The sequence below is a fragment of the Macrotis lagotis genome, chromosome X (genome assembly GCF_037893015.1).
Source record: "Macrotis lagotis isolate mMagLag1 chromosome X, bilby.v1.9.chrom.fasta, whole genome shotgun sequence".
Taxonomy (NCBI): Eukaryota; Metazoa; Chordata; class Mammalia; order Peramelemorphia; family Peramelidae; genus Macrotis; species Macrotis lagotis.
The window spans coordinates 633,069,356-633,141,270 of record NC_133666.1 but is presented as its reverse complement, the minus strand read 5'-3'; the positions used below and the strand labels follow the sequence as shown (position 1 = coordinate 633,141,270).

General features: G+C 40.3%; 2 protein-coding genes across 8 annotated transcripts; both read right to left on the bottom strand.

Annotated features, from left to right (window-relative positions):
- Positions 1-25,457: 25,457 nt before the first annotated feature.
- TICAM1 (TIR domain containing adaptor molecule 1) lies at positions 25,458-45,983 on the bottom strand. Of its 5 annotated transcripts, XM_074203953.1 has the most exons (4): positions 45,914-45,983; positions 44,754-44,880; positions 30,338-30,388; positions 25,458-29,981 (listed from the first exon to the last, which is right to left on the bottom strand). In XM_074203953.1, exon 4 carries the CDS (start codon positions 29,849-29,851, stop codon positions 27,812-27,814), a length of 2,040 nt encoding a protein of 679 aa, XP_074060054.1. In that variant the 5' UTR covers positions 29,852-29,981; positions 30,338-30,388; positions 44,754-44,880; positions 45,914-45,983; the 3' UTR covers positions 25,458-27,811. The 5 variants fall into 5 exon arrangements, with proteins under 5 accessions (XP_074060054.1, XP_074060052.1, XP_074060053.1 ...); XM_074203951.1 differs by lacking the exon at positions 30,338-30,388; XM_074203952.1 differs by lacking the exons at positions 30,338-30,388; positions 45,914-45,983 and having other exon boundaries at positions 44,754-45,015.
- Positions 45,984-49,236: 3,253 nt separating this feature from the next.
- PLIN3 (perilipin 3) lies at positions 49,237-66,121 on the bottom strand. Of its 3 annotated transcripts, none has more exons than XM_074203949.1 (8): positions 65,974-66,121; positions 62,395-62,597; positions 60,054-60,249; positions 59,501-59,583; positions 57,207-57,537; positions 53,665-53,864; positions 53,062-53,196; positions 49,237-51,805 (listed from the first exon to the last, which is right to left on the bottom strand). In XM_074203949.1, exons 2-8 carry the CDS (start codon positions 62,455-62,457, stop codon positions 51,443-51,445), a joined length of 1,371 nt encoding a protein of 456 aa, XP_074060050.1. In that variant the 5' UTR covers positions 62,458-62,597; positions 65,974-66,121; the 3' UTR covers positions 49,237-51,442. The 3 variants fall into 3 exon arrangements, with proteins under 3 accessions (XP_074060050.1, XP_074060049.1, XP_074060048.1); XM_074203948.1 differs by having other exon boundaries at positions 49,239-51,808; positions 62,395-62,473; XM_074203947.1 differs by having other exon boundaries at positions 49,239-51,808; positions 65,974-66,120.
- Positions 66,122-71,915: the final 5,794 nt, after the last annotated feature.

Here is a 71,915-nt window from a genome sequence, read left to right as displayed (position 1 = left end):
GATTGATTAAAATAAAGGGATGAAATGATAATATCCCATGTGAGCCCAGTGGCTTGACATAGTAAGATCAGGATGGTTGGAGATCGATGGGAAATGTTGACATTTTAGAGGCAAGTCTTTCTTTTTAAAAAATTTTTTAAAGATTTTATTTTTCCACCAATCTTACTTCCCTCCCCCACCCCCTACAGAAGGTAATTTGTCGGTCTTTACATTGTTTCCATGGTATACATTGATCCAAATTGAGTGTGATGAGAGAGAAATCATATCCCCAAGGAAGAAACATAAAGTAAAGTACAAGAGATAGCAAGATCAGACAACAAGATATCAGATTTTTTTTTCTAAATTAAAGGTAATAGGGGCGGCTAGGTGGCATAGTGGATAAAGCACTGGCCTTGGAGTCAGAAGTACCTGGGTTCAAATCCGGTCTCAGACACTTAATAATTACCCAGCTGTGTGGCCTTGGGCAAGCCACTAAACCCTATTTGCCTTGCAAAAAAACAAATAAATTAAAGGTAATAGTCCTTTATCTTTGTTCAAACTCCACAATTCTTTCTCTGGATACAGATGGTATTCTCCATTGCAGACAGCCCCAAATTGTCCCTGATTGGTGCACTGATGGAATGAGCAAGTCCATCAAGGTTGATCATCGCCTCCATGTTGCTGTTAGGGTGTACAGTCAAACTTCTTTTTTCATTTTAATTGCTATTTTATTTTTCCAATTACATGTTATGAGAGTTTTTTTTATAAACATTTATAAGTTTCACATTTTTCTACCACCCTCTTCCCCTTAGCAGTGAACAGTTGTGCATGTTCATTTGTATTTAACATGCTTACATATTGGTCATTTTGTATATGAGGAATTAGGACTAAGTGAAAAAAAAAGAAAACTATGGGATAAGAAGGAAAAATATAAGAGAAGTTTTTTTAAAAATGAATATAATATCCATTCAGATTCTATGGGTTGTTTTTTTGTTTTGTTTTGTATTCCTCTGGATGTTGGTGGTATTGTCCATAACAGGTCTCTCAAGGGTGTCCTAGATCTCTGAACTACTGAGTGGAGATTCATCTATCATAGTTGGTTATCTCACAATGTTGTTACTAATGTGTACAATGTTCTCTGGTTCCACTCCCTTCACTCAGCATCAGTTCATATAATTCTTTCCATACTTTTAAAAAATTTTATTTATTTAAGGCAATGGAATGAAGTGACTTGCCCAAGGTCACACAGCTGGGTAATTATTAAATGTCTGAGTTTGGATTTGAACTTAGGTCCTCCTGACTCTAGGATAAAGCTGTTTCTTGATGATCTAGTTTTATGGTAACAAACTTTCAATTGTTGAATCAAGTTAAACTGTCTCTCATTGATCTAGTTTCATGGCAACAGTAGGGTAAAGCTAACCTGTCGGCCAATGTTTGCTTGTGCTTCATGGTGAAAATGATTTGGGGAACCCAAGTGTAAAACTCATTATTTATTCCTGCTAGAGTTCATCTTAAATTCACTGCAATATTCTAAACTGTTGAAAGTTTTTGGATCCTGTCATTGTTATTGTGTCTTAGCTCTTCCTCTCTGCAGCTTTGAGAAACGCATAATCCATGCCTTTTTCAACAACATTGATAAAAACATTCAACAATACATGGTCAAAATCTAGGGTACCTGGGTACACCACCGATTGGAGACCTTCTGCCAAGTTGATGTTGAAAATATTAGGGGTGGCTAGGTGGCACAGTGGATAAAGCACCGGCCCTGGAGTCAGGAGTCCCTGGGTTCAAATCCAGTCTCAGACACTTAATAATTACCTAGCTGTGTGGCCTTGGGCAAGCTACTTAACCCCATTGCCTTGCAAAAACCTAAAAAAATATATTAATGACTACTTCCTGGATCAGACCATCCAGTAATTTCTGAATCCATCTAAATAAACTATGGAATAGTTCACATCTCTCTCATCTTGTCCACAGGAGACTGTTAAAAGTTTTCCTGAAAGACAGAGAAATTGTTCAATATGTTTTTCCCTCATCCTACTAGACTAATAACACTGTCAAGAAAGGAATTAAGACATGACTTGTTCTTGAAGAGACTATGTTATTTCTTAATGATCACCACTAAGCAGCTATTTTACTCTAAAATTTTATAGATTGTAATTTCTTCCTCTTTTCCTTTTACTTTTTTTAAATGGTTGAGACATTGACTCTGTCAAAATTTAGCAATACTCCTTCTACTGACCCTCAGCAAGGCACTCAACTTCTATTTGCTGTGATGTCTTTAAATATAAAATGGAGATAATAATAGCTTCTCAGGATTGTTATGATATAAAAGTACTTGGCAGAGTAGCCTATATAAGCACATAATAGGGACTTAATAAATCCTTCCTTCCTCCTTTCTTCTTTCCCTCCTTCCTCCTGCTTCCCTCTTCCCCTTTTCCTCCTTCCTCTTCCATTCTTCTTTCCTTTCTTCCCTCATTCTATCCTTTTCTTCCTTCTTTCCTTTCCTTCATATCTTCCTCCCTCCCTTCTTCCTTTTTTCCGCTCCTGCCTTCCTCCCCCAGCCCTCCTTTCTTTCCTTCCTTCTCTTTTTCTTTCCTTCCTGATTCTCCAAAGATCAACCATCACAGTAGCTCAATCATTACTCAATCCCAGATTTTTTAGTATGCTAATACATTATGCATATGAGCCAGGAGAATTTATCAAGGACACTCTCCCAGCTTATTTTGGATTAATTCCCTATTAGTATTTTTGATCTGTTTTTAATAATATAAAGATCATTTTCCTGAGCAGAAGAAAAAGAATCAAAACAAGAGTAGAATAGCCCTCCATCACTGAGCTGTCAGATATCATCTCCTGACCCATTCCACACAGTTGTCCTTTCTCTTTTTTGAACTTCCTTCTTAATCCAATATACTTTGAATCCCCCTTTATGTTGTCCTTAGCTTTTCTTACCAGCTACAATTCTTAAACTTCCGTGCCATAATTTGTGGCCATCATCCATTACCTACCTCTCCTAAAGGCAGCTAGATAGCATCATAGGGCACTTAATGGTAGCTCTGGAATCAGGAAGACTTGAATTCAAATCCAGCTTCACTCACTTACTAGCTGGGGGACCCTGGGTTAATCAGTTAATCTCTCTCTGCTTTGGTTTCCTCATCTGTAAAATGATGATAATAACAGCACCTAAGTCACAAAATTGTTGTGAGGATCACATAAGATATTATTTGTAAAACACATAGTATAGGGGCGGCTAGGTGGCACAGTAGATAGAGCACCAGCCCTGGAGTCAGGAGTACCTGAGTTCAAATCTAACCTCAGACACTTAATAATTACCTAGCTGTGTGGCCTTGGGCAAGCCATTTAACCCTATTGCCTTGCACAAAACAAACAAACAAACAAACAAAACCACATAGTACAGACCCTGGAACACAAATGCTCAATAAATGCTTTTTCACACACACACACACACACACACACACACACACACACACACACACACACACAAACACACACTTCAAACCCAAAATAGTTGCTGCATCCATATCATTCTTTTCACCTTCCCTTTCTCTTCCTTATCAGAATGATCTCTTTTATTTCATTCTTGAAAGCCCTGCTTCCTACCAAGACTGATTTTCTTTAGATAATTTCAATTCACACTATCTTACCTCTTTCTCTAAACCTTTTGCAATCTACTCTCCAGAAATTTAATGTTCATATCTTCCTCCCACCATGTCTTCTCTTCTAACACACATTCTGAAATAAAGTCATTATTTCCTCCAATATTTTTATAATTCTACCCCAGCAACCAGTTCTTTTATATTGGTGGGAGTCAGATTCAGAAGAAATCCCTTTGTTTTGTCTTCTACCTTTGGAAGAATGAAATTATTGTTCAGGCAAATCAACTCATTTTTCAATTCTTTGCTTTTTGTAAGAGAGATATCCAACAGTAGACTGGATTATTGAAGTACCTCATCACCACAATATTATGCAGACATGCCAAGCTTGTGATCCAATTCCCAAATGTATCATCTATTTCCTCTTTCTGCCCAGTTGGTCTATAGTAAATTAACAGTAACAATATGATTTTTATTTCTGCCTCTTTTGGTCCTCATCCAAATGCTCTCCTAGCAAGCATACTTCTTTCTGGTGATTGGATTTCCTAATAAGAATATTTTTATTAATATGCAATGCCACTTCACTCTTGTTTTCCCCTGTACTCATCCTTTTTTTGTTTTATTTTTAAAAAAGAGATAGTTTTCTCGAGACTTTTTCCAATCATAAATGTCATCCCATTATGTCTCAGCAAATGCCTAAAAGAACGAATTTGTTTCCTTGCATTAATAACTCGAGTTGAGCCTCTGGATTCCCATATTCTGTGACTTTGTATATTTACCCCTGAGGCTACATAGTCTACTGTTGGCTCCTTTCTTAGAGTTTTATATCCCATGAATTTCTGAATATTTTCTGCTTTTCTTCTTTTTACATCGAAGCTATTCTCTATGATAGATAACTTGGTAGCTAAAAATATCCAGTTTCTCCCTCTTGTTTCCTTTTCAGGTTAAAGCCCCTCAAGACTCCAGGCAAATATATTCTTGACCATTCCTGTCAAGTCCTCTTCAATGTTGGATAGGAGCCCATGGTTGCTTTATTTAAATCACGCTCCAGAAATCCTAATCCCATTCCCAGAAACCATCTTCTTGACCAGCTGTTCACTTCCCAAATGTGCCTTTCTCTTCTGAAGCCCTTACCCTTCACTCAGCAGGAGAGATAAAAGCCCAACCTGTGCCTCTAAGTTTCTCACACCTCTAATTTCTCGACCTTTATAAGCTTCAGTGATCCTCTCAATATTCCTTTTGGCAATATTATTTTTGTTCCTATGAATCACCAGAAGAGGGTAGTGAGCATCTAATTTGACATGTCTTTGAGATGTTCTCTGTCACAACCTGAATACTTGCCTATTCTAAGAAAACAGCAAGGCAGCAGACATCTCTGTTGTTTTGAGGTTGATAACTGTCTCAGTGACCTTCACCAGAGAATCACTAATACTGCTACTTGATTCTTCTTTGTTTGACTTTTCCTGGATGATTATGACATGACAACCCCTAGGAAGGCATATGGAGACCAGACAATTACTTTTTTGTTGGATAGTCATGCTCCCTCCTCTGAGGGAAGAGTTCATATATACTTCTTAGATTCAAGTGCCTTGTGGTCCTTTTTTTCTTTTTCTCTGTGTCACATACTTCTCCCCTCCTAATGGAATTCCACTCTGCCTCTCCAGAGCTTCTTTCTTCTGAATTTTCCTATTTAAGCTTGTCTACTTTTCTTTCTTTTTTCTTTTCTTTTCTTTTCTTTTCTTTTCTTTTCTTTTCTTTTCTTTTCTTTTCTTTTCTTTTCTTTTCATTTCTTTTCTTTTCATTTCCTTTCCTTTTTTTTAGACAATCAATGTTAAGTGACTTGCTCAGGAGTACACTAAGTGACTGAGGTTGAATTTGAACTCCTGATTCTACGGCTAGTGCTCTAACCACTGTGCAACTTCATTGCCCTCAATTTCATTTTAAAGAATTCTTTATTTTCTTTTATAATTGGGGAAGTGGAGAGATGCTTCTTAAATTCCTTTACTTCCCTTCCAGGAGAGAAAAAGAGAAATCAGCCTTCATTTTAAACTTAGCTGTCACTGAATCCTTTCAAAGAGAAAAGCATTCCACATTCTATATAGGTATGTACAAAACTCTTTTTGGCTCTCCATGTGTCCTTTTTTAAAATTTTTTTTAAAAATTCATTTATTTTTGAATTTTACAATTTTCCCCAACTCACTTCCCTCCCCCCACCTCCTACAGAAGGCAGTCCTATAGTCTTAACATTGTTTCCATGGTATATATTTAAGGAAAAAGTAAAGTATAAGAAATAACAAAATTACATAATAAGATAATGTTGGATTTTTTTTTTAAATTAGAGGTAATAGTCTTTGATCTCTGTTCAAACTCCACAATTCTTTCTCTGGATACAGCTGGTATTCTCCATCACAGATACCCCAAAATTGTCCCTGATTGTTGCACTGATGAAATGAGCAAGTCCATTAATCATCAACCTCCATGTTGCTGTTATCTCCATGTGGTCTTGAAGGAGTTCTTCAGTCCTTTATCATTCTTGTTGGTGGCTCTCTTGAAGAACTAATATGGCTAAATGCTTAGGACACATAAAAGTTCTTTAATTCCAGAGTACTTTTTTCCTTTCCTTAATAATATCTTGTCAAGCACACTAAAATTTCTTACCTTTCATTAACATTAAGGGTTTTTCAATCTTTACAACTAATGATTCTGATAAAGGACTCATTTCTAAAATATACAGAGAACTGAATCATATTTTTAAAACAAAAAGCCATTCCCCAATTGGCAAATGGTCAAAGGATATGCAAAGGCAATTTACAGATGAGGAGATCAAAGCAATCCACAGCCATATGAAAAATTGCTCTAAATCATTAATTATTAGAGAAATGCAAATTAAAGCTTCTCTGAGGTACCACCTCACACCTCTCAGACTGGCCAATATGACCAGAAAGGATAATGATCATTGTTGGAAGGGTTGTGGGAAATCTGGGACGCTATTACACTGTTGGTGGAGCTGTGAACTCATCCAACCCTTCTGGAGAGCTATTTGGAACTACACCCAAAGGGCAACAAAAATGTGCATACCCTTTGACCCAGCAATACCACTACTGGGTTTATATCCTGAAGAGATGATGAAAAAGGGTAAAAACATTACTTGTACAAAAAATATAGCAGCCCTGTTTGTGGTGGCAAAGAATTGGAAATCAAGTACATGTCCTTCATTTGGGGAATGGCTTAGCAAACTGTGGTATATGTATGTCATGGAACACTGTTGTTCTATTAGAAATCAGGAGGGACAGGAATTCAGGGAAGCCTGGAGGGATTTGCATGAACTGATGCTGAGTGAGATGAACAGAACCAGAAAAACACTGTACACCCTAACAGCAACATGGGAGTGATGTTCAACCTTGAAGGACTCACTCATTCCATCAGTGCAACAATCGGGAGCAATTTTGGGCTGTCTGCAAAGGAGAATGCCATCTGTATCCAGATAAGGAGCTGTGGAGTTTGAACAAAGTTCAAAGACTGCTACCTTCAATTTAGAAAAACACAGATATCTTATTGTCTCATCTTGTTACCTCTTAGACTTCTTGTCTCTTCTCTAAGGATATGATTTCTCCCTCATCACACCCAATTTGGATCAAGGTACAACATGGAAGCAAAGTAAAGACTGACAGAGTGCTTTCTGTGGGGGGGGGGAAGATTGGGGGGAAAATTGTAAAACTCAAATAATATCTTTAATAAAAATTAAATATTAAATTAAAAATTAAAATAAAAAATAAAAATTAATTTAAAAAATTAAGGGTTTTTTTCAGTTACCTGCAAAGATAGTTTTAAACATTCATCTATTTGCAAATTTATGAGTTCCATATTTTTCTCCCTTCCCCTCTTAGCAAAAAAATCTGGTATAAATTGTAACGTACAGTTGTGTTTAACATATTTCCATATTAATCATGTGGTAAAAGAGGAATTAGAACTAAAGGGGGGACAATCCATGAGAAAGAAAGGAAAAACTTAAAAGAAATTTTACAGAAGAACATAGCATGCTTTACTCTACATTCAGACTTCACAGTTTTGTTTTGTTGTTGGTTTTTTCCTGGATGCTGATATCATTCTCATAACAAGTATCTCAGCATTTTTTTTGATCACTGAACTGCTGAGGGGAACTGCTGCCATCATAGTTGATCCATCTCACAATGTTGCCATTAAGGTATACAATGTTCTCCTGGTTCTGCTACTCATCAGTTCAGACAAGCATTCCATGCTTTTCTAAAGTCTATCTGCTCATGATTTAAGATTACTAATTCTGTATTTCCTTTCGTCCTATCCTCCCCATCTTTGTACTTTTCTATGTCCTTTCCCTTTTCCCTTCTCACCATTGTTTTGCTAACTGCTGCCTCTCTCAATCTATCCTATCAGTCCTCTTCCTTTTCTTCTTTTTCCCCTTTACTTTTTTAAAACTCTAACTTTAGTTTTACCTTTATTTTTACCTTTTAAATTTTTTAAAAACAAAAAAAGTGATATTATTAATTGTTATATATAAATGTAATGGAATATTGTTGTTTGGTTGTTTTGATCATGTCCAATTCTTCCTGATCCCATTTGGGATTTTCTTGGCAAAGATACTCAAGTCACTTACCATTTCCTTCTCCAATTCATTTTACAGATGAGTAACTGAGGCAAACAGGATTAAGTCATTTGTCCAAGATAACACAACAAAGTGTCTTAAGTTAGATTTGATCATAGTAAGTTGAATTTTTCTGACTCCAGATCTGACATTTTATCCACTGTGCCACCTACTACTCAATAGAATATTGATTCATTATAAATGATGAAATGGAAGTTTAAGAATGAAAAGCAAAGTGAGCAAAATTAGAAGAACAAATTTCTACACTATCAATAACATTATGGATAAAATTACTTTGAGATTTTAGAACTTTAGTAAGATCTCTTACTAATGCAATAATAAACCACAAGATCAGAGGCCTGAAGAGGAAACACTCTACTTACCCCCTGCCAGGGAAGGGATGAACTTAAAATGCAGAGAATGATAATACATATATGTTCATATGAGTTCAATATGAGTGTTTGTTATTCTAGACTAAGAATGCTTATGAAGAAAGTTTATTGTTGTATTGAGAAAAAGCAATGGAAAGATCAGATTCTAAATGCACATAAACATAAATAAATAAACTTATTGGTCTATGTCATTAATCAGAGTTTTTAAGTCTTTCAAAGTCTACAATGTTGTTACTATAAATTCTCCACCTGGCTCTGTTCATTTCAAGGCTTCCCATATTTCTTTGAGACCAACCCTTTCATCATTTCTTATGATATCATAGTATTCCATTACAGTCACAATCTGCTCAAGAATTCTCCAATTGGTGGACAGATCCTCCAACTCTTCTTTTTCAGTTCACTTTCAGGTCCTTCTAATCTTGTCTTCTCCTTCTTCAGCTTCTCAAGTCCTCTCAAATTTCCCCTCCCCAAATTTAGCTTCTACCCTTGATCACAATGCCAAAGTCGTCTAAGTCACCTTCACGATTCCTTCTTAAATCCTTCTTCTATTTCTGCTATGCAATCTGCTACTTCTGAAAAGTAGAGGGGCCGCTAGGTGGTGCAGTGGATAGAGCACCGGCCCTAGAGTCAGGAGAGCCTGAATTCAATTACCTAGCTGTGTGGCCTTGGACAAGCTACTTAAACCCATTACCTTGCAAAAACCTAAAAAAAGAAACTATGTCCTGGTGGGGCTTCTCAAGGTTTTCATGTTTTCTGTATCACCCTACCCCCTGCCTCCAAGGTCCTCTGACTTAAACTCTGTTGCCCCAGGATCATCTCTGACATCAAAGAGGACAGACAATATGAAATAGGAATTAAATACCCGTAGGCCCATTTCTTGAAGTTGAAGTAGGAAAGAGGGAGCAGAGGACCAGTCCCACCTCCTTCACTAATTCAGTTCATGGCAGCTAGGCAGTACCAGAGAGGAATACCCAAAAATTATGTCTTGTCAATTCTAAAAATGTAGATACTCAATCAAAGGAGACTACTCCCACTCCACATGATAGGGGACACAGAGGCCTTTATTCTAGGCAACCAGGGCAGATGAAAAAAAAAAGCAGGTAACATGTATAGTGTTAAAAAATTAACAGGGAGCTTCCATCACAAAGTGACAGAGACACAAGGGCCCTGAGAGAATACCTAGCCTAATTCCACTTTTTCCATACTTTGAACCAAAGCCCAGGGAAAGCTGCTTGTCCAGTGTCACAAAGCAAATTGAGGATACAGATTGGAATAAGACCCAGATTTCCTGATTCCCTGTGGGATTTTTTTTTCTATTTAGAAGGATAAATATAAGTGTAAGAAAAAAACAAACCACCTTTCTGAGAGCCTAGTCTCAATTAACAAGGACCTGTGGTCTCACTTTGTGAAAGATTCCCCTCTCCAACTCCTACCCTGCAGAATGAAGATAAATCAGTCACCAGGTCTCATAGTTTTCTTGTGTAGCTGGGTGGGGCAAAGGATAAAAGGCTAAACTTGACCTGAGTTTAAATCCTGACCTAGACATTAACTTAGATGTATAACCCTTGCAAGTCACTTGGTCTCTTTCAACCTCAGTTTCCTTGTCTATAAAATGGTAATAATAATAGCACCTACCTCACAACATACTTATATTGTAGTGGATAGACCACCGGCCTGGAGTCAGGAGGACCTGAGTTCAAATTCAACCTCAGACAATTAATAATTACTTAGCTGTGTGGTCTTTGGCAAGTCACTTAACTTCATTACCTTGGAAAAAACCCAAATAAAACAAATAAAATACTGTGAGGAAATGTTAGTTATTATTATTAGAGAAAGAAATCTCCCACATGAGGAACAGATATTAAAAAAAATGTGGTCTAGTTTTGGATCATATAAAGGGCAGATTTGAAGAGTTGTTAGGAGAACAATATAGGGAATGGTCACTGGAAATTAACTGATATAGTCAGGAAAAGTCATTTGGAGGAGAAAAAGTTTAAGCTGGTCATTGAAGGACAACCAAGATGGACTTTATTCATTTTTTTCATTAATGTCTGATTCTTCATATCCCCATTTGGTGGGGTTTTTTTTGGGGGGGAAGGTTTTTTGAAGAAGTTTGCTTTTTCCTTTTCCAGGTCATTTGACAAAGGAGGAAATTGAGGCAAACGGTGTTAAGAGACTTGCCCCGGGCCACACAGCTGATAAGTGTTTGAGGTCAAATTTGATGTCAAGTTTTCCTGGCTCCGGTCCAACACACTATCCATTGTGCCATTTAACTGCCCCTAGCTAAGTGGCCAGAGATAAGCATTTCAGAACAACATGAGAGAACATGATAGAAAGAGCATTGACTCTGAAGTCAAGGGACCTGGATTCAGATTCTATCTGTGATATTACCTATGTGATCTTGTAAAATTCATTTAATCTCACTTTCTCTGTTTCCCTCCCCAACTCAAACACCTTGCTTTCTTTATCTGGAAAATAAAATTTGAATCCTATGAGCCCTGAGGTCCCTGCAGCTCTAAATAGGTGAGCTCAGAGACCAGAATGAATAATCTATGTGCAAGGGAAAGAGAGGAAGCCTGGTTAGCTGGAAAGGAGTGGGTCCATAGGAGAGCTGGGAACTGATAAGGCTGGGGTGGGGGGAGGAAGTAAATGGGACCAGTGCCCAAATCTCTCAGGGAAGTCTCAGCTGTCCTTTCTTAATGAGGAAAGAGGCAAAAAAATTCCCCCTGGAAACAAGAAACCAGGGACAGCCTCTTCTGAGATCAGAAGGCTATAAAAAACCCATCATGGTGTTTGTAGCCATTCATCAGGTTAAAAATAAAAGGACACTGGCAGAGGTTTGGGATTGGCAGGGTCAGCAACACCTGCCACTTTCTCAGGAAGCCTTGCGTAACTGTTGAAGATTTAGGGAATTTGGGTTCAAGTCTTGATGGCTTTGACATTTAATTGTTGTGTGATCTCAGAAAAATACCTACCCTTTTCTGAACCTCTTCTGATCCATAAAATGAAGCCAGGAGGTGATGTTTAAGGTCATTCTATGATTCTTTTCCCAGATCTTGCTGAAGTCAGATTGGTGACCACATATATTCCTTTTCCTATGCATTAAGAAGATGGATAACCAGGATTTTAATAGTAGTAGTAAAGTCCAAGAAAGGAAAGTCCATTAGGAAGGCCACTATGTCTATTTAAGATTTTCCCTCTCCCCTCAGAGTCAGTCAAAGTACTTTGCACATCGACACTGAGACAAGGGCATATATGAATAGTTGTTAGGAAGGCTGGATAAGACTTGATGCAAGATTGTGATATGATAGCTAATGGGATCTGACCAGGGTATCAACACAGGAAAATTTTTCTAGAATAAGGAAGGGATTGTTCCCATGTAGAGTGCCCTGGTCAAATCACATTTGGAGTACTGTGTTCAGTTTTGGGTGAAACATTTTAGGAAGAAGTTGGAGAGCAACTACCAGTGTGAAGGGCCTCTCTTGACTGTCTGCTTGTCTGTCTATCCTTCTCTCTCTGTCTCTTTGTGTGACTCTGCCTCTGTCTCTCTTTCTGCATGTGTTTCTCTCTCTCTCTCTCTCTCTCTCTCATTCTCTCTCTCTCTCTCTCCTCTGTCTCTCTGTCTCTCTCTCTCTGATTCTCTGTCTCTCTCTCCTGTGCAAGTTGACCCCCTTGTGGTTGGTGGTCCACCATACTAAACTTAATGCAAACACTACAGCCATCTATTTCTTGATTGCAGAGTATTCTCCACCATGTGTATCAGCCATTTTGTCTTCTTTATTCTGAATTCTTTTCTCTGCAAAACTCAGAGTTGAACAAGCTGATGCTAATGGTCCTTTCCAGCAGTAAATCATATGACCACAGACATTTGAAGGAGGACTGATATGTGGAGTAAGGACTAAATTCACTTTGCTTTGTTTCTGGGGCAGAATTTAGAGCAAATAGGGGTTGGGAGAAGGCATAGGAGTAATTGCAAAGAAGTAGGACTTTGTATTTCAGAGGGGGAAAAATCTCTAACAATGAAAGATATTCAAAAAAATAGAAGGGTCAATACAAGACAATACAAATCCTCCTTCTAACATTTTATCTCAAAGCAGCCTTGTGAGGTAAGTAGTATAAAGGTTATTTTCACTTTAGATGAGGAAGAGGTTCCTCATGCATCCACTAAGAAGGGGAGCCTGATACAGGTCTCTTGGGTCAAATTCCATTTCATGACAATGCAGGACCTTTCTACCATCGGAGGATTCCCGCTCAGGTACAGGTTTGCTTTGCCAATGTCAAGAGCCTTGAATCTGGAATTCAGAGACTGTTTCTGACTTTCTAATTGGATGATCTTTGACCTGCCACTGTCACTATGTTGATCTCACACAATTTATATACCCCTCCATAGGCAGTTAAATGGCCCAAGGAGTAGGACACCAGACCTTGAATTCAAATCTGATCTCAGATACTTACCAGCTGTGTTACCCTGGATAACATCTTTGCCTCAGTTTCCTCATCTATCAAATGAGTTGGAGAAGGAAATGACAAACCCCTTCAAGTATCTTTGCCAAGAAAATCCCAAATGGAGTCAGGAAGACTCAGATAGGACTTAAATGACTGAAAATGAAAGAAAGAAAGAAAGAAAGAAAGGAAGAAAGAAGGAAAGAAAGAAAGAAAGAAAGAAAGAGAAAGAAAGAAGAGAGAGAGAGAAAATTGTTTAAAGACTTAAAAACTCTGATCAGTTTAATGATTAAGAATGATCCCAAAGGATGGATGATGAAGCATGTTCCCCATCTCCTAAAAGAGAAATGATGCATTCAGTATAGAGACTGAGACAGACTTTTTGGATATAACCAATATGGGAATTTGTTTTGCTTGACTATGCTATTGTTTTCAAGAATTTTGTTTTTTTCCCCCTGGGGGAGACAGATAGGTGGGGTGGAGATAAAATAAATTTTATTAACTGAAGAACAGAAAATTAAATTTTTGAAAAAGGGAAAGGGGGACAGCAAGCTGGTTTGCTCTTTATTTCCCAAAGAAAGTGGCTCCCTCCTCACCATCCCACCATTACCACCAAGGTAGAGGAACTGGAATTTGCTGGGTTTGCAACTCTTGGTTGGATGGTTGGAAAAGAACCAGCCAAAGAACATGAGATTTAATGGGCTGGTACTGGACAGCAGGAAAGTACTGGCCAATAGTGACCTCTGCTGCTGGCCTTGCCTCATAGCTGCTGCTCCTTTCCCATTAAGTAAAGGGAGCTTAGTTCTGGATTACACATCCAATACTAGATGATTTTCCTCTCCAGATAGAGACATAGGGAGGCACTCAGCAGCTTCCATTTTTCTGTGTCCTCTCCATTGTGAAATCATCATTAATAGAGGTCAGTGAGTGAGAGCTGACCCTGGGTTCTGAGGGAATGGGATTGTGGAAAGAGTACAGCACATCTGAGGACCTGGGTTGGAATCCATTGTTACCAATTATCATTGGATAAGGCACTTCTCTCCGAATCTTAGTTCCCTCTTCTCTATAATGAGGTGCTTGGATCAGATTATCTCCATAGCTCCTTCCAACTCAAAATCCTCTGATCTGGTAAATTAGTGCTGTGTAACCTCAGACAGTTTACCTAATCTCTCTCAGATTTTTGCTTTTATGTTTAGGTTGGAGGAGGGAATTCTCTAAAGTCAACTGGGAGACTGGAGAGAAAGGAAATTTGACTTCAGCCCTTGAAGTGTTTCTGAGAGCAAAAGCATTTTTTGAGGAAATGAACCCAACAGTGGGTTGCTATTTTTTTCTCCAGCTGGCATGTGAATTCTATTACTGGCACCCAAGTGAAACTCCAGGACTGCAAATGAGGTGGCTCCCTTGGGGAGCTTTGAAGGTTGAACCTAATAAACATGAGATGAGAGCAAAGCAAAGGTCTGGGCTCTTTTGTTTCAAGGTCCAAGAGACTAGACTTACTTGTTGTATGAAATTTCCTACCTCTACTTCTTCAGCCAATAACAAGAAAAAGAGCAGAGCCCGGCAGGCCCCTCTAGAAGAAAGAGGTGTCCCTAGTGTCTTAATTTTCTCTGGCCCCTCCCCTTACCTCCAGACGACTCACAGTCTTCACCATCCTACTCCTGCTGAGGGCTTCTGGGGCTCCATTCAATAAGGAAAGTTCTCATCAACTTCCTTTCAATGCTCCTTAACTTAGGAGACATTGTCTACTTGTCAGAGTGCCCAGCCTTGAATTCTCATCATGATGTCTCTAATTTAATATCTTTTTATGATTATTTTTATTATCTAATTTATTATTGGCTTTGGGGATTTTAGAAATATAAATTTGATAGAGTCCTCCCCTCCCCCACTGGGGGGACAAGTAGCAAGGGAAGTGACAACCAGTGGAAGAACAACAGTTTAATCCTCATGCTGAACTTTATCCTCTAGGGCCTAGGTCATACTGTTTGTCTTTCAGGATCCCACAGAAAACACTAAGAAAAGGTCCTTGTACAATGATCAATGTAGGGAGGGATGCTGGAAATCTGAGACACTAATACATTGTTGGTGGAGCTGTGAACTCATCCAACCTTTCTAGAGAGCAATTTGGGATTATGCCCAAAGGGCAACAAAAATGTGCACACCCTTTGATCCAGCAATACCACTACTGATTCTATACCCTGAAGAGATTATGAAAAAAGGGTAAAAACATCACTTGTACAAAAATATTCAAAGAAGCCCTGTTTGTGGTGGCAAAAAATTGGAAATCAAGTGAATGTCCTTCAATTGGGGAATGGCTTAACAAACTGTGGTATATGTATGTCATGGAACACTATTGCTCTATTAGAAACCAGGAGAGATGGGAATTCAGGGGAGCCTAGAAGGATTTGCATGAACTGATGCTGAGTGAGATGAGCAGAACCAGAAAAACACTGTACACTCTAACAGCAACATGGGGGTGATGATCAACCTTGATGGACCTGCTCATCCCTACAGGGTAACAACAGGGACAATTCTGAGCTATCTGAAATGGAGAATACCATCTGTATCCAGTGAAGGAATTATGGACTTTGAACAAAGACCAAAGACTATCACCATCAAATTAGAAAAAAAAAAACACATTTATATTATTAAGTAATTTTACTATCTCATACTTTATTTTTATTCCCTAAGGATATGATTTCCCTGTTATCACATTCAACTGAGATCAATGTATAACATGGAACCAATGTAAAGACTAACAGAATGTCTTCTGTGGGGGTGGGGGGAGGGAAGCAAGAATTGGGGAAAAATTGTAAAACTCAAAATAAATAAAATCTTTCTGTCGGGGGTCGGCCCTGACCGCCTGGGTGGATAGGACCTCCCCGGGAGTGAGGTCAGACCAACCCAGAGAAGACACGGCTCCTTAAGGGGAGCAGTGGCTTCGCCTGGTTGGCCTGTGTCCATTGCTCCAATCGGGTGGTAGGTTCTGCCCTCGGGGCGGATTGGGGTGGCAGCCCGGAAATAACTCCCTATATTATCCAGCGCCCTGAGCTATTCGGGGGATCCCTCTGCACCTAATAAAACATATGCCTCCTGAAGACGTGTCTGCCTGAGTCCCTCCTCGCTGATCCCCGGGGGAGGGAAAAACCAGGGACGCCTGAAGCAGTGCCCACTGAGGAGCTCACTCGGGAGTCCGGGGAAGAAGACCCCGGACATCTTTCTTTAAAAAAAAAGGTCCTGGTAAGTCTTGATTTCACAGTAGGGAAACCCCTGGATACATAAAATGTCAGAATTGGAAGGGATCTTGGAACTCAAGTAGTTCAACCTTTTTATATGCAGTTGGGGAAATGGAGGCCCAAAAACATTATATGACTTGTGGTCACATAGGTAGTGTCAGAGGTGGGATCTGAGCCAGATCCTCTGACCTTGTAGCTGATTTTCCTTCCATTTTTCCAGCTAAAATTAACGGGATCAAACTTCTGTGAAATGCATCAGTTCTGCTACTTACCTATTCCTCAGTCACCAGAGAAGTTTAAGGACCTTATCCAAGGTACACCAAGAAATCAGGGCAGATTAGAGACATTTTGTAAAGAACTGACACACATAACTATGGGAATGATGTAAAGGCTAGCAAACTGCCTTCTGTTGGGGTGGGGGGAGGGAAGAGAGATGGGGGGGAATTGTAAAACTCAAAATAAATTTAAAAAAAAATATATGCTTGACTTTGGGAAATGTCCTCTAATTTAAAAATAATTTCAGGAAACACAATATAGTCTTGTGATACTGGTATACAAGAAAGATTTCCACTCAATAAAGATCTGAGACCAAAAGGATGCATATGATAAAGATTTCTTAGTGTCAAATATGAATGCATATGTGTGTATGTATGTCTAGCTACATAGACACACACACACACACACACACACACACACACACACATATATATATATATATATATATACACACACACACACATATTATAGAGAGATATTTGAATTTAAAAGGCACTTGGGTGGCACAATGGATAGGGTGCCAGGTCTAGAGTTGAGAAGACTCATTGCTCTGAATTCAAATCTAACTTACCTGGGGAAGTCACTCAGCCTTGTTTGTCTCAGTTCCTTCATCTGAACAATGACTTGGAGGAGGAAATGGCAAAACCACTCTAATATCTTTGCCAAGAAAAATCACAAATGGAGTCACAAAGAGTTGGACATAACTGATCAACAAATTCAAATTTATGTTTCTTCACAACCTTCAAGACAAGCAAGTTTTATCATCCCTAAATAGTGCAGATGAGGAACAGAAAGTCAAGCTCTCAAGAAGGGAAGTGACTTGGTAAAAAGTATTATGATACCCTTGTTTGATACATGAGAGGCACATATCCAAAGGCGCAGATGGAACATTAGGTCTTTTGACTCTAAGTGGGTCTCTCTTTATGTTATACCACCCTGTCCCCATCTCCTAAAGTAGTTTTCTTAGACATTATGGTTCCCAAGGAAACCAGTTATGGGATTCCCACTATGGGAAATGGAAACAAAATCATTAAGACAATGGGTGGTATCAACCACTCCTAGAAACCAGGGACTGCTCTTTATGACTTTTGAAATCCTAAAAGTCAGACTCAACATCTTCCAAAAGTCTGTGGGGAAGAGAGTCTCTGGTATGCAGAAATAGCAGCCTCATACAGTGAAAAGCTCCCCACATGGGGGAATTCCATCTCTGCTGCTAAATTCACTGTGTAACTTTGAACTAGTTTCCTCCTATATAAAAGGAGAGATTTGGGCTAAATGGTTAACTGACCCTCTTCAGTTCTAAGATTTTAATCTTACCTTGGATGTTGAGGACATATGTAAACTGATGGCTATTCTATAGACTAGAAGAAGTTATATGATTTGCTTCAAGTCACACAGATTTAATTTAAGTTCAATTGAATTAACTGAACTGAACTGAATTTATTGATTAATTGATTAAATTTGAGTTAAATAATCAATTAATAAATTGAGTAATTTATTGAATATTGATTGATGTTGATTTTATTTATTGATTAATTTAATTGAATTAAATTAATTGAAGTTTAATTTTTAAAAAGATGACCTAATAATCTTTAAAGAAAGATATATTGGGGCAGCTAGGTGGTGCAGTAGATAAAGCACCGGCCCTGGAGTCAGGAGTACCTGGGTTCAAATCCAGTCTCAGACACTTAATAATTACCTAGCTGTGTGGCCTTGGGCAGGCCACTTAACCCCATTTGCCTTGCAAAAATAAAAATAAAAATAAACCTAAAAAAAAAGAAAGATATATTAATAAACAAGTCCAGAAGGATAAAGAATAAACAGAGTAACAGGGGATCTCCCAAGAAAGATCTCAATGGCCTTGCTGTGTGGACATGACTCCAGGCTGATTCTGAATGGTTTCTGACTCCAGAATTTCCTATCCTGGCTTCAGGCTATCTCCACAGGAGCCACCAGGGGGAAGTGTGGAAACAGGTATTTCTCCAATACTACTTACTGCCTGGGCAGACATCCCCACTAGAACATCTGCATCTCTAGAACTCCCAGTACACTAGACTCTCAGACTCACAGCAACAAAACATCATCTAAACTGTAGGACACAGAATGCCAAAGCTTGAAGGGATATAATACAAATCACTCTTATAACTTTAGGATTTACAAAGGATTTTCCCTACAACCCTCAGATGAGGTCACAAGGTTAAATATTTTACAATGGAGGAAACTGAGTCTCAGGGGGATATCACCCCTGGCACTAGGATTAAGAATCAGACTCAAGTTTTATAAGATCATGGCTAAAAGGAACCTGAGACATCATTTTACAGATGAGAAAGCTGAGGTTGAGAGGAGCATGATGACATAGCAAATGGCAGAACCTCTGGTCCACAGCCTCTTTTCACCACATCAGTTATCTTCTATTAGATATTAGAAAATGGAATTTTAAAGGTAACATTAGAGGTTATTCAAGCAGTCCCTTCTCTTCGCCCTCCCCATCCCCAAACACCTCCCAGTCTTGAGGAAGCAGGAGCCAGAAGAGACTTGCCCAAGGTCATATAATAAGTGGCAGTCAGAATTCAAATCTAGATCATCCCATTGGAAATCTGGTAGCCATGCAATTTGCTGCTTCCACTAAGAGCATCAGTGTTATCAAGGACTGAAGAAGTATTATTTTTTTAGATTTTTTGCAAAGCAAATGGGGTTAAGTGGCTTGCCCAAGGCCACACAGCTAGGTAATTATTAAGTGTCTGAGACCGGATTTGAACCCAGGTACTCCTGACTCCAGGGCCGGTGCTCTATCCGCCGCACCACCTAGCCATCCCTCAGTAAGTATTTTTCAAACAGCTCCTATGTATCAGGGTTCTCAGGAAGGTGGAGACAAAAAGAAGCAAAACAAAAAAACAACAGCAACAACAGTCCCTGCTCCCAAGGAGCAACCAATCTAGTGGGGGAGGGAACATGCAAACAAATATGTACAAAGAAGTTATATGAAGGAGAAAAAGAAAATAATCGTGAGAGGGAAGACACTAGAATTATAAAATGATATGCAGGAGAAAAAGGAAATCATTGTGAGAAAGAAGGCACTAGAACTATAAAGTTAAATGAGGGCAGCTAGGTGGCGCAGTGGATAGAACACCGGCCCTGGAGTCTGGAGAACCTGAGTTCAAATCCGGCCTCAGACACTTAATAATTACCTAGCTGTGTGGCCTTGGGCAAGCCACTTAACCCCATTTGCCTTGCAAAAAAAAGCCTAAAAAGGAAAAAATAAATAAATAAAGTTAAATGCAAAAAAGGAAATAATTATAAGGAAGAAACTAAAATTATGAAATGATATGTAAGAGAAAAAGGAAATGATTGTGAAAAAGGAAGGCTCTAAAATTACAAGGGGTTGGGAAAGGTGTCCAGTAAAAGATAGGATTTGAGACTTCAGTAAAGTCAGAAGGTGGAGATGGAGAAGGAGAATATTCTAAGCATGGAAGACAGGCATCCAAGATTCTCTTGAGAGATATTGGAGGACCAACAAGAAGGTCAATATCACTATATGGACAAGTATGTGTTGGGGGGAAGGCATAAGCAATTGGAAAGGTAGGTAATCAAAGCTTTGCATGTCAAAGAGAACATTTTGGATCAGATCCTGGAGGAGATTGGGAGCCATTGGAGTTCAGTGAGTAGGAGGGTGACATGGTACAACCTGCACTTTAGGAAAATCACTGGATGGGAGTGGGAAGAGACTTGAGGCCAGCAGACCCACCAGCAGACTATTGAAATTGTCTAGGTGGGAGGTTATGAGAGCCTTTACCAGGTGGTGGCAGTGGCAGAGGAGAAAAGGAGGCTTATTCTAGAGATGTTGTTGCAAAGGTGTTAATCTTCAGGTCTTGGCAACAATTTGGATATGCAGAGTGAGAGATAGAAAGGAGGATGATGCCAAGATTATGAGCCTGAGGGACTGAGGGTGGAGATGCCCCACTAACAGGGAAAGCAGGAGGATTTAGGGGGAAAGAAAATGGGTTCTGTTTAGGACACACTGAGAGTTAGATGTCAACTGGGCATCTAGTTCAAGATGTTGGAAAGCCATCTTGCTGGAAAAGTCCTTAGAGACCATCAAGACTGGCCCCCCTCATTTTCACCAGTAATAAAAGAGATAAACATATTTTTTGTTCGGTCATTTTCCAATCATGTTTGATTCTTTGTATCCCTATTTGGACTTTTTCTGGTAAAGATATTGGAGTGGTTTGCCATTTCCTTCTCCAGCTCATTTGATAGACTAGTGAGGCCACCTAGGTTATGTGATTTGCCCAGGGTCAAACAGCTAGTAAAAACCAAGGTCAAGAAAAGGAGTCTTCCTGACTCCAGACCCAGAACTCTATCGACTGTGCCATAGTGTTTAAGAGGCAATATGAAGAAGTGGAAACAGCCTCCAGCATAGTGTTGAACATAACATCATTGACATATATATATATATATATACACACAGCTGGACCTGAGGTATCCCAATTGTGAGTGAGTCACAAGGACTAACTCAAAAAGTGTACTATCTCTTAATAGCATCAGACTAGGCCTAGCCTCCACCCAACCAGCAGCAATCAAGTCAATATGACCATTGTTTCTGGAAAGTATGTAACAACAGACTTTCCTGTGGTTGCCCCGACCAACCCTGGGACTTCCTAGACCAAAGCTCCTTCGGAGACTGCCCCTCCCCTCCCCCCTTTTATGTGCTATCTCCCCATATTCAAATGTACATTCCTGATGTAGCACAGGGTCTAACCCAGGGTAAGCATTTAAGAAATGCTTTGCAATATGCTTTGCATGACTGCACATGGAAAACCTATATCAAACTGCTTGCCTTTTCAATGTGGGGAGTGAAGAAGGGGGAGAATTTGGAACTCAAAATTTTTTTAATGAATGTAAAAGATTGTTTTTTCATGTAATTGGGGAAAAAATAAAATATCAAATTAAAAAAGGAAAGGCTTTTCATCAATGATCAGTGTTACTCTATTTCCTCATAGAGAGGTGATAGGTTCAGAGTTCAGAAAGAGATAGTTTTGTTTGACACAGACAATTTGGGAATTTATTTTATTTTACTATGCATAATTGTTATTAGGGTTTTTGTTTTTCTTTTTTGTTTTCACTAGGAGATTGGAGAGAAAATATCTTTATTACAAAATAAAATTTTAATTAAAATGCTTTTCATTAATTCTTAGTGAAGAGTTGTGAACAGGGTGTGATTTTATTGGTTCTTGTATGGGTATTTCTGGCTTGTGAACTTTGTCAGACAGCTGATGTCATTTGGTGAAAAACATGATTTGGTTAAAAGACCTTTGGTTTCTTGCTTTGTTCTGCTAGGGACTTGATATGACTTCAAATAAGTCACACAATGCCTTTGGTCCTCAGAAAGGGGAACCACTATATCACCCATCCTGCCCACTTCCTAAGAGATGTCTGGTTCTTTCTGAATATCATTTGAAAGTTGAATTTTAAAACTGAAAATCAACAAGCTATATCCTACCATATTGTAAACAGAGCTTAACAACCTACTTAGGAATATGTGGTGTAGTCAGCCAGAAAACCTCAATCCTTCCTTTAATACCAACTGCCTAGTCAACAAGGCAACTAGATTTATGAAATGCTTATTATGTGCCAGTCAATAAACATTTATGAAGTACCTACTATGTTCTAGGAACTATGCTAAGCATTTCAGAATACAAATAAAGACAAAAGACAACCTCCAATCTCAAGGAGCTCCCTATCTAATAGAAAAGAGGATATAGTAACAAGATGTAGACAGGATATATTAGAGGTGGTCTCAGAGGGAGGGCATTAAGATCAAGACTTGGGAAAGACTACGTGAAGAAGGTAGTATTGAAGCTGACAGTATGCCATACAACTTTTAATTGTTCTAAGTGGCCTTCTAAGACTCCTAAGTTACATAGAGGGTGCTGATCTGCATTGGTAGAGGGAGTTTCCTCCCCCTGAGGATTCCCTGGGTCAATGAAATCTGGGGTAGGGATTTGAATTGATTTCCAGGTGCAATACTCTATCCATTTTTCCTCCTAGAATCTTCCTCTCCAGGTAAGAGTCAGCATGGTATAAGCATTGATTTAATCAGACTGGAGTTCTCAATTTATTTCCAGTACTTGCTAGTCATAATTTTCCTAACTTCCCCAAAGCCCTTACTTACCCATAAAATAGACTCCAGATACCCTTTGTGCAGTCAAGTCACCTCATCAGGTATACATGGTAAAGAAAGACCTAGGAATCCAGGTCAGTGATTCCTTTCCATTTTTAGACTTAGTCTTCAAGTTGCCTGGGCTACTGAGAGGTTAAATTACTTTCCCAGGATTTCCCATGGTCACTCAACTAGTATGTATCCAAGATAGGAGTAAAGCTTAGGCTTCCCAATTCTGAGGTTCACCATCTCAGCATCTTCTTCCAGAAATCAGGCTTGTTGTTGGATTGTTTCAGTTGTGTCCAATATTCTGTAACCTTATTTGGGATTTTCTTGGAAAATGTGTCATTTCCTTCTCCAGTTCATTTGACAGATAAGTAAAGTGAGGCAGAGTGACTTGCCCAGGTCACATAACTAGCAAGTGCCTGAGATCATATTTGAACTCAGGTCTTCCTGATTCCAGGCCTATCTATTGTCTCACTTATTAGAAAACTAAGCTAAATTTGCCCAAGGTCACCTGAGTCGATTAAAACCAGAGGCTAGATACAAACTCAGTCTTCTGAGTCTTGAACCAGTGATTTTCTTTTTAGTTCATTGAGGGCTAGGTTTTGTTTTTAAAGAATCATAGAAAAAAATGCAATGTTTAACCATAAAAGAATGATAACTTAGAGATGGAATTTCAAGTATCAGCAATAGGCTGGTAGGGGGAAAGATAAAAGAAAAAGGAATTTTCCCACATTATTCATGTTATGACACACATGACTAGAAGAGACCTCCAACCTGTCCACACACACTCCCCACTGATGAATACTTACCTAGACTTAGTCTAAAGATTTCTATTAATAGTTAATTCCCTCCCTACCAAGTTCACCCATTCCACTTGGGAGAGGTGATTTTTAGGAAGCTCTCCTTTATATTGAGGCTGAATTCCCCACTCCTCAGCTCTCTCAGAGGGTACTATTAGGTCTGGTCTCTCTGAATGGAAAGTGAGAATTTCGAGTAGTGGGGGGGTGTCTCTCTTCCCACTGGTGGAAACTCCAGAATATCTGAACCTATCCAACATTGCATAGTCCTTATCATTGTTCACAAAACATTTCCTGATCCTAATTGCTTGTGTCTTCCCTCTCTTTGTATTTATTTGTATTTTTATTTGTATTCCCTCCCCTCTTTGTGTTTATTTCAGCCTTAACCTGTAAATATATATATATACACATATAAATACCATATATTTTTGTTGCCCCCTCAAAGAGAATGTTAGCACCTCTAAAGATTGTTAAAATTGCTGCATTTGTATTCCTAGCACCATGACACAGTAAATGTTTAACAAATGCTTGATTATAAACTAAAAATTGATTGCTCTGTAACTAATAGCTATTTTATGCAGCTAATACTGATAATTAATACTAACAATTCACATTTTTATATGTTTGATATGAGGTAGTTACAGAGATTATTGTGCCTCCTTTAACCCAATTTTACAAGTAAGATGACAGAGAAGTTAAATGATCGGCCCATTGGGGTCATTATAGCTTCTAAGTATTGGGATTCAAAGCCAAATATCATGACCCCTTGTTCTTATTCAAATGGGTTTAAATCCTATCTCTGATATTAAAAAAAAAATTCCTCAAAGTTGAGCCTCTTCATACTAGTTTGCTATGGACAGTTCACCTAGTTTATGCATGAGCTTGGAACTGCTCCTTGAACACTTTTCTCTGCTTGAGAAGTTTTTTTAGTTCAGATTAAGAGGCCAAGGACATGGAAGACACAAGGAAGGTATTCAATAAATATTTATTACAGAAGAGATGAATCAACCTTCAATTCAACCATCCTTTGCCCCCAAATAGCAACATAAAAGGAAAAGAGCATTTGTCACCACTATATTGAGTTCTACTGAAGCCTTCTTCCATTTCTTCATAGATACATCATGACTCTGCCTGGAATGCTGACCAACCCTGAACAGTCCAGAGGTCTTCCTATAAGGAAGTCCTGTAAGGACTTCAATGATTGATTGATTGAAGGGAATAGGATTGTCACTAGATCACCAGCCTAGTTGAATCTAAAAAGGTCCATTAGCACTGGGTTAAATATCAAGTCCATTTTTTTTGTCACTTGCAGCAGCACCTACTCATAGAGAGCATTTTCCCTGATAAAACAAGTTCTGATTTCCTGGGTCAATATAAATCCAATGGTAGAAAGATGTCTATGTGCTTTTCACAAAAATCTTAGACTCTCCGAGTTGGGAGGGAGCTCTCATCCACTTATAAATTAAACAGAAATAATCTTCTTGGCCAACAGAGCAATGTGGGTTTGGAACTATACATTTAGGTGAATTCAGTTATGTTTGGAGGATTGTACCCAAAGAGAAGTCATTAATGATTTGATGACAGTTGAAGAAAGAAGGAATGCTCAGTGGAATGGGTCAGGCATCTGTGCTTGTCCTGGGCCTTTTAAACACTCATTTTACAGATAAGGAACACAGGCCCTATAGAAGAAGTGAAGAGAATTGTCCTATTTACTAATAGTAAATGATAGAAGTGGAATTTGAACCCAGATCCTTTAACTCTAAAGTCAGAGCTCTTTCTACTACTTATGTTCTGTAAGATCTCCTATACTTGGACTTTCTAAAAAAAATCAATTTCACAAATATAAGATGATAAAACATAGTTAATTCATCTGATAAAAGATCTGGGGTTTTATAGGCACGTAAGTTTAATAAGTTAATAGTTTGATATGATGCCCCCCCCCAAAAAAAATCCTTCACATGATCTCCTGACAGAACTGACTATACTCTTCCCCAGCCAGGCACTCAACAAGCATTTATTAACCTCCTATTGGATACCAGATACTGCGCTAAGTGTTGGGGGATACAGAAAGCTAGATTATATCCACAAGAAGTTTACATTCTTATGGGGGAAGACATCACATGAAAGAAACTGAAAGTCAAGGAGAGAGACAGATGTAGATAGGAAACCTAGGGCCATCTCAGAGAGAAAATGCAGAGACTGGAGTGCATTGTGTAGAGAAATTACATGGTTAGCCTGGGTGTCCTCCTTCCCATTGGGATTCAGGGAGGAGGAAATGGCAGGGGGTACATCCAATGTGGGAAGTCCAGGACCAGTGTAAAGTATCGAGGGTCAAGAGGTTTCTATGGCAAGGTAAAGTTGGAGAAGAGTCAAGAATACACCTTGAAAATGAAGTTCTGTTCTCAGAGGCACTGAGAAAGGACATGAGCAAGGTCGAGAGTGTGCAGAAGGGCAGTCTTGATCATGAAGGGCTTTTATGTCACTTGAAGATCTGATGGAGAAATTAGAAATGTTTAACCTGAAGAAGTCTTGGGGAAAAGGGGGTTCTGAAAAGGGATATGTAGGGTATGGCAGTTGTTATCTACCATTACAATGTATTTTAAATATTTGGGGGGGTTGGCAGAAAGAAGAGGCATTTTTCTCTTTGGCCCTAGAAATCTAAATGAGATGGATGCAATGGAGAGCTAAGTTCCACCTTAATGTAAGGAGAAACTTCTTCAAAGTAGAAAAGGCTGCTGTGGGAAGAGAAGGTTCCTTTCTTTTCTGAGATCTTGAAAAAGGGTTTGGAAGAGATGGACTCCAAGAGTCCTTTAACTCAGATTCTTTCTGTAAAGAAACCTACAGGTAGTATGTCTTCAACTATGTCAGTCTATATAAATCTCATCTTCCAGATAAATAGATAGATGTATAGATGGATGGATGGATGATGACATAGACAGCTAGGAAGATGAGATTAATAGAGGTGAAGACATTATTGTGAACACACACACACACACACACATATATATACATATATATATATATATGTATATGACTCTCTTTATTCCCTTATCTCCCCTCCATCTAGTCCAGGGGTTCACAATCTTTTATGGTATGTCCCAGACCCCTTTGTCTAATGAAGCCCAAGTATTCCTTTTCCTTTTCAGACTAGCTTGTTGTTGCATTCATAATGGAAGGAACTGCTACATCTAAGTTGGAAGGTAGTGAAAATAAAAATGTCAATTTTTTTCCATCCAAGTTCACGGACTCCCTGAAATCTATCCAAAGACATCCCCCAAAGTTTAAATTTTTAACATTTTCTGTACTACCTTCTTATGCCTGTACAATCAATAAAACAATAAATCTCAAATCCTGATGTATGGGCTGAAATTTCCTAGATATAAATGTTCACATTGACAATTTAACAATCAGTCCTTGGTTTGGGCTGGCTTCAGCACACCCCTAGAGCAAGGTACATTCTCATTTTTTTTAAGGTCAATCTTAGTCATTATAATCACACAGAATTTGGTTTTAATGTTTGTGGGTTTTCCATTTACATTATTATAGTTTCTTATGTATATTATTTTCTTGTCTCTACCTACTTCATTCTGTATCTGTTCATAAAAGTTTTCTCATGCATCTCTTGTGTCTCCTATCCATACAGTGCCTAGAGGAGGCACTTAATACATACTTGTCAATTGATTAGCTGGCTCTATTTTCATACTTGTTTTTTATGGTGCATATATATTTCATTACATCCATGTATCACAATATGTTTGGACATTCTCCTTTTCATAGGGTATCTTTCCAAACCTCTGTTATAATTATCAATATTTCAAGAGAAACAGGAAAAAAGGGAACTTTGAGAAATATATTTCTTAAAACATGCCTCTCTTTCAATGCTGCAACTGAGTCTCCCAAGGAACATAGGAGGGAGCAGGCAATGAACAAGGATCACAGTTATGTTTTCTGCCACTCTTAGCCCTCCTTGTGATTAAATTTTCAAATCTAGACATTACTGACTGTGTGACATCAGGGAAGTCACTCAACATCTCTGGGCTTCAGGTCCTTAATCTGTAAAATGAAGATGTTGAACTAAAGGACCCCTTAGGTGCATTTCAGTTCTAAATTGGTGATCCTAGCTGTGGACATTTCTGCTGGCCCATGCTTGTTTGTTCTTCTGGTCCCTCAGATCAGTAATAGCATCAGGGCACAGTTGGACAATGGAACAAACCCATTCTCTGTAGGTCACATAAAAAGAATGATCTTCACAAGTCCAGGAAAATATTAGACAGTTCCAGACTGTACTCACTCTCCTTCAGTTGCCTCCTCCTCATTGAGGACTTGCCCTTCCTTCCGGCCCCACATGTAGTTGTTGTACCCCAATTGTACCATCTGAGCATTATGGATGATAAGAGGTTGGGCTCTGGCACTCTGAGCATCCAGTTCGGGGGATGAACTGGGGTCAGGGGGAAAAGGCATAGGTGGGCTAAAAAGTCCATTATTGGGTTGGAAAACTGGGGAAGCAGCGGTTGGCTGGGTGGGGAAATTGTATGCCCAAGGAGATGGCGGCAGTGGCATGCTGTGGCCAAGAGCAGAAGATACTTGACTTGGGAAAGCCAAGGCAAGATTCTGTAGCTGCTGGTGCAGAAGACTTTGTTGGTATGCTAAGTCAGAGAGGGCAATCTCCTTCTGAGATACCCTCTCCCTGTCCACCACCATCCGCTTGGTCTGCTCCTGGATGGCCCGGATTTCCTGTTGTTTCTTCCATTTCTCCCTCTGGTCTTGTAGCTTCCGAGGCGTGAAGGTGTTTTTGACTTTCTTGAAGAAGATAGGAGACTTCTCATCCAGGCTCACCACGTTGATCAGCAGCTGGGAGATTTCAGAGTCACCAGGTTTCAGCGTGCTCTCCTGGGGAAAGAAGGGAATGACGGAGTTTTTCTTCTCACTCTTAGTGATGGAGTTCATCAGTGCCGTATGTACCTGGTGAAAGCTCTTGCTGCACTTGTAGTGTCTGGTGAGCAATAACACTATAAAGGCAGAGTTGTCAATGGCATCTTGCAAACACCGTAGCTCAAAACAGCCAGGAACCTGAAATTCCTCACAGAATGTGGTGCCATTGGGTACACCCAGGCTCTCGAGGGTATCCTTGACCCGAAGGGCAATGGCTTCATCCTTCTCAGCATGGAGGATCACAAAGTTGAAGAAACGCTGTCCTGTGTCTAACTCAGATCCTAGGGACAGTGGAGGTGGCAGAGGTAGAGAAGGATCTTGGGTGGAGAAGGAAGGCCTTGACCCTGAATCCTTTGGAAAATGACCCTTTTGCATAGAGAATGGGGTATCCTTTTCTTCCCTGGCAGGAGGGACTGACGTGGGGGGCAATCCTGGGAGCTCCCCAAGATCCCCTTTGGAGACAGTTTCTTCAGACTTCATTGAGTTTGACTGTGGAGTCGTGGAGTTCAAACATTCCACACTAGAATGGATGCTTGTCTCAGGAGCCACTGAGGCCAAGTTGTTTAGCTGTACAGGGAGTGAGGTGGCTGGGTCAGAAAAAGGCCAACTCATCTCCTCTGGCTCCTGTGGTTCACGGTCCTGTGTGGAATTGGTCTGACAGTCCTCACAAAGTTTACTGAGGCCTCTGGGGCACCTTTTCTGAGATTGCTGGGTGAGGAAAGGCAAAGTTGGAGACTGACTGATCTCCAGGTTGCTTGTAAAAGAGGCAGGAGTACCAGTAGAGCGTAAGGATTGGGGAAGTGACTCAGTTGCCAGTATACTTGACTTGGTTTTGATAGGCCAGGGTTGACTATTGATCCTAGAGCCTAGATTGAAGGACAATGGCAGGTAGCCTGTGTCTGACTTGAGGATCTGGAAACTCTCAGCTCCAAGGATATCATCTCCACAATGGGACTGGGCCTCAGCCAAGAAGTCATCCAACCGAGCATCATGACGCAGGCTGAGGGCCTGTACAGCAGCTTGGTAGGCTTGGGTCTGGGATGAAGCATCACATAGTTTCTCTTCCTCAAACAAGTGGTAAATGCGGGCAATAGCCATTAGGAGGTCTGCCTGCTCCTCAGAAGGCAAAAGGTCTGCCTGGTTCAGGAGGGGCTCAGTCCCTTCCCAGGTCCTAGCCACAGAGAGTGCCACCTTATCACCTCTAAGTGAGTCCAAGACAATCTTGGCCTCTGTCTCCTGTCCCAGAGACAGGAGGACCATGGCTTGTAGGAGGCTGTTGGCTTTGGAGCCTGGCCGAAGGAGCTTCAACTTGTGTTTGAGGTAGAGGAGTTTGTCCTGCCCTGCATGGTGTAAGATGTCAAAGGCTTCTTTCAAGCTCGGGGTGTGCTCTGCCATCTTTGGCCACCTGGAGAAGGGGTAGACATGGCAAGTTCTGCTTTGGCCACCTGAGATGGGGAGGGTCCTCTGGCTCTGACTTCAGTGTCCTAGACCTCCATCATCTTGCCCTCAGGCATTTCAACTATACCTGCAGCAATCAGAATGGAAGCAGAGTTAGAGTTTAATTCATGTTGTTCCCCAGCCCTACCTCCACCCCCCCCAATCTGTAATATTTCCTTTCTTCCACTTCTCAGATGAGCCTGCCTATTTTAGTAGCAAGGCACCCTAAGGAAGAGACAGGAGGAGATATGTGCCAAGAGAGTAATATTACTACCACCATCATCCCAACCACCACTTTTCCCTTCAGATACTTCCCAATAGAGTCAGTCCCTTGGCCCTAAGAACCTAAGGAACAGGGCAGCTAGGTGGCACAGTGGATAAAGCACCAGCCCTGGAGTCAGGAGTACCTGGGTTCAAATCCGGTCTCAGACACTTAATAATTACCTAGCTGTGTGGCCGTGGGCAAGTCACTTAACCCCATTGCCTTGCAAAACCCTAAAAAACAAAAACAAAAGAACCTAAGGAATAGTTATGGCACAGTACCACTGGCTCTACTTCCAGACCAGCCCCAGTAACCATCATCCCAGGGAGTAACCCCTATGATGCTGCAACCTGGCAGAAGTTTCTTTGGGTGAAGAAACCCTGTGTCCAAAAATAAAATTCTTGCCACAACAGTCCTGCAAATGGCTCTGAGTCAGAAATGGACAGGAGCATCAGTAGAAATAGTAAAGAAGTTCATTAATGTGTGCTATATGTCTATACCCCAAAGATTATAGGATCTTTCCACGTGGCTCGAAGGTGAAAACTCCAATATGTATCAAGCTCACATTAGAGTGAAACTTGAGAGCAAAGACTAGCTTGCTTTTCTATTTGTATTTCTAGTTTTGTTATTGTATTTCTATTTGTAGGGTTTGGCATAGTAAATAAAAGTTTTTTCTTTCTTTCAAATCCTAATAGCTGTGCTCCAGGAAGCCTTCTCTGACTAGCCCAGCCCTTCCTAATAACAAAGCCTCCTACTTCTAAGGTAATTTAAGATTTACAACAAGCTCTTCTCACAACAGCCCTATGGGATGAGGGCTAGAAGGATGATTATCCCCAATTGACAAATAAGGAAACAGATTCATAAAGGAAAAGTGATTTATCCAAGTCTCATACTAATGAGTATAAGAGCTGAGATTCATAGAAATTAGAGGTCAAAGAAAGTTTACAAATAATCTGGCCAAATGCTTTCATTTATCAGACAAAGAAACTAAGGCCAAAAAAAGAAAAATTCTCAAAGTGTCAGAGGTAAGAAACAGAGGTAAGAGATCAGATCTTCACCCCAGGGTTCATTTCCCTATACCATATTGCCCTACCTTCTCTGAGCTCTTACTGAACTAGGATCCATACCATAAGTTGGCACATAATTGTTCTCTGTGTACAAGTCTGTCCTCCCCACTAGACTGAAAGCTCCCTGAGTATAGACTCCTTCTTTCCCCTCCCTCCCTGCCTCTTGCACAGGGCTGGTCTGAGGAAGGTGTATTATGGGGTCCTAGAGAAGGAATATAAGGAAAAGAGAAAAATCTAGTTTTTTTTCTCTTCCTATCATTAAGGGAAGCTTTGGAGTCTTTTTTATTTTTAAGGTTTTTGCAAGGCAATGGGGTTAAGTGGCTTACCCAAGGCCACGCAGCTAGGTAATTATTAAGTGTCTGAGGTCGGATTTGAACTCAGGCACTCCTGATTCCAGGACCGGTGCTGTATTCACTGTGCCACCTAGCCGCCCCAAAGCTTATAGATAGAGTCTTTCTCTTGAATGTAGTTGATATGGGTTCCATCCCTGTTCTGCTTCTAATTAGCAATGTGATCTTAAATCCAATTCACCCCCAAGTTAAAACATCACCTTCCTGATGTCTCCTTCTAGAATGATGATAATCTGTGATTAGCAATAGCTGCTCCCTTGGTCCCCAGGGTATAACCAGAGTGCTAGAGAATGGAAGGCTAGGAAGGGAGCTCCCAAGCAATACAATCAAACCCATACTTGAACAAGTATCCCTTCAGTAACTTATCTGACAACTGGGTCATCCAACCAATGCTTTTAGACCTCCAAACATGAGACAGCCCACTCCTCCTGGGTCACTCTAACTGTTCGGATGTTACTTTACAGCGATCTAAATCTGCCTCCCTGCAGTCATCAGTCCTCATTCTGAGTTGTGTCCTCTGGGGCAGGCAAAATGAATCTAATCCATTGCTCATTAGTCCTGCAAATATTTAAAGAGAACCAACACATCCCCCACAGGTCTCATCAGCAGCTCTGCTTGGTTGGACTTCATGAACATCATGCCTCCCCCAAGATTAACTGATCACCTGAAATCTCATCAACGATGAAAGCCTCAGCTTTTGATACTCAACAGCTTCTCACTCCCCCCTCCCCTCTGACGGGAGGGTTGAAGAGAGATAGCAGTAAATGCCTTCTAAAGCCTTTCTTTATAGAAATAGTGTATCTGGGAAGCACTATTTTTGATTAGCTTCTCCATTGCTCTTGTGCTGGATATCCCCTTGTGCTGGATGCCCTTGTACTGGTGGTCCTTTTCCACCCCTCCCTTTTTAGTCTCCTTTTGTGCATGGTCTTTCCCCATTGGATTATAAACTATCAGAGGAAAGGGACTATTTTTTTCTAATTTCATCTCCAAGGCTTAGCACATAGTAGGAACTTATAAATGTTTACTGAATTGAGTTAAATTATTACATGCAGCTAGTAAGTGTAAGAAGAAAGGTCACTTATGTTATCATTATTAGAAATACCACAATAAGGGCAGCTAGGTGGCACAGTGGATAGAGCACCGACCCTGGAGTCAGGAGTGCCTGAGTTCAAATGTGACCTCAGACACTTAATAATTACCTAGCTGTGTGGCCTTGGGCAAGCCACTTAACCCCATTTGCCTTGAAAAAAAAACCCCTAAAATAAAGAGTAGAGAAAGACAAATACATTGGATTTGAACTCAGGTCTTTCTGATCTGAACAAATCTTGTGCTTTCCAGTAGCTATATTTCTTTGTTTGCATTATTTACTTCACCCAGAATGCCCTTCCAGATTCTCCTTAATCTTCAAAACCCAGCCCAAATGTCACCTTCTCTATGAAGCCTTCCCAGAAGCCCCCATCTAGAGGTGATCTCTTGTACCAATAAAATAGAATGCTTGTACATTCATTAGAAGACTCATCACATTTTTTTTCAAGGACCTACAATCATGATTTTATTGTGGAGTTCTCCTTCCCTACCACACTGATGACACTGATAAAATCCATCATTCTGGTCAACTTTCTGTCAATGTCAACTTTCTCTCCATACTTACCAGGCTGGTCCTTATGGATTAGACATATGAATCTTTGCCTGACCCATAGCTGAAGCTCCTGAAGATCAGTGAGAACAGCACAGCCATCAAAACTCTAAGATCACCATCTATTTGTTTTATTTTATTTTATTTTATTTTTAGCATTTTGCAAGGCAAATGGGGTTAAGTGGCTTGCCCAAGGCCACACAGCTAGGTAATTATTAAGTGTCTGAGGTCAGATTTGAACCCAGGTACTCCTGACTCCAGGGCTGGTGCTCTATCCACTACACCACCTCACCGCCCCTCACCATCTACTTGTAATGGTGGGGCCATCATCTTCGTACTGTGTACATCTTATCTTCCCACCCCTCCCCAATTCCCACTAGACTCTAAATCCTAGCAGGCAGGAACTGCATCCTCTTCATTTTTGGAATCTAGAATAGGTCCCTATACAGAGTAGATTCTCAGTAAATTTATTATGAATGAATAAATTTTTATAACTTACAAGAGAAGACCATGGTACGATTAATTTAAAATGTATGTGTTTAAAAAGATTTCCAGTTCTGCATGCTCTCCTGAGCTCAGGCCCCTAATTCCAGCTATGTATAGTGGAAAGAGCACTGAATTTCGAATTAGAGGATCCAGGTTCCAGTGCTGCTTACTATCTAAGTGGCCTTGAGTAAGTCATTGTCTTCTCTAGGTCTCAGTTTTCTCAACTGTAAAATAAATTGATTAGGTTAGTCCAGAGTTTCTTAGCTTGAAGTACATGAACTTGCTTTTTTCAATATGTTGGTAACTGCGTTTCAGTTTTGGTTTTCTTTATCATCCTATGCATTTAAAAACATGATTCTGAGAATAGGTCCTTAACCTTCACTAACTTCATTGCTGAAGGGGTTCATATCACAAAAAATTGTTAAGATATACTAGGTTAGATGACTCCTAGATTCTATGATCTAAATATTACTGTCACTTCCAGCTTGGAAGTATCTTACATTCAACATTCAAAACCCTTCATATTCTGGATCAGGCCTAAATTTCCATGCTAATTACAAACCTCCCCCCCGCACTTGGTTTTACAGAAAAACTGGAACATAATATTTCAACTACTACCTTCACACCTTTATACAAATTCTCTCCTTCCTTATCTCCAAATCTTAAAAGCCCTAATGTCCTTTAAGGTTTTGCTCTAATACCACATCCTACATGAGACCTTCAAGATTCTCCTTCCCTTCCCCCAAAATTACTTTGTACTTTTAAATATACCTTGTATTTGTCTATAATTTCATAGTAGAATGTAAGCCCCTTGAAGTCAAGGATTCTTATTTATCCTTTATCTTTGTATGTAGTGGGCCCAGAGTTGATTGATTCTTGGCCTTCATTACTGAAGAAGAACAAAATAACATCACTATGTTGGAGACAAATTAACTGTGTCCTACTGTGGCTGGTCTGACCAATACAAGCTCAAAATGGCTCTACCGCAAGTTGGGCACAAATAGACCATGTGAACACCTGGGGTAGATGCTCTGAAACTTACAGATATGATGTTCCCTTTGAGCTGCTTCAATTCTTCATGAAATAGTTTTTTGGCAAGTATATGTCTGGCAATCTAACAATGTGTCCAGCCCATTGTAGTAGCATTCTCTGTGGTGATGTTGGATTGCTAGGCAGTTTAGCTCAAGAAAGGACCTCAGGTCTGGTATTTTCTCCTGCCAGGTAATCTTCAGAATCGTCCTAAGACAATTTAAATGTAAGCGATTCAGTTTCCTGACAAGGAACTGGTAGATTGTCCAGGTTTCACAGGCATGTAGCAATGAGGTCAGCACAATGACTATGTAGACCTTCAGTTTGGTAGTCAGTCTAATACTTCTTCTCTCCCACACTTTCTTTCAGAACTTCCCAAAAACTGAGCTAGCTCTGGCAATGCATATGTCAATCTCATTGTCAATATGTACCTCCTTAGAAAGGACACTGCCAAAGTGCCTTACCCAGAGTAGACAATTAGTAAATGCTTCTTCAATTGTATTTAACATGTCTAAAACAGAGTTAACCTTTCTCCAAAATTTATCTCTCCTTTAACTTTCCTAGTTCTGTTGATAGCATCAACCCACTCACCATCTCCTCATCCCATCAATTGCCAAGTCCTTGTGCATCTTACCTCCAAGACATCTCTCATATCCATCCCCTTCTCACTACTCAAAGGGTCACCATCCTAGTCAAGGCATTCATTGCTTTCTCATGTGGGCAATTTCCTCCTAATAGAATCTCTCAGATACAGTGCATCTTCTCTACCCTGTTCTAATCCATCCTCCACATGCCAAAATAAGTTTCTTATGGTCTAGTTCTGACCATATCATTCCCCTGCTGAAACATCTTCAGTGATTTCCTCTTACCTACAAGACAACTTTTAATTTTACAGTTCCAGCCCTACCATGGACTGTTTCCAACCCATTTCCCAGTCTTATTTTATACTTCCCTTTTCATACTCTCTGGCCCATTAAGAAATACTAGGTTAGATGACTTCTAGATTCTATGATCTAAAAATCACTGTCACTTAACCCTTTGGCATATCAAATTCAACATTCAAAGCCCTTCATATTCTGGATCAGGCCTACTACCAACAACTCCTACATATCCATCCCTAAATCTCTTCCTGGTAAAATCCCTCTCTCTTACTTCAAAGCCCACCTCCTTCAGGAAGCCTTTCCTGAGACCTCTTCTTCTCCAATAGCTCACCCCCACAGTTTGTCCTCAATCATTTTCCTGAATTATATAGTTACTTATTAGTCTATATCTCATTTTGCTAAAAGACAATTCCAATTATGTCTTGTTCTGGTCCCTCTGATCATTTCCCCTCCCTGCTATTTCTAGATAATATAGTAAGTTCATAAGTAGTCAGTATAAAGGGGGTAATAACAGGAAATTAGATTGCAGAGGAGAACCTGGAAGTCACATATAAATCATCCCAAACATCAAAGAAGCATAATTTATAAACAAAATTCATCTCTTTGTAATATGTGCTGAATCAAGGCACTTTTTGTCAAGGTTCTGGCTCTATGATATGTAAATTCCAGGCAAAATCCAGACCTTTGTAGCTCCAGACCAGCAGAATCTCAAATAGTGATGATACCTTCTACTAGAGAGTAAGCAATAAGTAACTATAACTCTTCCAATGCACCTCCAAGTAACCATGAAATAGTGCCCCAAAATAAATCCTGGAATTGCAGAACCAACAATCAGATAGAGTGAAGCAATCTTTTAGCCCAAGAAAGTAAGAAGAAATGCAGGAAGTATTCCAGTAAGCTTGCAGAAAATCCCACCTCAGTAAATCAGTGGGACATCCTGAGCCCCAATGTGATAGTGCAGACAAACACCAACACTGGGACCCCTACATACTGTGGCATAGCCAAGGAAACCTAGAGCAGACTCCAGCTCCCAAAATCTCCATTCCCAGTGTAATCCTAGGGAAACAAAGAAATATCCACTAACCTTGGCACACTTTAGACACTGCCAGTAGGGCCCCAGCTCAGCACCAGATAAATTGCCAGACCCTTATGGCCTTGAGCAGTGTCAGCCACCCTCCACAAAACCCCCTCAGTGAAGGCACTATGGGTCTCAGGACAGCATCAGTGCAACACCATGCAAATAGCCATGATCTGCAGCCACTGGCACAAGAAGCCTGAGACAGTGTCCCTCCCATTCTGAGAGCAGAGCCCAAATTTAAAAGAAAGGAAAAAAGGCAAAAAAAAAAGCCCCCCCCACCAAATGATCATAAAAAGTGACAGGAACAATCAAAACATAGAGAAAAGCAATATCAAAATACACATGGACAAAAAATGGAAAGTGGTCTTAAGCCCAGAAAAAAATCATGGAAACCCAGCAATACCACTACTGGGTCTATACCCTGAAGAGATGAGGAAAAAGGGTAAAAACATTACTTGTACAAAAATATTTATAGCAGCCCTGTTTGTGGTGGCAAAGAATTGGAAATCCAGTAAATGTCCTTCAATTGGGGAATGGTTTAGCAAACTGTGGTATATGTATGTCATGGAACACTATTGTTCCAGGAGGGACGGGATTTCAGGGAAACCTGGAGGGATTTGCATGAACTGATGCTGAGTGAGATGAGCAGAACCAGAAAAACACTGTACACCCTAATAGCAACATGGGAGTGATGTTCAACCTTGAAGGACTTGCTCATTCCATCAGTGCAACAACTGAGAACAATTTTAGGCTGTCTGCAAAGGAGAGTACCATCTGTATCCAGATAAGGAGCTGTGGAGTTTGAACAAAGTACAAGGACTATTCCCTTTAATTCAGAAAAAAAACCCAGATGTCTTATGGTTTGATCTGGTTACCTCTGAGAATTCTGTTCTCTTTAAGGATATGATTTCTCTTTCATCACACCCAATTTGGATTGAGGTACAACATGGAAATAAAGTAAAGACTGACGGAGTGCTATCTGTGGGGTGAGGGTGGGGGGAGGGAAGCAAGATTGGGGGAAAACTGTAAAACTCAAATAATATCTTTAATAAAAATTAAAAAACAAAAAAAACTCATGGAAGAGCTCAAAACAGGGCTTAAAAATCATATAAGAGGGGTAGAAGAAAAATTGATAAAAGAAATAAGAATGATACAAAAGGGATTAAAAAAAAGGTCAGCAGCTTGGAAAAAAAGACTTAAAAAGTATAATTAGGCAAATGGAAAAGGAGATCCAAAAATCCACTGTGGAAAATAATGCCTTGAAGAGTAAAACTGGCCAAATGGAAAAGAAAGTATAAAAGTCAATTGAAGAAAGCAATACATTAAAAGTGAGAATTGGACAAGTAGAAGCTAATGACTCAATGAGACATCAAGAGTCATTCAAACATTCAAAAGAATGAAAAAGTTGGGGCGGCTAGGTGTCGTAGTGGATAAAGCACCGGCCCTGGAGTCAGGAGTACCTGGGTTCAAATCCGGTCTCAGACACTTAATAATTACCTAGCTGTGTGGCCTTGGGCAAGCCACTTAACCCCAAGAAAGACAATAGCAGAATCATTACAGTAACTGAAAGCCATAATCAAAAGGAACACATGGACAGCATCTTTCTAGAAATTATCAAGGAAAATTGCCCTGATGTCCTGGAACCAAAGGACAAAATAGGAATTGTAAAAATCTACCAACCCAGACACTTAATTACCTAGCCTTGTGGCCTTGGGCAAGCCACTTAACTCCATTGCCTTGAAAAATCTAAAAAAAAAAAATCTACCAACCACTTCAGGAAAGAAATCTCAAAACAAAAACTCCAAGGAACATTGTAGTTAAATTTCAGAACTATCAAGGTCAAGGAAAAATTACTACAAGTGCCCAGAAAAAAAAATAATTCAAATATCAGGGACACAATCAGGACAACACAGGTCATGGTAGCTGTAACATTAAAGCATCGGAGGTCATGGAACATGATATTCTGAAAGTCAAGGAAGCTAAGACTATAATCAAGAATTACCCAGCAAAATTAAGCATAATTCATCAAGGATAAAAATGTTAATTTAATGAGATAGAAGAATTTCAAACTTTCATAAAGAGATCAGAACTAAACCAAAGATTAGACCTCCAATATTAAGACCCAAGAGAAGTATAAACAGGTAAAAAAGGAAAAGTTTTTATATCCCTACATGAGAAGATGATACTTGTAATTCTTAAAAACTATATCACTAATTGTACAGCTGGAGAATATATATATAGAGGGAATAATAAGGGGAATTTGAGAGGACATAAAAAATTGAGTACAAGGGTGCAAAAGAAAAGGAGTGATAGAATGGGGTAAATTATTTCACATGAAGAGAAGAAAAAGACCTATAAAAGGGGAGGGGAAGATGGGAAGATGAAACAAGAGCATCACTTGAACCTTAATATCAAATTGGTTCAAAGAGAGAATAATATACACAATCAGTTCAATATAGAAATTGATCTTTCCTGTCAGGAAAGTAGGAGAGGAGGAAATTAAGTAAAGAAGGGAGGGCAGATCAGAGGAGGTGGTAGCAAAACACTGGTGAGGAGGAAAAGGGTGAAAGGAGAGAAAAGACAAATAGGAGGTAGAACAGAATGGAGGAAAACACACAGGTAGTAATCATGACTGTGAATATGAATGAGATGAACTCTTGCCTAAAAACTCTGAGAGCAGAGTGAATCAAAAACCAGAATCTTACAGTATGTTGTTTATAAGAAACACACTTGAAGCAAAGAGACACAGAAAAAAGCCCTTATACTTCTATTAGGTGTAGCAATCCTGATCTCAGATAGAGCAAAAGCAAAAACAGACCTAATTAAAAGAGATAAGGAAGAAAACTATATCTTGCTAAATGGTATCATAAATAATGATGCAATAGCATTACTACCTCATTTATGCACCAAGTAGTATAAATGTAAAATAGATAATTTTGATTATATTAAATTTCAAAACTTTTGCACAAACAATACAACCACAATTAGAGGGAAAGCAGAAAGCTAGGAAATAATCTTTACAGCAAGGACTTCATTTCTCAAATATAAAGAGAGTTGAAAATTGAGTCAGATTTATAAGAATACACATTATCTCAATTGATAAACAGTCAAAGGATATGAACAGGGAGTTTTCAGATGAAGAAATCAAAGTTAACTGTGGGCATATGAAGAAGTGCTCTAAATCACTTTTGATTAGAGAAATGTGAATTAAAACAACTCACACCTATCAGATTGATTAATATAATGAAAAAGAAAAATGAAAAATGTTGGAGAGGATGTGGAAAAATTGGAACACTCTAAAAAAAAGAAAAAGAAAAAAAGAAAAATTGGAACACTAAAGCACTGTTGGTGGAGTTGTAAGCTGATCCAACCATTCTGGAGAACAATTTAGAACTATGCCTATATGCCTAAAGGGCACACAAACTGTGCATAACCTTTGATCCATCAATACTACTACTAGATTATATCCCAAAGAGATTTCCTCTTAAAAATGAAAAAGACCTACATGTGCAAAAATATTTATAGCAGCCCTTTCTGTGATGGCAAAATATTGTCATCAATTGGGAATGGTTGAACAAGCTGTGCTATATGAATATAATGGAATGCATTGTTCATTAAGAAAAGATGAAGAGGCAGATTTCAGAAAAACCTAGAAAGGTTTGTTTGAATTAATGCAAAAAAAAAAATGAGCAGAACCAGGAAAATATTGTACTCAGAATCAGCAATACTGTATGATAATCAACTATGAATGACTCAGTTCTTCTCAGCAAAACAACATCCAAGATAAATACAAAGGACTCATGCAGGAAAATGATATTTATTTCTCCATAAAGAGCTGATGAATTCTGAATGTAGATGGAAGCATTTTTAAAATTACTTTACTCAATTATTTGATGTTTCTTCTTTTTTTCCTTCTTCCATAACTGAGACTAATATGGAAATATGTGTTACATGATAGCCCATAAAAAAACTATATCAAACTGACCACATTTTCATAAGAGGGGGAGGGGAAGGAAGGAGGGAGGGAGAAAGAAAATGCTGAAATTCAAAATCTTGTAAAAATGAATATTAAAATTGGGGTGGCTAGGTGGCACTGTGGATAGGGCGCCGGGCCTGGAGTCAGGAGTACCTGAGTTCAAATCCAACCTCAGACACTTAATAATTACCTGGCTGTGTGGCCTTGGGCAAGCCACTTAACCCCATTTGCCTTGCAAAAACGTAAAAAAAAATTAATATTAAAATTGTTGATGGAGTTGTGAACTGATGCAACCATTCTTGTTGGCAATAAAAATCTGCACATGCTTTTGTTCAGCTATACTACTACTAAGTCTATATCCAAAAGAGATCATTGAAAAGGGGAAAAGATTCACATATAAAAAATATTTACAGCACTTCTTTCTGTAGTGGCAAAGAATCAGAAACTAATAGAATGTCCATCAATTGGGGAATGACTGTATAAAATGTGTTATATGAATGTGATGGAGTACTATTGTTCCATAAAAACTCACGAGAGACTGGACTTCAGAAAATTCTGGAGAGACTTATATGAACTGATGCTGAATGAAGTGAGCAGAACCAAGAGAACAAAGTTCACTTTTACAGCAACATAGTGTGATGAACAACTATGATAGATTTAACTCTTCTCAGCAGTACGTTGACCAAAGACAGTTCTAAAGGACTTAAGATGCAAAATGCTAATCAGACCCAGAGAAAGAACCATGGAGTCTGAAGGCAGACTAAAGCACACTATTTTCAGTTTTTTTAAAATTTTATGGTTTTTTTCCCCTTCTGTCCAGTTCTGATTCTTTTTTCACAGCATGAGTAAATATGGAAATATACTTCACACAATTATACATGTATAACCTATATCAAATTATTTGCTGTCAAGGGGACAAGGGAGGAAAGGGAAAGAGGGGAAAAAAAGTGTGCAACTCAAATCTTACAAAAAAATGAATGTTGAAAACTATCTTTGCATGTAATTGAAAATTTTTTTAATATATATGAAAAAGTAAATACCAAAAAATGAGTGCTAAAATCTTTCTTGATACGTAATTGAGGAAAAAATAATAAAGACTTTTTTAAAAGTGATGATAACTTTGAGAAGATATAGGTATGTTGACTCTGAAGTTTTACCAGTAACTTTGAGATGATTAGAATGGTAATGAAGTAATAACCCTGACATGGCACAGATAGGAGGTGGTCTGTTTCAAAAACAAAACAAAACAAAACCCTACAAAAATGAGAACTTAAACATGCCTCCTAAGCAGTCTGCCTCTTCCAATGAGTCTATGCTATTTAGTACTTCCAACTCTAATAAGGTTATGTAAGTGATACTTTCTGCCTCTTGCCCTTCCCATCCTCTTTTTTATATTACCTGCCTTCCTTCCCCATCCATTCCCTGTCACCACACAGTCATCTGCCTCTCTAGCCCCTTTGCTGTTTGTCTCTGTATTTTCTGTACTGTTTGCCTTCATTAAAGTGTGACAACTAACCTGTTTCAGACTGCCAATCAGGGTCTTTCCTGAAGAGTACCCAAAGAACCAAGCATGCCCATTCCTGTTTCATAATTTCATAAGTTATCAATTATCCATGATGTCAAAGACAAAAATGGTTCCCCCCTCCTTCTGCTGTCCAGCACCATCAAATAGCAACAGATTTCATTACTAAGAGCAAGGGTAGATAGTTTTGTAAAGACTTGGTCGGGCCTTGTCCCTAATTCAATTCACAGAGCATTTACTAGTGAACAGATGAGACCTTGTCACTTCTCTACTAAAGAAACTTCTTCAGTGAATTTGTAGTCTTTTTAGAATAAAATATAAATTCTAGTCACCAGGTTTATTAGCTGGATTTGGCTCTTAGTTCTCACATCCCTCCCAATAACCTTTAAGTTATCAGCTTTGTTGACAGAGCATTCTCTCCTATATATTTCTATTCTTTCTTTCCTAGGTACAGAGTGAAAGGAAAATAGATATTTTCTATCTTCTTGTTCCTTGTGTACATAGCAAAAGATTTTTTTATGTTTTAGTAAGCATTTTGATCCTCTAATAAAACCAGTTTGGTTTTTTAAAAAATAATAAAATGAAAAATATTGCTCTGAAATAGTTTAATAGTGTCCTAGCACTCAAGCACTTTTGCAAACAAAACAAAACCGGGGTGGCTAGGTGGCACAGTGGAGAGAGTACCAGCCCTGGAGTCAGGAGTACATGAGTTCAAATCTGACCTCAGACACTTAATAATTACCTAGCTGTGTGGCTTTGGGCAAGCCACTTAACCCCATTGCCTTGCAAAAAAACCCTAAAAAAACCCCCCCAAAAAAACAAAGAAAAAAGGTAGCATTTGGGTTGAGCTTTTAAGGGCATGGTTAGAAATTCAACAGAATGGACATTTCAAGCATAGGGTACAGATTGAGCAAAGACATCAAGGTTGCAGAAGCTCAAGAGAGGATTGTGCACAGAGAACTATTAAATATGACTGGGAGATGGTAGGAAACAATACTGGAAAAAGGAAGGTGTAAACAGACTCATCTTCCTGAGTTCAAATCTGGTCTCAGACACTTGTGATTCACTCATTTCATGCCTCAGTTCCTCATCTGTAAAATGAGCTGGAGAAGGAAATGGCAAACCACTTTAGTATCTCTACCAAGAAAACCCCAAATGAGGTCAGTCAGATATAGCTGGACAAACTAACAGGAGTTCCAAACTTTTTTGTTGTTTGGGTTCATAGGTCCCTTGGGCAATTGGGGAAAAACCTATGGGCACCTTCTCAAATAAATACACAAAATAAAATGCAGAGGATTCCAAAGGAAGCCAGTTCAATTGAAATACAGCTACCAAAATAGATTTTAAACTCCTAAGGTAAGGGCACATCAGAGAGAGTAAATTAGCAGAACAGTGTGGAAGCCAAGATCTGGATCAAGTTTGGGAGGGCAGTAATTCTGTTCTTTTTCTAAATTTTTATTTATTTTTAAGGTTTTTTTGCAAGGCAATGGGGTAAGTGGCTTGCCCAAAGCCACACAGCTAGATAATTATTAAGTGTCTGAGGCTGGATTTGAACCCAGGTACTCCTGACTCCAGGGCCGGGGCTCTCAGTAGTGCTGTTCTAAATAACATCCTCCTCCCTTCTCCTTCTTTCTCCCAACTCTTATCTACCTGAGGAATCAAGCAGCGCATAGTACATAGCGAAAAACTTTTTAGATTTTAGCAAGCATTGTGACCCTCTAATAAAACCAGTTTGATTTTTTTTAAAAAAATAATAAAATGAAAACTATTGCTCTGAAATATTTTAATAACATGAAATCAGAGATAGGATCCTTGTAAGCAAAACCAAGTAAAGGAAAAAGGTAGCAAGGGAAAGAGACTGTGGATCCACGTGGGGTTGTGGGGTTCTGGGCTTAGTTCACCAGGAAATGGTGGATTTCCCTATCTCCACCCGACTCCACATTATCACCCTCCCCTTACCTTTCTTTGGAAGAGCTAAGTCTGGAACACACAGGGAAGCCAGTGGGAAGGAGCCAAAGACTTTTCCAGGACCCGAGGACCACTAGCTGCCTCAAAATAGAGGTTTCAGTCTGGAACTGCTAGGCAAAGGCGCAGCACCCCAATGACTCCCCCTTGGAGGCTGGATGCGGAAGCTGGGCAGTCCGATGGCTCTGGCAGCCTTTTAGAGATGTGTTCAGCATTCGGCCCGGCCCCTCCCTCAGATGTGTGAGTGGCGTAAAGATTTCCCCCTTTTTCCCAGTCGGAGGAGGGGACTAACTGGGACTTCCCCAGGAGTAAGATCCGTTTCTGAACAGAAAGGGGGTCTGAGGCCCCCAGGAATGGGAGAACTAAAGTCCAAACCCTGGGGAGAGGGAATACCCAGTTCTGCCTAGGATATGGAAGAGAAGGGGGTACGGAGCCAGACAATCCAAGAACGATGGGGTGAAAGTAAGGAAGAAGAGGGATGTCATTTCGAACGCTGAGTTGAGGAAAAGTTCGGAATGGGTCAGGACTCAGCAAGAATTTCCGAAAGCTGAGCGAGGGAGCTCTTAGCTCTCAGAGAAAATTCCGTACCCGGCCTAAGACGGTCATACCTGTCCGAAGTGGGGTGCCCAGGGCTTCTAGTCCCGCCAGCTCTTTGGAGTGGTTCCAGAGCTACGCAGGCTGGAGGTGGGGGAGCAGTTCCAGGGAGGAGCCTCCTTACCAGGAACTCCAGAGGAGCTGGATAAGTAAATAAATAAAGTAAATAAATCCCTCAGTTTTTGCCCCGGACTGCTCAAGTCCGTCAGCTGTGGGCTGGATCAGATGGACTATGCCCCGGGGCAGGGGAGCTCCACCGGCCCAGAGCTAGTTGGGGTACTTCTGCCCTCGGCTTTAGAGAACCTGGAATTTGGTGTTTTATAAAAAAAAAAGCCACCACCTCCCCAACTAAGGAAAAGCCCCCCCCCCCCCCCAGTCCCTAGCCTACCAACTACCAGCCTGGAGGAGGGCATGAGATGGAGGAGGCGTGATGTCCTGCTAGGCTCATTTTTAAATTCATTTTGTTGTTGCCGGTCTTATATTATTTTCATTATTTTTTTAGTTTTTTGCAAGGCAATCGGGTTAAGTGGCTTGCCCAAGGCCACACAGCTAGGTCATTATTAAGTGTCTGAGACCAGATTTTGAACTCAGGTAGTCCTGACTCCAGGGTCGGTGCTCTATCCACTGCACCACCTAGTCACCCCTATTTTCATTTCTTAATGAAAATTATCTCCCTTTCTCAGCAACCCCATTCCACAGAGGGGTAAACAGAGAGCCATAGACACAATCATTTAATTAAGCGCCTATCACGAGCTAGGTGCTGCCTTGCATAAACAAATGAAAGCCAGTCCCTGTCTTTAAGATGCTTTTTTTCCGGGACAATTTTATGTAAAATAAAGAAATAAATATGAACAAAACCGTAAAAGAATCCCTGCGAGAGGAGAGGGAGAGAGACACAGAGGGGAGAGAGAGAGAGAGAGGGAGAGAGAGAGAGAGAGAGAGAGAGAGAGAGAGAGAGAGACAAACGAATGAACAAATTAACAGGTTGTGAGAGGACCCGGTGACTTTGGATAAGCCACCCCTTTTCGTGCCTCAATTTCTTTATGTGAAAAATGAGCATAATAATATCTACTTCAATTATCGAAATGCTAGCTGTTGCTATTAGGCACAAGATCATTTGAAAATGGAGACATACCTGGGAGGGGGGGGGGGGATTAGGAAAACCTGGCCCTACCTCCCAGACTCAAGGAAGATTCTGAGTCATCCATGAAGACTAAGGGCGTTCCAGAAGTGCGTGAGAAAAGACTTGGGGGAGGAAACAATCAAGTTGAAAACGAAAGCTAGCTTTTCTAGTCCCAGATCCACCCCTTTTCTCCTAAAGCACGTTGGCATCCTAGCTGAACCAGAGTGCAATCTAGAGTGAGGCAGGTGGTTGAGGAACCCAGTTCCTCTGCCCTTCCTTGTTCCTCCTAGCCTGACCTGGTTCCTCCTTGATGCCTTCCTTAGATGAACTGTTTCTCACTCTCCAGGGCAGGATAGATTCTATGGTATTAGCTACTGTATAAAATCAAGAATCATCTGCCTCTGTCTCAGCCTTAGTTTCCTCATCTGTAAAATGGAGATAATAATGATAATAATAGCACCTATCCCCCAGAGTTGTTTATAATCACCAAGCACTTTAAATAATGTCTGGTACATAGAAAGTTGTATATTTTTTTGGTTGGCAATCAGGGTCAAATGATTTATTCAGGATCACCCAGTGAATAAGTGTCTGAGACTGGATTTGAACTCAAGTCCTCTTGCTTCTAAGCTTTACCCACTGTGCCTCCTAGTGTCCTGCCCCAAGTTTTAGCCATTATTGCAGTAACAGTAAGAGATGCTGAGCCTTAGAAAGGGGAAGAAAAAGGAGGATCCCATGGTGGGGAATAGCCTCTCCCATTTCCTTAACATTTCAATACTGTATTTGAAAAAACACTTTCCTCAGTATCTACCCCTGGCGGTTGGGTTGGAGTCATTTCACAGATGAAAGAACATAGGGTCATATGAGAACCTGAAGTGGCCCCAGGTCTACAATCTCTTAGCCACCGTGTTTACAAAACACGCTGCCTCCATTTTCAGTTACCCAGAAAAAGAGGGATTGTACAAGTACTCTCCCCATTTTACAAATGGGATATGGGAGGTGAATTAACTTGCCCAAGTACACAGAAACAACTCCAAGCTGAAACTGATTCCCCACTTTTTCTTGTTAATATTGTTGTTGTTTGTGGAGGTAATTGGGGTTAACTGGTCCAGGGTCATACATCTAGTAAACGGCTGAGGCTGGATTTGAACTTAAGATCCACCTGACTCGAGAGCTGGTGCTCCCGCTGCACTCTCCTAATTGGCCTCTAAGACTGTTTTAATACCCCTGAGCGCCCCATCCCTCCCTACAGAGAGCTGGTCTTAGAGTCAGAAAGATCCTTATCAGTGTTATGACCCACTTGACTTCCCTGTGCTTCAGTTTCCTCATCTGGAAAAACTAGGGGGTTGGATTTAATATATAAGGTCCTTTCTAGCTCTTAATTTACAATCCTCTGATCTAAATGCAATTCCTCCCATCCCCCACCACAAGTTCTAAATTGCTTTTTTTTTTTTTACTTCTGTTCTCAGCACCATCTGCTTCCCTAAAACCTGGTTTCTGCCAGGCTTGGACAGACTTATAAAAACCAAAATACTTCTTATAGTACCCTCTGGTTTTATACAAATGGGCTTGAAAATTCCAAATAAAGGCCAGATTTCTTCCTGTTAAGCTTACTGTGGATTTGGTAGTAGAGCAAGTGATGTTTCCCCTCATCCTCTCTCCCTCACCCAGTAGGCAGTTGTGTCTACTTAGCCTGTACCAGACCCTGGGATAAAAGGCACATAAAATGACAAGGGGACACCCTTGGCCTGTGATTTTACATTCTGCCAGGGGAATAGATGAACAAGGTTGAGCTTAGGGTATTATAAGAGGAAGGAAAGAGCACAAAATAGGGGAATCAGGTCTCAAAGACCCTATGGGAAAATCACTTCACCTTCCTTGGGCCTCAGTTCCCTCATCTGTAAATCATGAAGAGGGTTGGGCTAGATCCTAGGATCTCTGGGAAATACCATCATGGGTAAGTGAGGAACTCTCAAAGTTCTCTAGGCTCAAGGCTCTCAACACAGCATGTCTCTATACCAGAAACTATGCCTGCCCATCTCATGGGGTCTTCTTGAAGAAATCAATGAGAAAATGAGGGCAGGATAAATGAGGTATGTGGCAAAACACTATGGAAAGTTGACTGCTGAACAAATGTCTAAGTTGACCTGAATAGAGGGCACGGAGTCTAGAAAAGCTGAGCTTGAATTATGACCAAGTTAATAGTTGTGTGATACTGGGATGTCACTTAATCTCTCTCAGCCTCAGTTTACTCTTTTGTAAAATGGGGATAAGAATAGTATCTACTTGGCAGGACTGTTGGAAGATCAAATGAAATAACAGGTAGAATAGGTGAGTAGATGTACCTAGTATTTCTTCCTTCTCCGCCTCCTCCCACCCCAAACTGTCTAGAAACCCTAGATCCCCCTCAGCTCACACCAGATCCTAAGAAAGGGCATAGCATTCAATTCATCAAGCTGGTTTAGAGCCAGCATCTTCTCCCTGACAAGGAAAATATAGAGGGTCATAATACTTTATTATCTAGAACACTTAAAATTTAAGTATATATTCATCATGAGAAGTGCCAACCCATTCAGGAAAATCTGAAACTCACTTGAATTAACCTTCCCTCATCCTACTTTTTTTTTAAAATTTAAGGCAATGAGGTTAAGTGACTTGCCCAAGGTCACACAGCTAGGCAATTATTAGCTGTCTGAAGCAAATTTGTAAGTAGGTCCTCCCAACTCCAGGGCCGGTGCCCTATTCACCTAGCTGCCCCTCCTCATCCTACTTCTGAGATTCAGCCCACAGATCTACCTAGGTCTCCATCAGTTACTAGGCCTATGGTCATTAAGTTCTGAGTTCAAATTCAGTCTCAGACACTAACTAGCTGTGTGACTCTGGGTAAGTCACTTAACCTGTCAGGTTCCTCAACTGTTAAGTATTACAAGACCTACTTCAAAGGACTACTGTGAACACTGTCAGTAAAATTGTTGGTGCCACCACAATCCAGAACCCCAAACCCAGGACCAGAAATTTAGAAACCAATGGGCTTATTTTGTTAATAAGAGAGCCCCACCCATAGGGACCAAGACTCCACAATGGGACAAAATGACAAAATTTATATAGGTTTTGGTTTAGGTAGGTGAACTGAGTACCTCAATATTTTGTTGTGGGCTTGTGGGGAACAAATAGGGGATGTGGTAACCAATGACTGAACAGAAATGTTGCTGAGTTACAATGAGAAAAGGTTTTTCTTCAGGTTAGTTATCTCCAGAAACACCAACCTAATAAGATAGGACTATACTTCCTAGGTCAAAGAAGGATAGGTAGTTGTGATATAGTGTCAGGAACAAGATAGAGGAACTACAAGGAGTCCTTTTACTTTTCTTTGACAGTCCTGAGCCCTCTTTTTTAAATAATTCTCAAAAATGATAAGAAGCTTACAGAATAGGTAACATTCATAACACAGAGAATAAAACAAGCAAAATTACAATAAAGTGAGTAAAGAAATCCCATATAGCTAACTTTAGGTGTCAAATCCATGATCTTCAGCTTGCCATATCTGCTAAGCATCTGTTGTGCATCTCTCAGACATCTGTGCATGTCTAGAGCATAATAGGCAGTATACAAATGTTTATTCCACTACCACTACCACCCCTCAAGTCTTCACATTCCACAAAGGGACACCAGGACTTCACACAAAGGTGCAGTCTTCTATAGTGGGAAGCGAAAGCTGCTCTAAGACTGGGTTGGGCTCCATGCTTTGCAGCCAACTAGTTTTCTTTTATTACTGTCACAACTCAAAAGCTGGAACTTCAAGTCTCCTTATTCGTCAAATGGGTAAAAAGGGAACCACTGCAAATTTCAGAGGTTTTGATGACACTCCTTTGAACCAAGTTATTAGGTGTATCCCATCCCATTTTTCTTATTATCTGTTCTATTTTCCTTTCTACATAGTTCTAGAAAATAGTTTCCTGGAGTGTGTTTCTCATAATATACAGTACCCAGGGGCAGCTAGGTGGCACAGTGGATAAAGCACTGGTCCTGGAGTCAGAAGGATCTGAGTTCAAATTTGGCCTCAGACACTTAATAATTACCAAGCTGTATGACCTTGAACAAGTCACTTAACCCCATTGCCTTGCAAAAAGCAAGAAAAAAATATGCAATACCCCAAAGGAACTTAAATGTATGTGATTTTTACTTAAAATTTTTTCTTTCCCTTTTGTTCTGATTCTTTTACAATCTGAATTATATGGAAATGTTTAACATAATTGTACATGTACAACTCACTCACTTAGAGATGGCAGTAGGGAGGGAGAAAAAAGTAGAACTCAATCTCACAAAATATGAATGTTGAAAATTATCTTTACATGTACTTGGAAAAGAAATTAATGTATGTGAACTCCCACATTTGTTAGTTGTATGATGTTGGGTAAAATGCTGATCTCTTATGATTAATCTTGAGACTATTAATACTTGTAAGTACCTACTGTACAAAATTGAAGATCCCTATAAATCTTTATTATCACACATCCAAGAGAAAAAGGGGGCAGAGGAAGAGGAAACTATCAAAAATAGAAAGCAGAGGGGCAGCTAGGTGGTACCAGAGGGGTATCTGAGTTCAAATCCTACCTCACGACACTTATTACCTAGCTGTGTGGCCTTGGGCAAGCCACTTAACCCCATTGCAATGCAAAAACCTAAAAAAAAAAAAATTAGAAAGCAGACCACTAAATTGCTTCTGTAATATCGAAATAGCATTAGTGACTACATTTTGCCTTTCTCTATCATTCTGTGAAATTAAGTCTAGAGTCACCTAAGTTTGAAGAAATCACAAGAATATTCCCCATCCTGAAGTTACCCAACATCCTTTCATCCCATTTTTTATTCTCTCCAAACTGGATATTAAGCAGGTAAGGACCAAAGTTCAGAGTTCTTTTGCTACCAAGAGCATTTGTTTTGGTTTGCAACCACCTGCACTGCTAAATAAATTGTCTAGATGCTACTGTTTTTTTTATTATAATATTTAACACTTCTCTCCTAGGAACACATTGTTAAATGCAGGTAAGATTTATTTGAGGCAATAGAACTTACAAAAAACAGTTTTCCTATAACACTGGAGGGGTTGTCAGAGAAAGAAAAATGTTATGTCCCCCATTTTCTCCCCACCAAAAACTGGGGAGCTCATCTCCTACTACAATGGAAAGGTTATTACTAGTCTACAACACCTGATTCAATTAGCAAAATATATTTTCTACAAGGAGTAGGGAAGGGTTCATAGAAAGACAAGTATGGGTTATTGGTTTAGAGACATCTTAGTTACTCAGGGATGATGTCTACAGAGGCTACATTCCTACATGCTGTTTAACATCCTGACTCTGGGAATGGGAGTGGAAGATCCATTTCCCCTATCACCATTAACTAGAACCAAGACTGAGATGAGCTATAGGTAGCTCTGGTCTTAATCCCCTGGTTTCTTCAAGAATGATCAGGAACACTTGCTAAGGTTTTAGGTTAGGTTAGGTTAGGTTTTAAAGATAAAAATCTAGTTTTCTGACAAAGAATCTCAGAAACAGGCTTAAAATGCTATCAATTGGGTCTCTAGTTGGTCTCCATCTTCTCCGGAGTTTTCTCTGACTCACTGGAGGTCTGGTCAGATGGAAAAAAGGGTCCTACAAGCCATGTGAGGGGTGTGTTGTGAGCGACATATTCAACCATCTCATCCAGGGACTCTTTGACTTTGTTGACCCTTTCTCTACTCTGGGTGAGGACACTACTGGAGAGGTCCTGGAAGGACTGAGCTCCTGAAAAGGTGGCCCGAAGCTCTTCAACTTGGGTGTGCGCCTGCTTCACTTTGTCTTGGATGTTGCTAGGAAGGCCTTGGATACTGGACACAAGCTGTAAGCAGTTACCCTGAAGCTGTTGGGTGACATCCCGAAACATGGTGAGGGTACGAGACTCAACCTGCTAAAGGGGAGGAGAACAGAGAAAGATTAGATGAAGATGCTACCTGAAAGGTTGAAAGACAGATTTAAAATAAAAAAAATGGAGGTCACCAAGCTAAGCATGCCCCCCCCCCCCCCAAATACAAGAAGACATCTGCTTCAGTTTCTTTAGAGTGGATGGGGAAACATCACATATAATCTTGGGTGTAAATGTTATGGTTTTGCTGCATTTTCTTTTTTGACTTTAAATAGGTTTTTGGATTGTTTTTGATTTTTTACAAGGCAATGTGGTTAAGTAACTTGCCCAAAGTCACACAGATAAGTAAGTACTAAGTATCTGAGGTCAGATTTAAACTCAGGATCTCCTAACTCCTTGTCTGGTGCTCTAGCTACTGTGACACTGAGCTGTCCCTAAACAGAAGTTCTTAATTTCCTCAGGGTTCTAGTACTTTTTTGCACTTTGGGGAAAGCCTAATGAACCCTTTTCTGAGACTCATGTTCAAAAATGTATAAAATACAGAGCTTTCCCAAACTCAATAACAACACAAATCAGAATGATTGAAAAGAAATGGTCATGATAAGACCCCAGGGTTAAGTATCTCTGTAGTAAAGGAAAAACCAAGAGGCACAGGAATCTGGTCTTTCTTCAGTTAATCAACAAGAATCAACAATTCTTCAGAAATCAACACTGAAGACGGAACAGCGCCTCCACTAGAGCTGTGACCAAAAAAGACTTCCCTAGCAGTTGTATGAAGGATGGAATTGAGAGGTAAAAGAATGGAGGTGGGAAGATCTGTCCTAGTAAACACAAGAGATAGTAGGGGGAAAACACAACAGGAAATTTAGATGATTTAAGAACAAACGATAATTAAAATGCATTTTAAAATCACTTGGAAGGACCAGAATTTAGGAGAACCAATTTCTAATTCTAGTCCAGAATGACTATATTAAAACCCTGATGTTATATTTCAAAGTTTTTAAAGAGTTCCATATTCTAATTTCTTTTTGAATAATGCTGGGATGCATTACAGATATTTAGTCTGATTTCATGGGCAGATAAGTGTCTCAGTGGATAGAGGACTATGGTTGGAATTAGGAATTCCTGATCTGGCCTCAGGCTCTTATCCCTCTTTGCCTCAGTTTTCTCATCTATAAAATGAGCTGGAGAAGGAAAGTACTAGAGTACTTTTGCCAAGAAAATCCCAAATGAGGTCACAAAGAGTTTCATAAAACTGAAACGCTCAAGAATAACAACAAAAACAGGAGCAAGCCTACCTCAGGTTTAGTAGCATCCTGGGCAGCATCACAAGACTCCTTATGTTCCTTCTGGTTCCAGGTTAGCCACATTTGGTGGAGTTTATCTTGTCCATCAAGCAATTTCTGAACACCGCCCTGCTTTATATTTTCAATCTGGAAAAAGAGAGGAAAAAGAATTAGAAAATTTTCCAAGTACATTGGTCAACCAGCAGAAAAGAAAGAACATCTCCTAAGTCTGAAGAGCCTGAAGATACTTAGAAAAACACAACGCTGACCTCCAAGAAAGTTAATGGGAAGTTTTTCACATGCAGGGATCCTATCTGAGGTTTTCAGCAATTCTGAAAAATAAGCCCTCAGTGCTTCTGAGCTACAAAATTCTCTTATGGATAAGAAGCATCTTGAGGACAGGAATTGTCTTTGGCCTCTTTCTTGTATCCTCAGTATCTGGCAGATAGTAAGCACCTAATAATGTTTTTTGATTCATTTATTGAATCAATGAAATCTACACGAGAAAGGATTACTCTTAAGATTTAGATAAAATGATTACTGAAGATGACCCACAGAATCAAATCCATCCTAATGCCTATCATCTGGGACCCAGGCTGGACAGTGAAACCTTACCAAGCTGATGGCCTGGGAGAGCTGTAGGAGGGCCTCTTGGGTGTTCTGCTTAGTCTGCCTCAGTTTGCCCAAAGAGTGCTGATAGGCCCGTTGGTGGAGCTTAGAGGATAGGGAACCCAGGCGAACAAAATAACCCTGTTGTTCCTTCTGTTGCTGAACAGAGGTCACGTCAAATCCTTCTAGGGAGGTAGCAATCTTAGCTGCAGGGAAGAAGGAAAAAGTTAATCAATCAATCAACCTATAAAGTTCTAAACAATGACAGTCCCTGACCTCATGAAGCTCAAAATCTAATGGAAGAGGCCTCCATAATTGGGGAGGCAAGGAACAGGCTCATCATCTCATGGGGTGAGGTCAGAGGGCACTTAAGGTATCTAGAAGGGGAAGGAGAAATTTTTACAGTCATTTAAAGCAGTTTTACAGGGTCATATCAGTCTATCAAGTGCCAGTCTGATGTCAGTGATACAGATGACAAATAGACAGTTCCTCAAGGAGTTTCTGTTCTATCCAGGGACAGAAGTGTCCCCAGACAAGTAAACACAAAGTAGGAATTAAAAGTATCAAGATGTAGGAAGCCTTACAGTGAGAAGTGGTGTGAGGAGAAAATACAGGAACTAGCACCTGATCTATACTTGGGAGAAGACAAGGGATTCCAAAAGGCAGAAAATGGAAGGGTTTGGGTGAAGTTTAGAGCATGGTTTACTTTCTTTCTTCCCCAGAGTTGTAGTCTCCAGACTTCCTGACTTAAGTAACAGGACTCGTTGTTGACATACATTCAAAAGCATCAATGTCTGGTTAAGTCACAGATTAATTATACAGAATGTTCCCCCTTAGGGATGATAACAAGAGTTGGATAACTCACTCAAGTATGACAGTCAAATGATGGGAAGGTCCCAGCTACTAGCTCCCTCCTCCAGATTTGGGGGTCAGGGCTGGGATGGGGGAACTATGTTTGTAGGATGTTATATATTCACTGCTTTGAGTATATTTTAATTTTTGCTGAACTGCCTTTTCATTTTTAGATGTGTTTTTAAGAATCTGTAGGGGAGGGTTACAGATGTAAAAAAATGACATTAAAAAGGGGACATTAATAAAATTAAAATGTAAAAGAACCTTGACTTTTAGGACTTTCTGTATGTCACTTCTTAGGTTTTACTTTCTTACCTATAAAATAGAGAAGAAGGTCCTTCTATCAGAATGTTCCCCCTAGTCTAGAGAGGACCCTGGATAAAAGTGACAGCATAGGCTTTGGCCAGTATTTCTACAAGTCCCTCTCCAAGTGTAGAGGGGTTTATCAGCATGAAGAAGGGTCTACCAGGGGTTAGCTTTCAGCCATAGTAACCCAAAAGCAATCTGATTAAGCATAGGGAAGAGGTGAAATGGAAAAAGCCATACTTCCATAGGCAAAGTCATGTATACAAGCATTAGCAATGAAGGACAGAGTTAAAAGATGATCACTATGTGGTCATACATCATAATCCAAGGAATCTGCCAAAGTTGCTATCAGAGGAACCAAGTTACAAGTGACAGCATTGAATCTCAATGAATCACAGTTACAATTCTAGGATTCATTGTGACTATTTGACAGATTAAAAGGAGAGACAACTTGGAACAGTCGGCAGAGTCAAGAAGGTATGTGTTCAAATTTTATGTCTGCCTTGGGTAACTATTTATGTGACCCTGGGGACAAGACATCTAAACCTCTTCTGATTCAGGTCAACTCAAGAACCAAGACTGAGATGGTTGTGAGCTGAAGTAAAATACTTTTTCTCCCTGAAGTTTCCTATGGATAAAATCAGAGCCTTTACCTGAATGCATACAGATCAATGGATTTTGTCCTTAGTTTCAAAATTAGTAAATTGTATTTATTGTTTGAAATGTTAACTGGCATTTGTAAATTACTTTTATGAAGTTTAAAATGTATAGAATAAGTTATAAATGTAAAGTGTACATTCATTAGCAGATTCTATAATAACTCAAGACTTTAATTAAGTAAACAACAGCTGGGCCTAGATTGGTTCAGAGTGAATGTAAATAGCAACAGCTTCTGTTTTGGCCCCCTCCCAGAAAGATTTTTTTCTTTTCTTTCAGACTAGGTAAAGAGGCCATTCTTTGCTTCATCTCTTACCTAGCCTTTTTTTTTTTTATTTTTTTTATTTAAGGCAATGAGGCTAAGTTCTCACACACCTAGGTAATTATTAAGTGCCTGAGGTCACATTGGAATTCAGATCCTCCTGTGCCACCTAGCTGCCCCTTACCTAGTCTTAATCACGGAATGAGTCTTGCCTCAATCAGATTAAGATCTGTTACAGACCTTAATTTAAAAAGGCCAAAGTCTCCCTCTGCCTCCAGGGCCATTTCCAGTCATCCTGATTTATATCTGGCCATTTGACCAAGATGGCTCTGGAGGAGAAAGTGAGGCTGGTTGTTTTGCACTGTCCTCCCTCATTCAAATCCAATTCACTTGTATGTCATGGTATCACCTCCCTGATGTCATCGTCCTCTTTGAAAATGAAAGACAAACAACTACCAATCTGTTATCTAAGCAAGAAAATAAAGTTATAAATGCAAATAGTCTAAGACTAATGAAACTATGAAGTGAAACTTATACATTGAATTTTTGAAGTAAGGCTTAGTGATAATCAAGAAAATAGTATTGGGGCATAAGGAAATAATATTTATACATTTGTATTTTAGCTACATAACAAGGAAAGTTTAAGATATATGATGAACTTTAGAAAAAGTTTAATTTAAATGCTGTAGGACATCATTTTTGGTATATCAAAAGTTAAGTCATTGTGATGAAATACTACTGCACTGTAAGAAAAGATGAACTAGTTGATTTATATATATATAGAAAAACTTGAATGAAATAATGAAGAGTGAAATGAGAGAATGATGCATACAGTAAATATTGTCTGAAGAATAACTATGAATGACTAAATTATAAATTAATTATATTTATGATTTATACTCAATTTAATTACAAAGGATCTATGAAGGAAGAGAAAGAAATGATAAACAGGAGAATGCATGGTAGAATTTTATATAAATTGGAACAAATAAATGAAGTTTTTTAAAGTTATCCTATGACTAGTATTTTAATGTTATTTTTCTTATACTTGAAGATTATACTAAAGTGATCAAAACATTAGTGAAATTGAGTGATGTTATCTCAGTGTCTTTAAAAAAACAATCATAGGGACAAAAGCATTATCAAATCATGTTTTAAAGAATTTGCTTCATATTATTTCTGTAGCTGAATGAAAATACAGATTGTCTGCCTTATGAGAAAGGGGGGGAGGGAGAGGGAGGGAGGGAGGGAGGGAGAGAGAGAGAGAGAGAGAGAGAGAGAGAGAGAGAGAGAGAGAGAGAGAGACAGAGACAGAGACAGAGACACAGAGAGAGACAGAGAAAGAAAGAGGAATATGAGCCAAAGTTTCCCACAGAGGTTTTAAGATCTTAGAAATGTTTGCTTCATAGCTAACTATTTAATTCCTAAAGGATCTCTGGAAAGCAAGCTAAGGAAAACAGAAGATCCTTACCAAGCTCTTCATCTGTCATGGGTAGATAGTTGTCTACCCATTCTTCAGATTTTCCTAACACAGTATCCACGCCACTGAGGACCATTTGTCCTACTTTGGAACCCATCACTGTGTTGACACTGCTGGTCACCATTGATTTGGTCATGTCTACCCCACTCTGAACAGCTCCTCGGGTCATATCCACAGCCTCAGTCACTCTGTTGGTCATAGCATCTTTGGCACCCAGAACTGTACTGGAGACTGCATCCTTGGCCCCCAGAACTGTACTGGAGACTGCATCCTTGGCACCAGTCACTTTGGAAGATACAAGTTCCTTAGTATCAGCTATAACCTGGGAGGAAGAATACAAAATTCAGCATTCCTTTTACAGTTAAGGAAACTAAGGCATATAGTGGTTAAATGACTTGCCCAGAATCACACAGCTACTAAGTGTCTGAGATCATATCTGAACTCAGGTCTTCCTGACTCTGTCTAGTATTCCTTATTTTTTTTTTTTCAAGGCAATGGGGTTAAGTGACTTGCCCAAGGACAAACAAGCTAGGCAATTATGATTAAGTGTCTGAGGCCAGATTTAAACTCAGGTCCTCCTGACTCCAGGGCCGGTGCTCTATCCACTGTGCCCCAGGTCCAGTATTCTTATAAAAAGAAACAGTTACATAAAATGAAGCATAACGATTTCACATGTATAATTGACATCCTATTGCTTGCCTTCTCATCGGATAAGGGAGGAACTGGGAGGGAAGGAAGAAGAGCATTTACGACTCATAATTCATTTAAAAAAGAAGAATGCAAAAAATGAAAAATTTCAAAAAATGAAGTGAAGGGGCAGCTAGGTGGCACAGTGGATAGAGCACCGGCCCTGAAGTCAGTAGTACCTGAGTTCAAATCCGGTCTCAGACACTTCATAATTACCTAGCTGTGTGGCCATGGGCAAGCCACTTAATCCCACTGCCTTGCAAAAACTAAAAAAAGTGAAGCATAAAAATATGGCAAGATATGAAAGATTATCTCCCAAAGAGATCTGCAGAATGATGATGGTATATACACTGCCTCCAACTTGAGATAATTATTGGTTGAATAGCTGTGCCATTGTTGCACCACCTGGTGGCTGCTTTAAATGTTATACATTTCTCTTCACTGGGTGTTCTGGCTTAATTTTCACCACCTCCAGCATAGTCAGGTCTTGGAGGGTAGTTCTCGAGAAGCCTCAGTTCAAGGTCAGAGAAGCAAAAATACCAACTGAGCATTAAGAGTGCTGGGGTTGAATCTCATGCCAAAACATAGATTGAATAAAACTTGTCCCTAGTGAGCTGTGATATGCTAGATGCTTGCATAGGAGGTCAAAGACAAACATAGAAGAGTCTTGGTCCTTATAGAGGCTATTTTTTTAAACTTTGAGAACAGGTTGGGGAAGTAGAAGGTAGTATTTTTAGCCAGATACAAAGAAACAATGTGTGGGAGAATTAATGGTGAATAAATGATCACTCATGATCCAACTTGCTGATAAAGAATACTGCACATCTTATGACAGAGATGGCAAATAAAGATGAATAAAGAATGCATTTTTTTAGATGTGGCCAACATGAGAATTTGTTTTCCTTGACTGTATCATTGAAACAAGATTTCTTTCTTTCTTCTTTCCTTTCCAGTGGGTGGGGTGAAATAGAAAGAAGATAAACAATAAATGCTTCATAATTGGAAAAAATTTAATTTAATTTAATTAAGCATTAATTTTTAAAAGTTTTTAAAATGTCTGTTGAATTGGGGAAAAAAGAAACTAGGAATTCAAAGAAGAGGGCCAAGTGGGATAGTGTTTCCACGTTTCCACAGGTTAGTTAGGATAAAGGCAAAGAAATAAAGCTAGGATGTCGTGCCCGTTAAGGTTTGGAACAAGGAGATCTGGTAGTTGACGAGTTTAAGAGTCCAAGAGGGTAGAGAAAATGTAGACCTAGTTACTTAGAGCCAGAGTAATTGGAATGACATGGTTGGATCCATGCTCTCAAAATATTTGGCAGATATATGGAGGTCAGAGGGAGAGGAGAGAGACTTGCAATAATCCAGGTGAGAGGTGCTAAGGGCTTTGAGTAGTATGGGAGCTCTATGCCATTGGAACCTGTTTTATCTAGCACACAGTAAGTCCCCATTGCCAAACGGGGAGAAACTTAATCTTTCCTTCCAAATTTGGAAGAAGCCTTCAAGTATTCTCCAAGTTCTAGGTTTGAGTCAGAAGCCATCTCTCCCAGTTTCTAGCCCCATGAGTCCAGGGGAAGATGGAAAACAGGAAACTTATCTACCTTCTCACTTGGCTGTTGAAGAATTGGCAGTTTCTCTTCCAGTCTGTCCAGTCCTTTATGAGCATACTCACTGGCTGATGCAACTTGCAGAGGGTGAGAAAGAGAAAGAGAAGTTCAACATTACCAACAAGTTTTAACTGACTCTAAAAGCTTCCATGAAAGGCCCACTTGGAATCTTCCCAGCATGGAGATGACCTTGGATTCTCAGAAACTAGGCCTTGCCAATGATCATCTTCTGCAGGCATTCTAAGCACCAGCTGTCCCAGCCAATCACTAGAGTAGATGAGTTCTGAGAATCAACAGTTTAACCTTGGGCTGCTGTGTTTTCCCCCCTTTTTACAGCAACTTTGATGACTGAATAGACGTCACAGTCTTTGACAGGATCAAATAAGATTTCTTATATACTAAGAACCCATAGGACTTGCTGTAGCATTTTAGTTAATGACATCCTGATATGGTCTAATATCCTGTCAGATTACAACAGAATTAGGGGTAGATTCCTGTTTCCCAAGAGGAAGTTGCAATATTTCTTTCTAATGAGGCCATTACTTACTCTGAGGCTCCAGTTTAGACAGGAGTGGTTGGGCCCCGCTAACAGCGGCTGCGGCTAGAGTCTTTGCCCCTTGTTCGGCAAGGCCACACACAGACTTGACGTAGGGGTGGTTTTCCTTAGTGGACTCATAAACTGCAGAGACCATGTCACAGGTAGAACTGACCAGTGGTATACTGGCCACTCTGTTGACTATACTCTGAGATAGAAAAGAGAAAGATCAAACTGGTTGTAAAGCAAAGCACTGCAATACGGGAGGGAAAGAGGAAGAGAAAAAGAAAAAAGGGAAAAAGAAGGGAGACAGTGAGAAGGGAATGGGAAGAAGGAGAAGAAAGGGGGGGGGGGGAGAGAAAGAATGTAAAAGACTTTATTGTAAACCAGGTTCAAAGCTAGTTCAACCACTTCCTAGCTGTGTTTACCTAGGGGCAGATTCCTTCTCCCAGTCACCTAGATCCTTTGTTCTAACTTTCTGACAGTCACAGAGAGTTGCAATGTTGAAATTTTCTTTTAGAGGCTGGGCATGCCCTTCCAGACTTGCTTCATTCAAAAAAAAAAAGTCAACTGTATAAGGGATCTCAGTTAAAGCCTCTCATTTTACAGAAAAAAGAAATGAAGGCAAGAGAAGGGGAAGGAAACTGTCCTAAATTAAAGCTAAGGACAGTGATCGTTTTTGTCATAACTAGGTTTTTTCCCTTATTTCCAAATTTCCCCCATTAATTCCATGTAGTCTTCTACACTATCCTTTTCTTACTATTGTACTACTTAAGACTTTATGGGGTGAGGGGGGCACATTGCTGTGAATTTAAGGCCACTGAATGTATTTTTCTACCAAGATAAAGCTCATTAAGAACAAGGGTCATCTTATTTGCTTAATCTACCCTATCTTCTTAGCTACTTGCCAATCTCCTTTTATTTGATTTGGGAAAGGAAGGGATAAATCATTTATTAAGCATCTCCTAGGTTGCTAGTAATAGACAGATCACTGAATCTGGGGCCAGGAAAACCTGAGTTCAAGTCTGGCCTCAGATATTAAGCTGTGAGACCCTGAATAAATCACTTAACCCTGTTTGACTCAATTTCCTCATCTATAAAATGAGCTAGAGAAGGAAAATGGCAAACTACTCCGGTATCCATACCAAGAAAACTCCATGGTCAGTAGTGGGGTGCTGTGGTCCACAAGGTCAGGAAGAGTCAGATATGACTAAAAAACAAATGTGCTAGGCCTTTTTAAAGTCTAAAGTACCTTATAAATATTTTCTGCTTTGAAACTCAAAATAACCCTGGGACACAAATGCATTAGATGAATAATTATTCCTGTTTTATAGTTGAGAACATTGAAACAGGCAGAGGTTAAGTTACTTGCTCAGATCCCTCAGTGACTATCTGAGGCTAGATTTGAACTCAGGTCTCTTAGAGTCACAGTTCTAGTATTCCATCCACAGAGCTATCTAGCTAGACTGATGCAGGTGCTCCCCATCATCTAGGGCATTCCATTTCCTATTGCCTCTGCACTGGCTGGCCGTATCTTATCTTTGCTTCTTAGCTTCCTTTAGAATTCTGTTCAAATCTTACCTGATATAACCTTCCATCTTGTATATACCTAGTTATTTACATGTTAGAATTTAAGCCCCATTAAAATATAAGCTCCTTGAGGGGCAAGGTTTTTCTTTTCCTTTTTCTTTGTATCCCCCACACTTAGCACATAATAAATATGATAACATCTGATATTGGCAGGCTATTTTATGACTCTATGGTAGCCTATGACCTCTGAGAACTATTATGGTTTTTTTTAGTTTCAAACCATCCCTTCCTACACCTACAACATGATTATCCTGCCTCCTCAGGAAAAATCAAAGCAGTTCATTCATACTTTAGGGAATAAGCTTCCTGGGGTTTCCATTCCCAACCCTGCCATTTAAGGCAGACTGGAGACCAGGGAAATCTAATCTGCTAAGCAAAGTCAATCTTCTACATGCTTATAATGACTTATGGTTTATGAAGCTCCCTCTATAACAGTCCTATGAGATAAAGTATATGGGTATCATACCCATTTGACAGATTGGGGATGGGGGAAAGGCTGAAACAGGAGTGGCTAAGTCTGTCAGAGTATAAATAGCCTAGCTGGGCTTTTTACTTGGGTCTTCCAATACAGAATCAGAAGCTTCTACTCCATGCCAGCTGACTCATCCGTGGTTCCTTTGCTTCCTGATTCTGGGACCAGATATCAAGTCAAGCACCGCTGAAGGTATCGTCCCCTCCCTCCATACCCTTTGTGCTTCCTGTCTGGAAGTGTCATCATTTCAGTTTGGCACTACCCCACCCCTGGCCTTCAGGAGGGTCATACCTGCTGTCCTGGTTCCCCAGCAGCTGGGACGCTGGCTCCGGTCTCAGTTTCACTGGAAGACATCTTCAGGGTAGAAGACCTTGGGAGCCAAAGAGCAACAGTTGCTGCCCTATGGATCTATCAGCTGGCTAAAGTTCAGCACCACGTAAGAGTTGTGCAGAGGTCAGCCCAGCTGAGTCTGCTTCCCGGTTTCTTAAAGGAACCTAGAAACAGGCGGAGGTGATTCAGATGCACCTGATTTCATCGCATGAGGCCTTAGCCTAAGAGCTGGGGCATAGTACGGCTCTTGCACACTCCAAGGACCGACTTAAGAAAGACCTCTAGAAGCCTGAAAATGATGATATAACCAATAAAGTGGCTTCCTTCTGGATGGGTGGAATAAAGCTTGAAGAGCCAGTTCACTAGTTCCAGAAGAGCCACCCCAAAAAGGAAACAATGTGAACAATTCCCATTTCCAAGTCAGCTTTATCAAGAGACCAATAAATCCCCAATGAGTTCTTACTGTCTGCCCATAAGGTAGAAGTCACAGGGACCCCTACATTAAGAAAAGAAGCACACTGACTAGGGTCACATGGTCAATAATTATCTGAGACTTATTTGAACTATGGTCCTAAGAACTGGATTTAGAATGCCGTGACTCTACCCCGTGAAAATGACACTGCCATTTCTGACTCTTCATTCTGCCCCAGAGCAAACACTTGGGTTTCTCCAGGTCAGAAGGGTGGTCTCTTCTTTTAGCCTGAAGGCACAGTTCAGCTTCCTAATAGAAGAGACCTCCCACACCCCATTTCTGTCTTTTTGCTAGGTCTTAGCCCACAATGGGCTATCAGGGAATCCCTATAGGTGTTTATTGTATTTGAACATTCCCTTTGAACATGCAAAACAGATTTTTCCCTCTCAAAGAGTCCTTCTGAGGCACTAAAGAATTAAGGACAAAGAATCCTATCTTAGAAGTGCTCTAAAGGGCAGCCACTTGACTCTGGCCTAGGAGTCAGGAGGACTTAGTTCAAATGAGACCATACACAGGTACTAGTTGTGTGGCCCTGGGCAAGTCACTTAACTCTGATTGCCTTGCATTTAAAAAAAATGTTCTAAATGCTTCAGATCCCATTGTTTCAAAGCTGGCACTTCTATGATGGTGATAGATCATCCCCCACCCCACATACAGGAAGGGGGAATGAAGATGGGAGATGGGAACTATATATTCAATGAGGTACTTACTACCCTCTATCCAGACTACCAGCCAGGGCTGTCCCCATCTTCTGCTATCTGGACAGTTGGTATTAGATAGGACTGCAGTTGTATTAGACAGGACTGGATGAAGATCTAGTAAAGCATCTTCCAAATGCCCCAAGGGTTGACTGATTATACAAAAGAGCTGGGGATGACCTCAGGGGAAGTTGGAGGTAGGGGAAGGGAAGGTTATCTGGGAGGGGCTGGAAAGGGCACAAGAGCAATGTTCACATCAGAGATCACAGATTCAGTGAAATACTGAGGTAATGTCCATGTCATGGCCTATATCCAATCATCACCTAAGTATATGACCAGAAATCCTCAATAATGTGCTAATAATAGTGCCCCAAATTTGGAATCAGAGGACCTGGGTTCAAATCTTGTCTCATGTTTACTACCTGAGTGACATGGGAGCTCTATAAACCAAAGAGATTCCTTCTTGCCTCCTATGTCACTAATGAAGGGGTCATTTGTCAATTTTTATTCTGACTCATCCTTCCAGTTTCCTGATTCAGAAGCCAAATCTGCATTCTTCAGGTCACTGCCCCTTTTCTCCAGCCCAACTACATCCTGTTGGAGGTCAATCCCTCCCAGATTCTGGAACTCAAGAGGATGGAAAAACTTTTAAGTGTTAGATCAACCAAAGGTTAAACCTTCCATTTTTTCACTGATTATCTACATACTGACTTGGATCTATGGATAATTACAGCTTCTGTATGCATGTTAAGGGGGAGGGAGGGAAGAGGAAGAGAACAAGGAGGTGGTTTCACCAGTTGCTGAGTTCTAAGCTTTATGGGCATCAACCCCCCTCCCCCTCCCCATCCCCTTCAGAAGTAAAGGGATGGGGGTAAAGGGCCTGCCTTTTCCCGAAAGTCTGTGAGTAGGATTTGTGAACTTTCCCTCCGTGAAAAGGGTGCCATTATAGCCTAATTTTGACAGGCTATAAATATGTCTGCATTTGGGAGGACTTTTCTTTGGATTCAACTAATAGGGAGAACCCATGTGACTAAAAGAATACAGGTAGTTCTTTCATGGAAGATTATTCATAAGGAAACTCTGGAATGCTTTTGGATGGAAACACTGCTTTGACCACTGAGGTCAGCAGTTCTTGAACCAAGAGTTCAGGGACAAAGGGAAACAAAGAAGCCTCAGAATAGTCTTCAACTAGGGTCCTTCACTCAAGGGAGGGCTCCTAGAACCAATACTAGGGGCAGTTAGGTGGCATAGTGGATTAGAGTGCTGCACCTGGAGTCAGCAAGACTCATCTTCCGGAGTTTTCATTTAGTTTCAGACACTTCAGACCCTGGACAAGTCACTAAAACCTTGTTTGCCTCAGTTTTCTCAATTGTCAAGTGAGGGGGAAAAATGGCAAAAAAAAAAAAAGTCTAGTATTTTTGCCCAGAAAACCCCAAAAGGGGTCAGACATGAATTGAATACAGAAACTATAGTGCACCCAAACAAAACTAGGAGGGTCTTTTAAAAGAGCACTTCCTTGTCTAATTCACCTCTTTTGTTTTGCAGATGAAAAGGGCCAGGAGCGTGTGATTAGCCCCAGGAAGAGACTACACAGATCTAAGGAAGACCTGGATTTAAACCCAGGTAAATGAGTTCCAAATCCCCATCTTTCTACTCCAGCAAGGTGACTTTTTGTAATTGTAGAGGTCATCTAGTTCTAAGCCCCACTCTTATGGGCGAAGCCCCCCATAAAGCCTTAGTGAGGCCCTAAAATCTCAGCCTCAAGGGGCCTGGTGCCTTTGGTAGGACGAAAGTCTGGCTCACACAGGTTGGGCCTTAACTCTGCTCAACTCCACCCTCAGGTAGTGGGGTTAGACAGGACAGCAACAGGAGCCACCCAGAAGCCCCAGGTGAAGGCTTGTCCTCCACACTCACCTCAGGAAGGGCAGCGAGGCAGCCTAGGGAGGATGTAGCCCCCCCCCCCCCAAGGTGTCTGGGGAAAGTTAAGGGGAAAAGATATTTATTTCCTCGGGAGGGTCCTCACTTCCAAGTCGGCCCGGGGGACTAGGCCAGCCCGGGAGTACTCCACAACGTGCTCTGCACCCCGCCCACTTTTCCCGGGGAGCCGGAGGGGCGGCCTCTGCAGTCCGGGCTCCAAGGTGGGGCGGAGAAGCTCCCCGGCGAGGCAGCCCGGGGGCAGGGGCGGCCACACTGGCCCGCTTTTTGCCCCAGATGGAAGACCTCGGTAAAGCAGGTCAGATCCTAGATCACCCTGGACCAACCTTTCACCCAAATGCACTGGCACCCAAGGACTGAGCCCCGCCTGGCCCGGCGGGCAAGCCAGGCCGCTCCTGCCCTTCTCGGGGACTCAGCCCCCTCCATTTCACTTACCCCAGAGACACGCAGGCTTGGGGCGGCTTTGATCTCCAACGAGAGCCCCCTCCCACCGCCGCGGAGCCGCCAAGATTTCGGGGTGGGATTGGGCCGGGTCCAGGGCAGCGCTCGCCGGGCCAACTTGGAGCCAGCCCGGGCGGAGGGACTTTTAAAGCAGTTCAGGAGGAGACTCCTGATGGACAGGCTGCGGGAGCGAATCTGGTCTCGGGGCCTTTTTCACGCCAGCCAATGGGGAGTTCGGGGTCGGCAGGGGTGTTGCAACTTGTGGGAGTAGCGGCAGCCGGTCCCGTGCCCGGGGGACTGGACGGGACTGGGCGGGACTGGGCGGGACTGGGCGGGAAGGGACCGGGAGGGCCGGGGTGGGGGACGGCCCCTTAGCAGGCTGGTGGGCGTGTCACTGCCCCTCCCTTGGGGAGAGGAGCATATCACCCCCCCCCCGTGCCTCGACTTCCCCTCGGGGGTCTGCCGGGGTTTGGCACTTCTAGCTCCTCCAGAAGGCTGTGGCCGGCCTTCAGACTCGGCTGCCCAAGTCCCTTAATGCTGCCTGCCTCACGGCCAGGGCCACGTCGCCCGTGCTTCCCCAGTCACGGCCCGGGCCCGTGTGGGTGCCACCACTTCGCCACTCTCCCTATGGTCTCTTGGTCAGCTGGTACCTGTCGGGAGATAGGTAAGGGACTGAGGGTGGAGCATGGAATGGCGTGTCTTCATTCATCTCTGTGCGTCCAGTCCCCTAGCAGACCTCTCTCCCTTCACCCACCCTTCCACAGGACATCATCCACACCCTACACAAGTTGCCCACAGGTCAATAAATGCTGAATGAATGAGGGCCTGAGTTCAAATCCCAGTTTTGCTACTTATCACCTAAGCAGTAACAACTAGCATTTACCTTTCAGACAGCGTCAGGGGCAATTAGGTGGTGCAGTGGGTAGAGAGGGTCTGGAGTCAGATTGACCTGAGTTCAAATGTGGCTCTTGGGCAAGTCAACCCCCCCCCCCGCCCCAGGGAGAGGAATACAAAAATTAGAAAAAAATTGGGGCGGCTAGGTGGCACAGTGGATAGAACACCAACCCTGGAGTCAGGAGTAGCTGAGTTCAAATGCAGACTCAGACACTTAATAATTACCTAGCTGTGTGGCCTTGGGCAAGTCAACCCCACTGCCTTCCAAAAAAACCTAAAAAAAAAGAAAAAAGAAAAGGGGCAGCTAGGTGGCATAGTGGATAAAGCACTGGCCCTGGAGTACCTGGGTTCAAATCCAGTCTCAGACACTTAATAATTACCTAGCTGTGTGGCCTTGGGCAAGCCACTTAACACCGTTTGCCTTGCAAAAACCAAAAAAAGAAAAATCCCACTTCTCAAGGAGCAGAATTAATTCAAATAATGCAGTTTAAAGTCCAGGAAGCTATTTCCTGAGCTGTCTTATAATTTTTAAAATTTTTGCAAGGCAATGGAGTCCAGGGTTACACAGCTAGGTAAATATTAGATGTCTGAGGTTGGATTTGAACTCAGGTTCTCTTTGAACTTCAGGGTTCCTGCTGTTTCCACTGAGTCATGTCTTAGAGGGAGTGAACAACTATATGAGGTGATGATATTTTTGTTCATCTTTCTCAAAGAAAATCATAACATCAGGGGAAGTGATGCCATGACAAGCACAGGAATTGGATTTGAGAGGGAGTGCTGTGCTAAGGCATTAGGCTCTTTCTCCAGTGGCCAGATATGAATTAGGACTACTGGAGATGGCTCTGGATTCAAGGCAACCAGGATTAAGGGACTTGTCAAGTGTCAAACAACCAATAAATGTCAAATGTCTGAGGCTGGATTCAAACTCCTATACTCCTGACTCCAAGGATCTATCCACTGCCCCACCTAGCTGCCCTTAATTATAAGGATATAGATTTGGAGAAAGAACAATAGATGAGCCCAGATTTAAACTCACGAAAATGAGTATTCCAGATTCTAAGCCTTCATCACTGCCCTGGAATCAAAATGACCTGAGTTAAAGCCAGTCTCAGATACTTACTATTTGTGCAACCCTGAGCAAGTCATTTAATCAGTTTGCCTCAGTTTCCCCATCTATCAAATGAGCTGGAGAAGGAAATGGCAAAACACTCCAGTATCTTTGCCAAGTAAACTCCAAATGGTGTCAGGAAGAGTGGGATGTGACTGAAAATGACTGAACAACACAAAAATAGGTGAGGAGGGAATGAATTTCAGATATGAAGGATGACCTGTTGCTGCTCTTGAAGTTGTGAAGTTATTAGGGAGTTGCAAATTTGAGTGTTTCCGTAATGGGGTTTTTCCACGGTCCCTCCCTCCCTTCTATGGATAAAAGGAACATTCATATCAATGAAATTACACATCAATCAATTAATAAGCATATATTAAATATTTTCTGTGTGTCATACTCTGCAAAGCTAGGGATCCAAAGAAAGGCCAAAGCACCCAAACAGTCCTTCTCCTACAGAAATTTAGGTAGAAATGAGGGAGACATCATGTAATTAAAGTTATGTCCATGAAAGATAACCAAAGGTGAAGCATTCTAAAAGAATATAGAGAAATTACATACAATGAATGGATAAAGCTCCCAGATTTATAGTCAGGAAGAGCCAAGTTTGAATCCTGTCACAGCTCCATCTCTTGCCCATCTCTGGGCAACTCACTTAATTTTTGTCATCCTCAGTTTCCTTATTTGGTCAAATGAGGAGAATAATAGTACCTCTCTCACTGGGCGATGAGGATTAAAAGTGACAGTAAGTATAAGTACTTTGCAAACCTTAAAATGTTGAGTAAACATTATCTTTGATCAGTATTGTCTAATAATCTGAGAGGGCAGTCCAAGCAGGCCAAGATTATTCCCAAATCCCTGCCTCCTGGTTAGAGGAGGGAAATTTCTTAGATGGCAAGAATCTAGAATGTAGCCTTCTAGCCGAGAAAAAAAATCTTTTGATATTTTCATATTAGTCATTTTGTGCAAGAAAACAGGAAGGAAGGAAGGAAGGAAGGAAGGAAGGAAGGAAGGAAGGAAGGAAGGAAGGAAGGAAGGAAGGAAAGAGAGAGAGAGAGAGAGAGAGAGAGAGAGAAAGAAAGAGAGAGAAAGAGAGAGAGAAAGAGAGGAAAGAAGAAAAAGGAAGGAAGGAAGGAAAGGAAGGAAGGGAGCAAGGGAGGGAGGGAGAGGGAAAGAGGGAAAGAAAGAAAGAGAGAGAGAGAGAGAGAGAGAGAGAGAGAAGAAAAGAAAAGAAGAAAGAAACTTTGGTCTGTATTCAGAAGACATCAGCTCTTTCTCCAACCTTAAATGTTGCTTTGAGAATAACTCCTTTTTTGGGGTATCAAATAGTTTATTCCTGAACTCAGAGATCAGTGCAGATGGCAACTGATGAAATTAAAAGACACTTGTTTCTTGTAAGGAAAGCTTGGGCAAATTTGGACAGCATGCTAAAGCAACACCTTGCCAACAAAAGTTCTTATAGTTAAAGCTATGGTTGTTCCAGTAGCAAATATATGACTAGACTATAATTGAACTATAATGAAAGCTGAGCTCTGCAGAAGTGATGCTTTCAAATTGTGATGCTGAAGAAGACTTTTGAGAGTCCCTTGAACAGCAAGGAGATCAAATCAGTAAATAATTAAAGAAATTAATTCTGGTTATTCACTGGAGGGTCAAATACTGAAGCTGGAGCTTAAAATATTTTGGCTACATAATGAGAGGATGGGACTTAATGGAAAGGACCCTGACGCTGGAAAAGATTGAAGGTCAAAGGACTAGGGGACAGCCTAGAATGAGATGGATAGATGTCATGGAAACAAATGAATATGAACTTGGACAGACTTCAGGAAATAGTGGAAGAATGAAGGACCTGGCATGTTATGCCAGTTCATGAGGTCACAAAGATTCATCATCAACAACAACATGTATAAAAGACGATATTTAGAAAGACAGCAAAGAATAATGCAGTGGTGTTAAACTCAAATAGAAATTGATTCTTGCAGTTGCATACTGACTTAAAAAACTACAAATTAACATTTTCTCTATTATCTTGTATTTTTTATTTTTTAGTTAAATATTTCCTAATTACATTTTAATATGCCTATGGCTGACTAGGGAGTTTTGTGGAGGTGGATGTGTGTGTATGTATGTATGTATGTATGTATGTATGTATGTGTGTGTGTAATTTGATACCTCTGGTTTAGTGAATAAAATACTGGTCTTGTCCAATGAACTTTCAATGGAATTCTATCTTTAGCACTTTCTAAACTGTGCGATCACTTTCTAAACTATGTGATCACTTTCTAAACTGTGTGATCACTGGAAATCATATTTAATTGCCCTGAACTTTACTTTCCTAATCTATAAAATGGGAATGATGATGCTTATAGTGTTAACCAAAAAGGTTTATAAGTATTAAATGACATAATGTAAGAAAAATGCTTTGTAAGTTGTAGAGTATCATGTGTCAACAATAATTAAAATTAAGGCTTGATATTTAGTGCTAGTAATACAAAAATTGGAATAAAATACAGTTCCTCTACTAAGGGAGCTTAGCATCCAGTAGATAGGTGAAAAGATGAGGAATTAATACATATAATTATAATACAAGTTTGTAGCTTAAGAGTTTTTAAAAGGAAGACCAATCCCAAAGAACTCAAAATGAAAAGTGCTATCTGCTGCCAGAGAAAGAGTGATGTCTTCTGAATATGAACCAAAGCATTCTTTTTTCTTTGTTTGTTTGTTCGTTTGTTTCTTTTCTTCTTTCTCTTTCTTTCTCTCTCTCTTTCTTTCTTTCTTTCTTTTTTCTTTCTTTCTTTCTTTTTCTTTTCTTCTTCCTCTCTCTCTCTCTCTCTCTCTCTCTCTCTCTCTCTCTCTCTCTCTCTCTCTCTCTCTCTCTCTCTCTCCACATCTCAAAACCTAAAAAAAAATGTAATTGGAGAAAATAAAATATTATTAGAAATAAAAATGATTAAAAAAAAGTTTTAAGCAAGGAGGAACTAGGAAAAGAATGGTTGGAACAATATCTACCATGTAGTCTAGACTAGTTTTCCTTTACAATTTTTCTTGATTTGTCGTTGTGACTTGGTTGGATCAGGGAACTAAGACTCTACTGCTGACATATAAATACAAAAACCAGCCTATGAGGCCATTTGAGTGACTCTCCCTTAGTCTCACTCTATGCATCAGTTTGAACAAAATAGAAAAAAAAGAACTTTCTCCCAACTGAATCTGTGCTGAATTGTTCGTTATTTTCTCTATACTATGCCTAAATAAACCTCCTTTTGTTAACTGTCAGATGGTCTGTGAATCTCATTTTGTTCCAATTTTGGACCTGAGGAGTCAGACCTACCTATGACAGAAGGCTTCATGGATCACCCAAGCTGGACTGTAAAAAAAGGAGCCAATATTAAAAGGAAAAGATTGAGGTGAAGGAGAAGGATTATCACTTTAGAACTTGAAGACACCTTAAGACTTATGTAGTACAACTTCCTAATTTTATACATAAAGAAATTGAAGTCCTTCGATAAAAACTTTTGGGAAAATTGGAAGTCAGTGTGGCAAAAACTTGGTTTAGATCAACATCTCAGACCCTATACTAAGATAAGATCAAAATGGGTACAGGATCTAGACATAAAGGACAATATTATAAGAAAACTAGGAGATCAAGGAATAGTTAACCTGTCAGATCTATGGAAAGGGAAGCAGTTCATGACTAAGGAAGAGATGGAGAAAATCATTAAAAACAAACTAAATAATTTTGATTATATTAAATTAAAAAGCTTTTACACAAGCAAAACCACTGTAACCCAGCCCTGGAGTACCTGAGTTCAAATCCGGCCTCAGACACTTAATAATTACCTAGCTGTGTGGCCTTGGGCAAGCCACTTAACCCCATTGCCTTGCAAAAACCAAAAAAATTAAATTAAATAAATAAGAAAATCAAGTTGATTTTCAT

Bases quoted from the DNA above. Each gene is read 5' to 3' on its own strand.
- PLIN3 (XM_074203948.1), bottom strand. From the start codon at position 62,457: ATGTCTTCCAGTGAAACTGAGACCGGAGCCAGCGTCCCAGCTGCTGGG. The intron at 60,250-62,394 runs GTATGACCCTCC...TTTCTATCTCAG, and splicing joins CTGGGGAACCAGGACAGCAG to AGTATAGTCAACAGAGTGGC. The intron at 51,809-53,061 runs GTAGGCTTGCTC...CCTCCCCTTTAG, and splicing joins AGGATGCTACTAAACCTGAG to CAGGTTGAGTCTCGTACCCT.
- TICAM1 (XM_074203953.1), bottom strand. From the start codon at position 29,851: ATGGCAGAGCACACCCCGAGCTTGAAAGAAGCCTTTGACATCTTACAC.